We start from the raw sequence: 72,089 nt of genomic DNA, 5'->3' as shown, positions 1-72,089 counted from the left end.
GAGAGGGAGTATGAGAACGAATGGGAGCGAGAGAGTGATAAATGAAGATAATGAGAGAGTGAGAGAGGGAAACAATAAGATAATGAGTGGGAGAAAGTGTTATTGTGACAAGGAACAGAAGAGTGGGATAAGGAGAGTGAGAGGAAGAGAATGTGAGAATGACAGAGAGAAAGAGATATACAGTTAGAGAAGGAGAGAATGAGTAAGAGAGAGTGAGAGTGTGATGAGAGTGTGTGAGAGAGAGAATGAGAAAGTAAGAGAAAGAGTGAGAGACAGAGAGAATGAGTGAGGGAGAGAGGGTGAGAAATTATTTATGCAAGGACAATTAGAGGGTGAGAATAAATCAGAGAGCTTGAAACTGAGAAGGAAAGTGAGAAGAATGAGAGAGGAAGAAAGAGAGGACTGAGAGAACAAGAGAGGGAGAGAGTAATAAGGAAAGAGTGTGACACAGGGAGAGAGGAGGAAAGTGAGAGATCTGAGAGAGAGAAAGCAATAGACTGACAAGCAATGAAAGAGTTAACAAGCAAAAATGAATAACGGAGTGAGAGAGAAACAAAGAATAACAGAGTGAGAAAGAAAGAAAGAATAAAAGAGTGACACAGTAAGAATGAATGATATAATGAGATAGGGAGTCCAAAAAACAAAATGTGAAAGTGAGATGGTGGAGTGAAAAAATGAAGTTAGAGAGGGAGAGAGTGAAAGTACAAGAGAGTGAGAAAGAGAAGTTGAGAGAAGGAGCCTGTGAGAGAGCAAGAAAAATTGAGAGAGTGAACAAGTGAGAGAGAGAAATATTGAGAAATTTGCAATTAGAGAAGGAGAGACTGAGAGAGTGCGAATATGAGAAGGTATTGGGCGCTAACACTCGTGGAAGCGTACTTGGACGTGAAAAGATGCAGAAGACGGTGAGGATGAACACCAAGACGATGCAATGAGAAACACCGAAGCGTAGTCGTCAGCCTCGTCACATCCCCGCTTTGTGATCGTCAAGGAGCACCAACTCCAGGAGAGAAAGAGAGGGAGAGAGAAAACTTCTAGTTCATAAGAACTGTCAAGAAACTCAACTCCAAGGGGTCAAAGAGAATACAGCAAGGGAGGAAAAAACAAGAGGAATGGGGGCCTTTTATAGGCACAGCCCATGGCCTAACTGCCCCCCTAAAAACTAGCCAAGATCCTATTTTCAAGGATTTGCAACTGAATTGCACGTACCAAGTCAACCCCCACAATCAGGAAACATAGGGCTGGCGGTTTTGACATTCTTAACAGAAGGAATCAAAGAATGAGAGAGTGAGAATGAAAGAGATACAGTTGGAAAGGGAGAGTGAGAGAACGAGAAAACGAGAGATTGAGAGAGATCGAGAGTGAAAGGATTATAAAGTGAGTAAGTGAGGAATGAGAGATTGAGAGTGATAGAGGGTGACAAGGCAAGAAAAGATGAGGGTTGAGAGAGATACTGATTGAGAGAGAAATGTTGAGATATTACAAGAGTGAGAATCCAAGTACAAATGCGGGATTGAGAGAGTGTGTGCCTGTGAGAAAACAAAAGATTGAGAGTCTGACAGTAATAGAGAGTGACAGAACGTAAGAATCCAAGAATTAATGAGATATGGATAAAAAGTGTGTGTGAGAGAATAAGAGATTGAAAGATTGAGACATTGAGAAGTTGAGAGACTGAGAGATTGAAACAGATTAGAGAGTAAGAAAACAAAATAGTGAGAGAGATAGGGAGTGAGAGAATCATAATTGACAACAGATTGAGAGAGAATGGATGAGAGAGTGAACAACACAAGAATGAATGAGTGACTAAGAGATAAAGGGTGACAACACAAGAAAGGTTGAGGGATTATGAGAGACACAAAGTGAGAGAATCAGAATAGATGATAGATTGAGAGAGAAAGGATGAGATTGAGCATGCGAGAATCCAAGAACGAATCATTGAGAGAAAGAATGCATGTGTGATAACAAGAGATTAACCTATATAGAGAGTGAGAATTCTGAACCTTCTTATTCATTTTCTCCCCAAAAAAAAAATGAAATTGACTTTCTTTCACTTCTTATTTCATAATGTTCTGCAAGAACTTCATAACCTTTGGCGCTCGTTAAGACGCGCCTCATTTGAGTTTGGGTTTGGATGAATCTGTAAGGTAAAGGTCAAAATATGGAACCCTTTTCTCATTCTCACTCAGGTTATTCAATAAAACTCCAGTTCTTAACAGAACCTCAACCTGTTCCGTCATCAAATCTCCACCAACCTCCACTACACTGCACTCGAACAGTTGAGGAGGGATTCGAACCCCCCACCGTGGTTCATAGCCACATGCTATAATCTTCTGAGATACAAGCTCCACCTTGTCTCCACTGGATCTATTCCCAGGATTCCCCTTTTAGCTCGGCTTTCCTTAGGTTAAGAAGATGTGCAAATGCTTCTCATTGATTAGCTTCTTCATTTCTTCGTTACTCCTCATCAAAACATTGATTGTTTGTTGATTCCTCTTCTCCGCAGTACTTTTTCGGGCATAGCAACAATGAGACCACTAATCATACAAAAAGATATGCAGGGTCTTTCTCATTTGGGTGAAATAAAGAGAGATTGACGGAGATAGTGTGTGTGAAATAAAGAGATTGACAGAGATTGTGTGTGTGAAATAAAGAGAGATTGAGCAATTGATTAAATAAGAGAATGAGAGAGATATAAAATGAGAGAATGATAGATTAATAGATGGAGAGTTTCGCCTTAGAAACATATTGATGACTCAGTTTTATGGCTTTTTATCTAAGTTAGTAAACCAAAACTTAATAATTCAAGCTAATAAATTTAAAGAATTCAGATAGCCACAGGTGGGAGGTTATTCCACTAGATATGGTGAAAAGGAAATTATACCTACAAGCTAGTCATTATTGGGGAAGGAGAGATTCCATGTAGGGTATTATAAAGTGAGAGAAACTTTGGGTCAAGTGATCGTAGATCGATATAGTTTGGGAATTAGAAAGGAGAGAGAAGAATTTGAAGTTGTGGAGTGGATAATAATTCATTCAATCATATGAATGTGAGGTAAGGAATATCGATCTACTGAGTGCACTAATAAACAATAACAAAGTGTAATGGCAAAAAATGAACATTGGATACTTATACACTTCCAGGATCAAGTGATTTCCTCAATCAGAATGTCATTTTCACTAAGATCACAAGGAAAATTGATGGATCTGAAATTCACTTCTTTCACTTGGCCTATATATGTATGAGTGAATCACTATTTTTATACAAACTTCATTGCGTTTATTGTGGAAACCCAGCCATCAAGTTTGGATTTCCAAACAAGCACATCTGAGCATGAAAACTTTCACAATCATAAGCAGAATATTCCTCTCTATATTTGTGACTAACATTATGTATAAATAGACCCCTTTATCACTTAAGCCAAGTGTTTGCAAGAAAATAAAATACTTGAAATCATTAATCCAAAGAGGTCGGAGTATTTATAATTTAATTTGTGAATTGACATCGTGAAGTGTATTTTGGCTTGGCTAGATCTCTTAACTCAAAATTTTGTTTTTAAAAACCATATATTTTTCTTTCATGAGAACTAGTGCAGACATAGGGTGAGAAACCTCAATAAGAAGATCTTAAAAAAAAAAGACTAGTGTACAGCAGGCGACAAAGTCCATAACTTTGATTGGAAGAAAGTCAATCAGATGTACAGAAGTAAGAGCTTCTTCTCCCTACACGAATTTAGGCATGTGTTTTCAAAGTAATGATGTTAGATATCTTTCAAGGATATGACCAACTTTCATTTTGCATATTCTATTTTCCATTTTTTCTACACATGAAATATAATTAAGAATAAATTCTTGTTCAATGTAATAGGTTAATTATGAGTTAATCTAATCCCTTGAATTTTCATGTATTATACTTTAATAGATGTATTAAAATGTATCTTAATCATACATGATAGTTTCTATACTTTTTTAGTAGTTTGTATTTTTTATTATATAGAAGCACCCAGCTAATCATTGTGCAGTCATTTGCAATCATAGTAAATCATTGTGTCTTATTGTGATTATAGATTCCATACTTTGATGGAAATATATATGGTTGGCACACCAATCATTAATGCATTTCATATCTCGCTCCATGTTCATTAATGCAATGTACTCAATATAGTGCATGTGTGATGCTTAAAATGAAGTCCATGAATATATGATCGGAATATGTAGATCACTGGTCGTTAAGCATGTATTCTGAATATTCCTATACAAAGGATAGCCGAGAAGGACATCAAAGTATCTAGCCTCACTCATATGATGAGTATGGAGACACTAAGGATAGATGGTGGGTGCTCTTTAGTGTAAAGAGTTCACCGAATTGATCTGCATGAATCCCTTAATGTATTATACCACATTGTCAACCAGGCTGATTCACTTCACAGTTGTATAAGTGGTCCTTAGACTTGAGAAACCTAAGATGTCTTATGGACGGATGGTTGTAATTTCACGATGACTATGAGTTCCTAATCATGGAAGTCTAAATTATATTAGTTCAATATGATGATTGAGTGGTCAAGATGGGATCGTCTGCCCTCGGTATAAGAAATCCAGCTCAAGGAAGACAAATTGATGAAGTTCTTGGCCAAGGTAGTGAAATATCGTAGAAGAGTTTTGTGATGATTTACGAATACATCAATACTAACTCAGATGACAGACTAGGGTTTCACAGTGACCATACCTAAGTCATCCTAGGAGTGTCAAGTGGATGAGGAACTATACGTACATGATGATCAATGATGAACATTTTCCATGAGTGAGTCGATACACACTACTTTGTTTCTTCTAGAGCATGAATTGTAGCTTTGCAACCCACGTAATAGGTTTAATTGATCCAACATCAATTAATCTATATGATGATATAGATAATTACTTTTCAAGCCAATAAAGGTTATTGGAATTGTTAATTAGGATAACACATGGGCCTAGAGGGTCACACACAAATGGTATTTTGGAAGTCGAAAGATATATATATAATTTTTTTAATTTTGTACATTAGGTCATCTTTTCCCTTCTGACACAAATTTCAAAGTTTTAGACCTGCCTTTGAGAATATAACACAGCTATCATTTTTCGAACATTGAGGTACATAATAACATGCATCTTTTGCATTCATTTATATCATATTTCACCATGTATAATGCCTAATTCTAATGTTTATGATGTTTATTATCATTATTTTATGATACTTTCACCATTACCATTACATTCTACTAAGTCCTGATTTATACATTAATTTAAGGTTAATTATGAAATTTACTGATGTCTGACCTTCCTCAAGGTCAAAACATTTGAAATTAACCGCATGTATTGAGTTTAGATCTTTAGGACCTAATTGGATGAACAAGGATTCAAGAGAGGATGGGAAAGATAAGATGCATCAAAGTTGTGCTAGTTTGAGTTTTTAGGTTAACCAGTGATTCTTGTTAACCAATCATTTTTCTGCCTTATTATCATATTTTTGTCGTATTAAAGAAGATGCAAATTAGAAACCAGAGGAGAAATTTCATTACAAAATGCCTTAATAAAGAAGAAACAAATTTTCTAAGTAATATATTTCATACTAACAGTTTTTAAGGCCTAAATAGTAAAAAGAATTAAAAGCATGAAGCTCATCTATATGGGCTGAACAAAAGACGTACCTAGCACAATGTGGTTCATAACACCCCAAGAGAGTTTATTTCATACTAACATGAAAGAAATAGCCTTTTATACCTTCCTAGAATGTAAATTTTTCCATATGGTATTACTATTTTGATGTTCCACACAGGTACACTGAGAAGCATGTGATTCATAGGATGAACTCCATCCAGTCCATCTCAATCCAACAATCAAGACTTGGACCCCACTATGAACTCCATGACATGCATGACATGGCCTCTCCCCTGATGCTACGTGGCATCATCTCAGTCGTCAAAGTTTATTCATAGCAATGGACAAATGAGATCTCTCACGCTCATTAGTTTATCTAAGTGATAGAGGACCATCCAGTCTAGCGCATTCAGACTCGTCACCAGCCACGTCGCGGAGCCCAAGCCGATTTGAAGAACCCGCATTTCCACTACCAGGTTTGAGAAAGCCGCATTCATATCGTCCTGTTACGTGTCGTGTTCCTTTATGGTTCTATGATGGCCTATTCTTCGTGTATGGGCCGTCATCGCGTCGTTTTACTCTTTATTTTTGTCGTCCTTTGGTTGTAGGGAGGCCCCCTCCTGTGTGTGTATGGGCATCCCTCTTATGTGTTTGTTTATTTGATGTTCTGGTTTGCACCTTTAGGGGGGGAAGTTCATCTTCTTTTTTCCCCCTTTAAGGAACTTTTAAGGGGAAGCCCAATACGCTTCTCACTTAAAAGGGGCCCATTAGGGCATCCCACAACTGCCCCTCCATATACAATAAAAGAGAAGGGGGGGAGTGATCGTGGGACCAGTTATGCTTGTTGTTTGGAAAAGTTTGCAGTTGTTGTTTGAAGAAAAAAAAAAAGAGTTTATGTTCATTGTGCCCTAGTGTTCCCATTCTCCCATCCCTGAGAGTAGTTTGTGCATTATTGTGGTCATTGCTTGGATCTTCTCTGCCCTACAAAGATCCCAGGCACACTACCATCAACCTGGGCTCCGCCACTATCGTTGTTGAGCAGCCACCCTTCCCCTCAGTCGACAGTGATCGATCTGTTTTTGCTACAGTTCTACGACAACTTGAATCTTCTCAAGTGATATTGGATACTTCTATTGGTGCGAGGCAGTCTTTCTTAAACTATGTGGGTGAATTTTCACCCCAGCCTTAAAATCTTCAGCCCTCGACACACGCTGCATATACTCATCATCGATTGCGGCACCCTCACCCATGCAAGCCTTGAACCTTCTCGATATTGATAGTGACGTTTGACGGTTATCATTGGATCTATTCTTTCTCACTCTTAGTGAGATGCCATCAGTCGGCGTTTGGTTCGGCCATTGACGGTCATGATTGATCAGGAGCACACCAGAGCACTTCAAGTGGATTGGGTACCCGTCAGAAGGCCGCAAGACGTCACTACCCGTTTGCTTCACAGCTATGCAATGTTAATCATGCTGTCTCTGCAACGTCGCAGTAGAAATTCACCGTGCTTCGACGACAGTCTCATGGTACCTATTGCAATCCAGTCAGTCGCGCACCTTGAGATGGGGTTGCATGGATCTGCGCTTCATTATATGTCTGTGGAGGGGCCGATATCACCCTTACCGCATGTTGTTTCTTCTGGCCATGACCCTGTTGACCAAAATCGTGAACCAGACGCCATGACCGTAGCCCGTTTGCGACATGCTACCATCACTGCACTGACCACACTGATGAGTGATTGAAACTCTACCATCACTGCAACGATCACAACCCGCCTGGAGTATTCGGCCCCTCGAAACCACATGTCATTTTGTCCTCTGTCCATACCCCCTTATATTGCAGTTTAAATGCATCTTTAAATGCTGAATTTCTTCGACTGCTCCTCTGCCATGAAAGAGTTTAAAACGTGATTATAGGTTTAGCCACTGTATTCGAAATAGAGATTTTATTAACAGTGTCGGCTCTACTATATCACATTGATGGTGTGGACGCGCTTGGATGAGATTGTTTCCCCACTTGTCGGCCCTCAAGCTGATCATGCGGGTCATTGGGAGCAGTCTATGGCCCAACCCCATCGTGGTGGCTATCTGCCTTGATGTCTTGTGTCATTCGGTTTATTCTTTGTACTCCTCGTTGAATTTAAAGTACGCATAATTGTCCATGTTGCATCATGCATTCACATCATTCCCTGTGGTGTAACACGAGTCGCTCAATTCCAGCTTTCCTGTTACATCCCTAGGTTTTCTTCTCTCTTCACAAGAAAATTATTTCATGCAAGCTTGATCGATAAAGCATGTATGACGTAGTTTTCTTGTCACCGATAGAGTGGTTTGCATTGTTGACTGTTTATCACCCATCTTAATGCAAAAATCTCATCAATCCGTCAAAAGATGAGAAATAACCATCGCCAACACAGCAGAATACTCCAAATGAAAAAAAATGAAGTGATTAACAAGCTTTGAAATTGTTTAAAGGCGTAACTTTTGGGGTTTTTGGTTTAGCAACATCCACTATTTGTTGATTTTGATTTATACTGTCTTAAAACTTCAATTAGATTAGCAAAAATAGATATATTGATTGATCCATGCTTTTGAATAGAACTCCTTTCCTTGGCCAAAATATGAAGATTCAAGGTAAGAAGACTAGGGTTTGTCGTATTGTACTTGGATCAATACACCAGAAGAACTGAGACCATCGGTTTGCCATTTCCAGGTGGATTGTGATGGATATTATGTGGTCGTCAAGCCAAATTAACCCACCATGTTTTTATTTAAGTTCATTGAATAAAATATTATATTCATTATTATTCTAGTGTGATGTTTATATTGAAGTCCATGAATATGAGCAATATCAAAGAGAATTATGATCGCATCATAATACAAAGATCACTAGTCTTTCAACATGTATCCAAATATTCCTATTCGATAGATAGTCAAGATGGACATTGAATTATCCTAATATAATAGTGCTAACTGATCCTACTTGTACGATAGGTACAACTGATAATGTGGCTATTAGTGTGGTGACACTAAGGACAAATAGTGGGTGCTCTTTGGAGAAAGAGTTCACTGAATTGATTTGAAGAATCCCCGAATGGTATTATACCGAAATGTCATTTAGGTTTATTCATATCGTGGTTTTATAAGTGATTCATTGACCTAAGACACCAAGGACATCTTGTGGATGGACGACTACATTTCGACTAAAACTAATGAGTCTCTAACCACGGGATTTAAACAAGTCATATCTCGGATGTAGTAAGAAGCTCGTAGAGATGATTGAGTGGTCAAGATGAGATCATCCACCCTCGGTGTAAGAGGAGACTGACTCAATGAAGACGATGCAACAAATCCCTGGACAGGGTAGTGAGGATATTGGACAAGGCATTGTCCAATGATCCCCATTATGAGAGTCTCATGTAGATGAAAGGTTATACATGTACGGTAACCGATGGCAGTAAAGGCTCCATAAGAGATTTCAAACACTACTCAGTATCTTCTAGAGCACGAGGTGTAGCCTGACACCCCACAGGCTAGAAACTTAACCTATCGATTGTGTTAAATCGATCATTAGTTAATTAATATATGAGTTTATATAATTAATTAATAAGGTTGGACAATAATTTCTAACTATATCTATTATGAGATTGGATCACTAAAGTTATTAACTAGAATGTTACATAGGCCTAGAGGATCACAGGCATAAGATCATAGGGGCATTGGTGAATAAATTTTACTTTATAGAGTTTTTGAGAAAAAAACTTAAGTAAAATATAAATAGGGGAAGAAGCACCCATTTTAAGCACCTAGGCCAGCCAGAATTATGAGCGACCCCCCCCCTTTCTCCACTCTGATCTCTTCTCCACTCAACCAAGGAGAGTGTCTTCATGGTGAGAAGATCTTCAAGACTTTCAAGGAGAGTGTCTTCATGGTGAGAAGATATTCAAGATTTTTAAGGAGAGTGTCTTCATGGTGAGAACATCTTCAAGATTTTTAAGGAGAGTTGAAGAAGAACAAGTGGAAATCCAAAAGCAACATGATTCAAGATACTTCTAGAAGTTGGGCGCGTGAACGGCTTGAAAACAATCTCAAAGTGAGCAAGTCAAGGGTGAAACAAGTTCCCCATAAGCTACATGTGATGTATTGATTTAAAGAACAATTATAAATCAATTAATCACTTCCACACTCATGGATAAACTTGGTTTCCATGATTGAACCAAGGCACAGAACCCAACAGACTTGTAGGTTGATCTAGATCTGGTCTGATGGTCAAAGTGAATTGGGATGGAATATTCAATAATACATAATAAATTAATTATTTTCTCACTAACCACCACTCCCCATTCCTCTCGGTCTTTTTTGTCGCTCCCCACTACTCATGCTTGATATTCTCTTCCCTCCTAACCAAGTCATCATCCTCCTCGTTGGGCCAGTGCAATCCTATCCCCCTCCCGCGGTTGTAGTCACGATTGTGCCCACCTGCTTGTGGTCTCTCCAGATCACCATTCCTTCCCTCTCCCCACAGTCATGCCCCCTCCCTAGCCACAGACGCAGTCGCCATTGTATCCGCCTGCTCGCAGTCTCACTACACCATCACACCCCCCAATTGCTGCACTCTCCCTCCCTTGCTGGCGTAGTCGCAGTCCCACCCCACCCTCCCGCGGTCTCGCCACACCATTACCCTTCCTCCCCCTTCCACCCTTTATTATTCTCCTCTTCTTTGATTAATCTTTTCATATTCCTTTCTTATCCTCTTTTCTTTTCGTCCTCTTTTATTCTTATTTTCTCTTCTCTTCTTCCTCTTTAATTCTTTTTTTTCTTATTCACTTCTTCTTCTTTTATTAATATTTTCATCTTCCTGTCTCATTCTTCTATTTTTCTTTTCTTCTTCTTTTATATTAATATTTTTGTTTTCCTTTCTTATTATTCCCATATCCTTCTTGTTTTATTTTCTTCTTATTATATTCTTGTTTTTTATCTTCATGTTCTTTTCATCTTCCTTTCTTTGTCTGTAATACTGCTATTTCAAAAATTTTAATGTCTTTTCCAGTTGTGTGCTTTGATCGTGATGTATGTCTATGCTTCTTTTAGACTGTAGCAGAGAGACGCCGCCAAATCAATTCTTTGTTGGATGTGGTGCTCAAACTGAGATGAGCTAGGAACAAAAAAATAATTTCCAAGCTGGAATGGATAAATTACCTCGTCATGCATTATTCCTTTTACAAAAAGTTCATACTATTTTATCACTTGTGTTCTTTGACTTTAGTGTTGACAGGTTAACATGACTGGACCGGGACTTGACCAGGATCAGATAAGACTGGACCCAAACCAGAGAAACTTTACATAAGGTTTAGGTCCATGCTAAAAACCGGGACTAGGTCAGGATCATCAAATCCTAAAGAAGACAATGATGAGCTAATTAACCTTGAAGACCCACCATATTACACATGGCTAGAAGAAGAGGAAGAACAGATGGACTTAAAAGCTATGGAAGAAGCACCAGAATCTGAAGCTCCATAAGAAATGACAGAACTTTAGAATGAATAGGAGCTGATAGACCTCGACCCTAAAGAAAGAGCTAACAGAATTTAAGCTAAAAATAGAACAAAATCTAAAGGGCAGCCACAACAAAAATTCGATTGGGTTTCTCCTACCTATGTGAGCTAACTTGCTCATATCCTGGAACAATATGACCTTGGTTGACTATTTCTTTATTTCATCATTTTCCCTCTCTCTTTCATTTTCTCTCTTGTAATTATTGTTTACCGTCTGCCCCTTCTCTTGATTTTTTTCCTTTCCCTTTTTCCCTCTTTGCTCTATCTCTCTCTCCTTCCCATCCTTTCTCCCCCCACAGAAATTCATTTTGTCTTTCTTCTTATCTTGTGTCACAAGTAGGGTTCGACATTTTGGATGGGGAACTGGTCAGACCACACCAAATGGGACTATTGGGCTGTCGATGGGGCTGGATCCGGTCCGATAAGTCAAAATGGACTGGGACCAGATATTAACTAAGAAATATAATGTATTGTTTTGTTGGTCAACTCCCTATGCCCCCCGTCACATCCCCTCTTATTTTTTTCTTCATCTTCTCATCTTCCACTCCCCTGTTTGCACTCCCCCTCTTCTCGGTTCATTCCACCATCTTCTTTTCATATCCATTTTATTGTATATTCTTGTCTTATTCTTATTTTTATTTTCTTATTCTTTTCTTCTTTTTCATCTCCTTTAACTTTATTATTCTTTTCATCTTCTACTCTTTTCTTCTTATCTTTTTTTGTTCTTTTGTCTTTTATTTTTCTTCTTTTTACATTCTTCTCTTCCTCTTCTTTATCTCTTTTTTTTCTTTTTTTTCTTCCTCTCTTCATCTGACTTTATTTTTTCTATTACTATTGTATTTTTATTCTTCATCTCCTTGTTCTTCCTATTCTTTTCCTTCTTCCTCTTTCTTTTGGTTTTCTGTTTGGCTTTATTATTTCCTATTATGGTTATTTTTTTTCTTCTTCCTTTTCATATTCCGTTCGTTTTCTTCTTTATTACTTATTTCTTGTTTATTATTTTTTTCCTTATTTTTTCTTATTTTCTTCTTGTTCTAATCTTCCTTTGTTCTTCTTCTTCTCTTTTTGTTTCATTCTGATTTTCCTCTTTCAAAATAGACTTTATACATTTTCCCTTTTAAGATAAGTCCATGCCAACTCTGTATTTTGACTTTTCTTTTTTGACCTTTATTAGTCAACCAGACCAGGACCATAGAAGACCACACTAGAACTAGACCAAATTTAAGGTAAGGTTAAAAGGTCAGTGCTAAAACTCAGCCCAGACTGGAACCATCAAAGCCTAGTCACTTTTTTCCTCTCTCTTTCTCAGTTAATTCCTATTACCCACATCTTGTATTTTCCCCCTACTTATTCCCCAGAAATTCTACACATTCACTTATTCCCAAGAAATGATTTGGTAACTGTTTTTCGTCACCTCACAGGTGATGTGACAGGAGATGAAGACGTTACAGGAGACAAGCATGGGAGCTTGTCACATTAATGTAAGATGTTATCAATTGGATGTATGATGATGATGTGATGGATGACGAGTGTAAATGGGTGACATGATGGGACATAACATCCCAAAGACGGTGATGATGAGTTTAAGTAAATAAATTTAAAATCTCTTTCACAATCTATTACTCTTTCTTTCCTCCACGAACTTCCCTTCACCAGCGGGGAGAGAGAGAGAGAAAGACTGAGAGAGAGCACAAGACAATGAGAACTATAGACTTAGGGAGCATGAGAGTGAGAGAAAGGGTAAGAGAATGAGAGCAAGATATTCAAAGAGAGTATAAAAGTGAGAGAAAGGGTAAGAAAATGCTAGAGACTGATAGAGAGAGACTGAGAGAGAGAGAGATCAGGAGAGAGATCGACATACTGGGGTAGTAACCCACTAAGAGAGGGGGAGATAGGCTGAGAGAGAGATGGACTAAGAGAACAAGAAACTGAGAGAGAGAGAGAGAGAGAGAGAGAGAGAGAGAGAGAGAGAATAGCACTAGGATGGGTAGCTCCAGCAGCAATGACAAAGTGGGTACAAGACACAGAGAGACAAACTTTGGTCCCACCAAATTGTACAAACTTGGGTCTCAACAGACCTAGATTAAAGCTTAAAAACAGTTTTTAAATATGAAGTTATGCAATAGTAGGTGTTATGAGACGCGAGACATAAAAAACTACCCATCATACTCTGTCCCCCCATGTCGTCACATACATCCTGTCCATCCCATTTCCCATGTTCTCTCCACCATCCACATCCTTCTCTTCCACCCTTTTTCATACTCTCAATAACCCTTCTCCATTATCCCCCTAATTTGTTATCTCTAAATTCCATTTTCTTCCCATTCTAATGTCTTCTCTTTAACCCAATCCTAAATTTATCCATTCCACGATCACCTTTTCTAGAACCACTTCCTTTCCTTGCATTTCTCACTGGCTATGCAGATCAGTAACTCAGCAAGACTGGTTCCATTTTGCAAAGTCCTTAATAGTAATAAAATTGTCAGCTTGTGATGATAGTTTATTGCTCTTAAGCGACAAAGTGAATTCCTAGTTAATTATAATTATGAGTATATATTGGGCATATCATGCACATTCCTTATTCCATTCCTTGTGGATTGAATTCTTTCGAGGCACCCCCGAAACTTTTAATTTTGCTATTGATTTAACATTTTTTAGATAAACTGAAGCTTTCAGAAAATGTGTTCAGTTTGATTTCTTCTCTTTTGACAATATAAATTGTTGTACATGTTCTCTCAATGTAGGATATGACGCCAAACATGTTCATACTCTGTATTAAGTCCAATTAGAAATTAAAACATACAATCAACCAAGATATTTATTGTGCTCATTAAGTGTGGCTCAGTTTGCCGATAGTGGTTAATGTCTTACCAAAGACTAATAAGATGAATGACATACTTCATGACTGACTAATTTCTTTGAGTTCCACTCATGACTTCATGCACTAAGCAATATATCAGGGACAACCCATCTATCGTAGAATACTGTAAGTCAGTACATTTCGCTGAATCTTAATCCTCGAATTCTTTGAACCCATGTCACATACTCTCAAGTTGACATGCATGTATCATAAGTTCTTAATCTACCCATCAATGAATAGACATAAGTGATTAGAGAAGATAAATTTTCAAGCCTATACCATCACAGAATTATTTGAACTAGTTTAAATCATTGTAGCAGATTCCACCATTTAAATAACTCAAAAGGTATCATACTGTAAAACATGGAGGTCACATCTCCAAGGACCCTTCATTAAATACTCTTACAGAGAACCATATGCTCATAAAAGTTTTATCAAGTTCACAATACCTTGGTTTGTATCGCAAACTCTTACAAAAGACTGAAGATATCATCGAGAGCATCATCATCACCAATAAACTCAGCACCACAAAACAACAGTTGTTGTCTTCAGCCTCTTCCTTGCCCTTCAGTTGTTTGAAGCCATTGTAGGAGTTAGCTGCCAACACAACGGCACCGCATTGACAAGAAACAAGTGTGAAGTTAAGAATCTATAGAGCAACAAAACATTATTTCAAAATGTAGGGCCCACCATGATGATTCACTCATTAACACCATTGCCGTCCATCATGTCTATCCAAGAGAGATGATCAACAAAAAACCACTCAGAAGAATGATGACATCGACAAAACAAAATTATCCTCGAATAGATGTTGGAACGATGCCTAGCCCAGGCCCAGCGTCAATTTGTCAACCGATGGCAAACCTAAAAAGTATGTTGGATGATACATAAGAAAGAGAATACTTTCACAAACATATAAAAACAATAAGTGATTCCAAGCCACTAACATCGCTATTAGTGGAGCTATTGGCATTACACGTGGTGTAGGTAAAATCTAAGCCCATTGACATTTCTCATTGGTTGCACTCAACATTTTATAAAGAAATGTTATAAAGAAACCCATTTTATAAAGAAACTAGTAATTATATAAGCATGTAACTTAAAACCATCACATACTATGAGTTCTGACCTTGATGATTGCTTCATTACCGAGCGCTTTTGTACGCCATGTCCATTGGATTTCCCATAAAGTCACCATTCTAAACCTTTTCTTGGTTGATGAGACAACTAGGGATCCTTATGCCATCCAAGCTTGTATTGCTACAAAGACTGCTGGAACCCATGATAACTAGACTGAAATATACCTTATTCTAGAAAAACCAGAAAAAATAAATATATCAACTCGGCCGAAAAAAATGGGAAATGTTGATCAACTGTCTTATTGATATCAGTCATTCTCATACACTATTATATTTTACATATAATCTAATCATTTTTAACAAAATCAAATTTAAGGGGGCATATTAATTCACAGAAACATAACTCATGAAAAGACTCTTGAAACATTGTAACAGCATCTAAAAGATTTTTCAAACAAATAAGAAATCTTTAGATATAATCTAATATTGGTTTCTGCTCCAAGTCGAGGGATGATATCTATAGATTTCTCAAAATTTTCAACTTCATAAGTGATTCGTTGACCATTTTCCTTAGAACCTTTAATTTCATCTGAGATTGTCCACACTTTCTCAAAAACGAAGGAAATTACATGACTAACGTTGGAGAATGCTTAGAATCTCATTAAGAAATATATTAGACTATAAAATCTTGATTTTTTTTCTACAAGATGCTATGAGGAGCTGGTGATGTAGCCCAAAGCCCACTTCTTGAGTCCCATGGACATATGGTGGCCCAAGAAGGAGATCCTTCTAGAAGCCAATAATATAGACATAAAAATTCCTAGGGACCCACAAAATCCCCTAACAGATTTTTTCGAACAAAATCCTCTAACAAATTCTTCTTCTGCCAGAATCTGCTGAATATCTCTGATATAGCTTTTCAGAGTCGCAGATCTTCTGTTTTGATTTGTGAGGATCTTTTTCAGCCCCAAAATATCTTACAAAAGATTTTACAGGCCCCAGAATCTCCAGAATATCTCTTCTCAGGCCTCTCAGGCTCCTAATCTTTTTGTTTTATGTTGTTAGAGTTGTCTTTCCCAATGCTTAGAGTTGTCTTCTCACAGATAGTGTCATTATGGACGACCCTGCACATTTTGTAGCCTATATAAGGCCCTCCTGTACCACTGGAGGAGGATCATTGAGGTATATTGTTTTGTTGAAACTCATTTCTCCCCTCTGAGTATTCTCTTTGTTCCAGAGTGGTCTAGTACTTGTGGACCAAGGATAAACTCCTTGTAAACTCAATGATTGGAGAAGCCAATTCTGTGGACTCAGGACTTGGCTGCTTCAAGAAGAATAAGGCTTTTGGATTCAAGCCATGTTCTTATGCTTTTCGTGTACTAAGGCTGTGCTGGGTGGTTTCTGACATTTAAACATTCTTCGTGGGGACAGAAAGAGACAAAGGAGTATTGAAGCAAGAAATAAAACTAGCCAAATATATCTATTTTTCCTTAATGTTATAGGCTTGTTCTTTCTCCATCGTATTGGTAATGAAGGAAGTTTGCTTGTTTGACCTATGCTTCTGTGAATTGTTGATGTTTATTATGTGATAAACAACCGAACTGACTTACTTTACACATTGGATGAAAGGCATTGAATCTGGGATGTCTGAAAAACGTGGATACTGTGATGTTCTTTGATTTTAGCCATTAAAAACACAAGGGAAATGATTTTTTAGAAACCAAAGTGCTCATAATAATTATTTACCTTGACATTGCCACAGAAGGAGATGACGGGATTTGAAAAAATCTAGAAGCATCATCCTTCACCAGAAATTCATGCTTTGTTCCTAAAATTTTGACCAATTATAATCACTGAGAAGAGAAAAATTGCGTAATATGAAATCCTAAAACTATAAATTATCTACGGAAATAAGAAATGAAAATGGCTGCAACACTGGCCAGATTAAAAAAAGAAATCATTAGCATACCTTGAAGCAGCTTCGCCAGACCATGAAAAATGCAGGCCGAGACCAAAGTTGCGACCTAAAACATCCAAGCCGAAATAGTTGAAAGATGAAATATATCAACGCACATGCCAATATGATGGCCAAAAAAGAAAATAGAATTTTTAAATCAAATCATCTTGACTATAGAAGACTGAGATCCCTTTCTATGTCAGTGGTATTGTCATCATGTGTCTTTAGATGAATTTTTATTTAAATAGATGTAGCCCTCCCCTGACGAGGACAGACAATAAGTTGTGTCAGCTAGGAGATCCTCCAAGTGAAGGGCAGTCTCTACTTAAAGACCAATGACTAAAATACTCTTAAATGGGCAGACCAGAAGTTGATGTTTACATTGGCATGGAGATATGCACCGATCCTCGTCCTTCTTGAGATCAAACAATAGATCAGATGAGTAAATCACAAATTCCTAATCGAACAATGTTCCAAGATACAAAATCCAAATCCATTGATTCAAGACATAGGATCGAGGAAAGAACAAGGACACCAGAACGCTCTTTTCAAAGAGGTATCGGCAATGATCCAAGTATAGGAGCCGTTAGATCAGACCGCATGTAGGAACTCACATGTGGGACACTCTCTCCAACTACCCAATAAATAAGCGGGAAAGAGGAGAGGCGGGGATGAATATTGTTCTTTTAAAAATCCGTTACTGGGAGAGGCATGTGCGGCTGAAGACTGTGAGTGGGAGGCAAACTTTGGTATATGTTTTGGTTTTGTGCATTGTTGATTTCGAAGGCGTTCAGAGCACTGCAGATAATCCTCGAACAGATACTTGTTCGTATCAACTGGTTTTTTTTAAATAAATGTTGGTATCAACTGGTATTAGAGTCAGGTTGCATCCTTATAGACACACTTCTGAGAAGGTGACCTAAAAATTTATTTTCGTGCAATCGAGGAATTCCTTCGTATCGAGTAAAACTATCATCAGCTACACAACACTTTTGGGTGGACCAGCTTGACACAGCTGAAATTCTCTCCAATTTCTATAATAACTCCAAGCTATTAATCTCAAATTGGAAGACACTTATCCGACTTCTTCAAGATTTGTCAATGAATCAAACCAAATGAGTTACAACAGAAGGAAAGTCAGAATTCAGGAACGGGGCCAATGCTTAAAGTTGACTACACTATGTGCGGTGTTTTAAGGTGCACCAAATACCCGATTCTGAAAAACTCCACTTAGTTTCCTTACATATGAAAGGTCCTGATCAGGGTTGATTCATGTCTCTTCTAAATCTGTGTGACCAAATTGCGGGAGCAGGAGCTGGAGCAGTCCGAAGGCACATTCCCAACGGCCAGGACGGGAGATCCAGACCAGAACTCCATCGCTCTATATTTCTACCTGTGTCTTCTTTGCTCTACTTATATCAACTATTTTTCCATATGAATTGGTAACGATCTGCTGGATTTGCTGTTATAGTTGACGCTATAACAGAAATATTGTCTGATTTGTCAGAAGCACAAGGTGACAACCTAATCTCCTGAAAGGTTGTTCCAACCCTGACCAAATCAAGTGTGGGGAGAAATTACGATAAACTTCATTGGACTACTGATATCTGATGGGTTTGACACTATTATGGTAGAGGTTGATCAACTCAGTAAATACGCGCACTAAATGACATTCAAAAATCCTTTGTCCACAAAAACAGTTGCAGAGGTCTTCACAACGGAAATTGCATGGCTGCATGGGATACCAAACTCTATAGCATCTCATCGAGGTACTGTATTCATCTGTCATACCACCTAAAAATTGACGACCAGTCGGAAGTCATTAACAGAGGACTTGAGACTTATCTAAGATGTTTCACATCGGAGAATCCCAAAAAATGGTATCAACTGGTATTAGTGTGAGTCAAATAGACTCGTCTGCCAAAGCAAATCAGCAAATGTCCCTCCTCGTGTCCGGAACAGCAGCTCTCCTCCAAGAAAACTCGAATGGTCGATGCCTTCTGCTCTCATCATCTCCTTATTGATAACTCCCGCTCCCACCTTCACTTGTTTGAAATCACATGTACGCTGTCTGAGACAAGTGCAACTACCCCCTACTCTTCTTGCGAAATTGATAGGCCCTTGGATGGACCGTATCAAGATCCTCCGGAGTGTATTTGGGCGCTGATCTAAGCCTGTAACAAGTTTACATCTATCTTTCTCTCTCTCTATATATATATATCTCTCAATATCTCATATTCCAAGATCACCAGAGATGGAGACCTATCAAAGGTCTCTCTCTCAAAAGCCTTCTCTCTATGCAAGGGGAAAGAAGCCAACATTTAAGAGCTGCGAGGATAGGTTCATTCGATCAGCATGCCCAACAGCATAATAACATGATAAATATATTCCAAGTTAAAAAATCTTACCAATAGCATTATTTCTCGCTTGGCTACCTCCGAACATACTTCCTGAGGAGATGATACGCACAGATGATGTCTTTTCTTTCATTATTTTTTCCATCTCCTCTACCATAGCTTGCTTGTGTTTCAGGGCACAGTTATGCAGATCTTCATCTTCTGCAGCTCGCAACGTGAGTAGAGCAAAGTCTTGCGCCAGACTATTATAGCGAGTTGGAAGATCAGAAGGCTTAGGTTCTTCTATTGATGTGCCGGCATGGGAAACGATGGGAATGGTTCCACCTCCTCGTGTCCATCTCTTCAATACATATATCTCTGGAATGTATCTTAGATCATGAAGGATGCAGTTTGTGATATGCCCGCAGAGGATACCAACAAACTCAAATTTATGGCAGCTGCAAGTTAGTATCTCTTGAGTGAGGTTAACTGTGACGAGGTGCTCGTGATGCCTTGAATCTTCAACGGTTAAAATATAGATAGACCCATCAAAATGGCGATTTTTTATGAAGCATTCCAAGCTCAGGCTATACTCTGACATGAACATCTTGAACACAGCGGGCGTGTAAACACGTGCGGCATGCTGGAGGATAGCGATGGGCGGCGCATATGGTAAGCTTTGTATCATCTTTCTATGGGTTTCAAGCTCCAAATTACGTCTTAGTGTCAGTAATTTATCAAACTGGCCAAGAAAGCTAATGATATCATCCTTTTCCGAATTTAGAAATGTGTCCAGATCATTACTGAGAGAATCAAAGCGCCAGGTGTTGTTCATGTCTGCAGAAAATGTGGTCCTTGCATAGGCTGGGGCCCAGTTAACCCTTTCCTCAAACTTCTCCTGCAGCCAGGAGTTCTCAACCAAGTCATACTTTTGAAGCATTTCAGCCCAGTTTTTCAAAAACTCAGCCTCATTATCGCCATCAAAAATGCACTTTCCGATGTCATCGTCGAAATCTGCAAACCCACTTAAACCAGGGGAAATATGCTTCAAGGCAGCCTGATAGAGATGCCATGCAGAGAACCGATGGGAAGAACTCGGAAGATACGCCCCTGCAGCATCAACTGATTCTTCATCAAAATCAGTGAAAACAGTCTCCGGCATCTTTCCAAACATAGCATTAACAAATGTTTTGAACACCCACCGCAGAGAATCAGCCGTTTCATCACACATCAATGCCGCCCCAAAGAATGCCAACTGAACATGATGATTAACTCCAATAAAAAACGCCAGTGGCTGGCCATGGTGAGCAGAGACTGTCACTTTATCAAAGCATATGACATCCCCAAATCGAAGAAAGTCTGCTCTCATCTTCCCATCAGCCCAGAAAACATTAGAAATGAGGCCCTCATCATCAAGCTGGAAAGAGTAAAAAAAGCAAGGATCTTCCGCTTGTTTCCCCATAAAGTAATCAAGAAGAAGCCCAGCCTCGAATTTCTGCAGAGGATTCTCACATCTTGTTTTCAAGAAATTCTTGTAGTCAGTCTCAGCAGTTTGCAAGACCGCTTTTTTATCAATCTTGGACTCAGCAACCTTCTGCGGGATAATAAGATCATGATTATGTGTACTGAAAAGCTCAGAAATATGAAATTTGCCATCATTTCCAAGTTTGATCCTCATAAACGCCTTGCATCCGCATCGAGTTTCTCCACGGTGGTACTTGGCCGATGGGTCCACAGTTTTCTGCCTGTCAACACGAAATCCTTGTTTATTGCACAGAAATCTTCTGCTGATCGTTTCACCTGTGATTCGACTTCGAGTTCTTGTATCCCATCGAACGCAAAATCCGACTTTTCTGCCGTATTCGGTGTAGTAATCATACGCCACTTTCTCCGTTTCGAAGATCATCCCTACCTTGGGCTCAGGAATTTCGTCCCCCAAGTCGTGTTTGAGAGGCCCTTCGTCCAAAGATCCTGCGGCCGTTGCCAGTTCATCGCCGCAGCTTTCCTCGGCTGAGTCTAGATGGGTTTTTCCGATTGATCCGACGGGAGAACCGTCTTGTACTTCCTCATCACATTCCATTTATGTAGCCGAAACACCTAAATACAGTACGAAAAACATGTAGACAGCGGATCAAACCCTAGAATGAAAAATCGAAAGAAAAATTGATGCACACAGATTCAATCGAAGAATCGATCGAAAGAAAAAATGAAAAATCGATCGATCGAAGCAGGCATTACCAGATGCAAGAACGAACGCCAGGCAGAAGAAAGAGCAATTTTTTTTTTTGGAAAAGAGAAAATATATAGTTTTGTTCCCGAAGGGCGATGAACGCGAGATCAGGGAATTCAACAAATCTAGAAATCGAAGAGGATGAAGGACGATGACGGCGCTCTACAGCTCGATCTTCTATACTCGGTAGAGGATGACGGACTATGGATGACGGGAGACTGATCAGGATGAAGCACTAGGATGACGGATGACGCGTGACGGATTTGGATGAAGGATGACAGATGAATGATGATGGATGACAGATGAATGATGATGGATGATGGATGATGGATTTGGATGAAGGATGACAGATGAATGATGATGGATGATGGATGATGGATGATGGATGATGGATGATGGATTTGGATGAAGGATGACAGATGATGGATGATGGATGATGGATGATGGATGATGGATGATGGATGATGGATGACGCGTGACAGATTTGGATGAAGGATGACAGGATGATGGATGATGGATGATTGATGATTGATGAAGGATGATTGATGACAGATGACGGATGCCATAGAGACAATTGGCGGATGATAGATGACAGATGACGGATGCCATAGAGACAATTGGCGGATGATGGATGTTGAAATTCAGTATTTGAATAATGGATGTTGTGGCAGATGACGATTAAAGAATGAATAATGAGATGACAAGTGAGGGATGAACTGTTGATGAAGACAACAAATGATGGATAGTGGATGACGTAGGACGTAGCACAGGTGATGTACCACCTAGAACATAGGTGACTTTGGACATACGACAGATGATGTAGGACATACAACAAATTACATAGGAAGGATGAAAAATAACATGGGAGATATGACATATGAAGTATGAGATATGACGGATTACATATAATGTACGACAAATGACAGGATAGAATGGACTGAGTAGATACTGAGTCAGGCACTTTAAGAAGATGTGGACCTTGAATAAGTCAATGACAACCTAATGGGGCAGTATGGGAGGAGTGGAGCTTTCATGTTGTCTTTGGTTCTGAGGTCAAGACGGATAACTCATGATGGCAAGAAATAGGGAACAAGATGGACCGGATGGAACTAGGACCATCAGTCCACCAATTTAGGGATGGAGCTTCAGGTTGGGCCGGATCCGGTCCAATAGTCAAACCAAACAAGGACCGGATATTAAGTAATCAATAAAAATAATAATAATCTTGCTCAACCCTTCCCCTCTCCCCCCCTCATCCTCTCCTAGTTGCTCCTATCGGTCACACACACCTCGTCCCTTCCCCCCCAACCTTCTGCCCCCCTCCCCCTTCCGCATGGTCATGCACCGCCTCCCGACCTAACGTGCATCACCTCTCCCCTCTTCCCCCCTTTTTTTGCATGGTTGTCCTCTGCGTGATGGATATAAGTAGTCGTCAAGTCAATCACACCACCGTGTTTTTATCTAAGTTCATTGAACAAAATATTATGTTTATTATTATTATAGTGTGATGTTTATAATGAAGTCCATGAATATGAGCAATATCAAAGAGAATTATGATCGCATCATAATACAAAGATCGCTAGTCTTTGAACAAGTATTCTAAATATTCCTATTTGATAGATAGTCAAGATGGACATCGAGTCATCATGATTGAATTACACTAATTGATTCTACTAATACGATAGGTATAGCTGATAATGTGGCTATTATTGTGGTGACACTAACGACACATAGTGGGTGCTCTTTGCAGAAAGAGTTCAATGAATTAATCTGAAGAATTCCCGAATGGTATTATACCTAAATGTCATTTAGGTTGATTCATGTTGTGGTTTTATAAGTGATCCATTGACCTGAGACACCAAGGACATCTCATGGATGGACGAATACATTTTGACTACAACTAATGAGTCTCTAACAATGGGATTTAAGCAAGTCATATCTCGGATGTAGTAAGAAGCTCGCAGAGATGATTGAGTGATCAAGACGGGATCATCGTCCCTCGGTATAAGAGGAAATTGACTAAGGAAGACAATGCAGCAAATCCTTGGGCAGGGTAGTGAGGATATTGGAGAAGCCATTCTCCAATGATCACTATTACGCATTAGTACTACTCGAATGCCAAATTAGGATTTGACTGTCAACCGTACCCTAGGTATTTTTTATGACAATAAAGGTTCCATGAGAGAATTGGAACAGTACTCGATATCTTGTAGAGTACGAGTTATAGCTTGGCAACCCACGGGCTGGAAAGTTAACATATTAATTGGGCTGAATTGATCCTCATTTCATTAATCTATATGTTGATATAGTTAATTAATAAGGTTGGCCAATAATTTTTAACTAGAGTTATTATGAGATTGGGTCACTAAAGTTATTAACTAGAATGATACATGGGCTTAGAGGGTCACACGCATAAGACCATAGGGGCATTGGTGAATAAACGTTACTTCATGGGATTTTTGAGAAAACCTAAGTAAAATATAAATAGGGGAAGGGGCACCCATTTTGAGCACCCAGGCCAGCCAGAATTGGGAGCCCACCCCCATTACTCCACTCGGATCTCTTCTCACTTCATCCAAGGAGAGTGTCTTTATGGTGAGAATATCTTCAAGATTTTCTAGGAGAGTTCAAGAAGAACAGGTGGAGATCCAATTGCCAGTGATCATGTGGATACTTCTAGAGGCCAGACACGTGAACGGCTTCAGAACGATTTCAACGAGAGCAGGTCAAGGATGAACATGCTCCTAAAAGGTGCATTTGATGTATTGATTTAAAAGATTGATTATGAATCGATTTCATGCTTCCACGTCTTGGAAACCATGTTTTCCATGGTTGAACCAAGGCACAGAACCCAACACCGCCCCCCCATCGAAGGCGCTTTCCCTCTTCCCCTCTCCTCCCCCTTCTGCCTGGTCATGATCTCCCTCTCAATCTCTCTCAATCTCCCTCCCTATAGTTCTCTCACTTTCCCTCTTGCTTTCTCTATCGTTTTCTCTCTTTCCCTCTGGCTCGTTCTCTCATCCTCTCTCGTGCTCTCTTTCTCACTCTCTCTCCTTCTCTCTCATGCCCTCTCTCTCACTCGTTCTCTCTCTTCTGAGCGCTCTCTCCCTCTCCTATTCTCTCTCTCACTTTCTCTCTCTCTCTCTCTCTCTCTCTCTCTCTCTCTCTCTCTCTCTCTCTCTCTCTCTATCACCCACTCTCTCTCTCTCTCTCTCTTTCTCTCTCTATCACCCACTCTCAAAGTCCTTATTTCTTGCTCTCGATCTTGAGAATGTTTTATTAATCCTCGCTTTTCTCTCCTCCAACTCTATCATGTTTGATTAATTGTTTTTCAAGGTATGTTAGGTTTACCTGCTTCTTTCTCCATCTTTATCATTCTACACTCAACTCTGCCAAGTTTTCTTCATTTCTTATATTCTTCGTCTCCATCTATTTTCTTCTTTTCATCATTCTTTCTTCTTTTTATTTCCTTTTTTTCCTTTTTTTAATTCTTATTTTCTTTTAATTTTGTTCTTCTTTCTTTTTCTTTTAATCTTAGTTTCTTGTTTTTTATTATTCTTCTTCTCCTTTTCCATTCTCCTTTTACTTTTTCTTCTTTGTTTATCTTTTTCATCATCTTCTTCTTTATATTTTCTTTTGGCCTCTTTTTTATTCTTCTTTTCTTCTGATTTTTGTTCTTTGTTGTTCTTTTTTTATTTTTTTCTTCTGATTTTGTTCTTTGTTATTCTTTTTATCTTCTTTTCTTCTGATTTTGTTCTTTGTTGTTCATTTTATCTTCTTTTCTTCTTATTTTGTTATTCTTCTTCTCCTTTTCTTATTCATTACCTTTTTTCCTCCCACTCTTTTCCTTCTTCCTCTTTCTCCTGGTCTTCTTATTTCTCAGATTGTTTCTCTTCTTCCTCTTTAATTCTTATTTTATTGTTCTATTATTCTTCTCTCAATCTTATTTTCTCTCTCTTTTTATTTTATTCTTCTTTTCATTTTTTCAAGATTTGCTTTATAGGTGAATTTTCAATAAAATTTTCCTTTGACAAGAAGTGCTTTATACCAATTTTTTTATTTTGACTTTTGTTCTTTGATTTTGACTAATCAACATGATTGGACTGGGACCAGACCTGTACCTGCCCACGACTGGACAAGACTGGACAAGAACCGGACCGATCCTTTGGTAAGGTTTAGGTCCTTGCTAAGGGTACAGACCAGACGAGGACCGCCAAACCGTAGCAAGGGATTTAGAACAGATGTTTTCTCCATTAAAATATGATGAAAGAGAAATGCCCCAAATAGCTAGGCTGACAAGGTCCAACATATGAATTAAAAGATTCAACTCAAATCATTTAAACAGATAAATTACAACTATATTACCTCAATCCTTTTAAACAGATTAGTATCAATGAAATCAAGAGAATAATTATTTATTCATTATTTTCTTACTTTATTCATATTTTTCTTGAAATCATTAAACTCATAAATTAGAGTTCCAGATTTTTAGATGTATGAAGGAGAAAAAGGAGAGAGATACTGGTAATTTTTCTGAGAGAGGAGAGATAAAGACAAAGTTTTTTATTATTTTTTATTCCCCAGAGTAAATGATAAATCATGTTAGATTTTTCATTGATCATTCATGACCATCTCATAAAAAAATTCAACCAAGATTGTGCTCAGATTGTTGGGTTAATTCTATGAAAATACCGGTGACATAATGAGAGAGATAATTAAAATAATCAGGCCAGTCATATATCCATTTGGGGAAGTCAAATAATATTGGTATGATTCAGAGAAGATTTCCATGGGCCCTTCCCAATGATGACATGCACAAATTGAGAAATAGTCCAATCAGGTCTGTCAATGGGCTGTGCACAAATTGAGAAATAATGCACAAATTTGCACAATATATATGCCCACTGGATAGGATCTGATCAATGGTCTGACCACGATTGGACAGATTGGAAAGCTCAGATTACGAGCAGGGTCATATGACCAATAAAAATTTCCAAATGGATTCTGACCAGAGCAAATCCTATTGTCAAACCCTAGGCTCTGTCATATGCAATAAATAACTAATTACTATAAGATAATAGATTTTACTGCTTTGCATTTTATTAGTACCAAGAAGTCCTATTGATTGCTCAAATGACAATACTATTAGATAATGAATAATGTTTTCCATGAAAAACATAGAGTATGGTCGAGCTGTTGACTTTATACGTCAGAATGAGGGCTGCTATGATTTACTTTTCTCAACCATGCATCCAATAAAGAGATCCAGAAAGATATTTCACAGTTCAGCTATCAGAATAAAATAGCATTTTAGTGAGGGGTCAAAATTGGTTGTCTACTAATCATGGTCTATTATCAGACCACAAGAACCAGTGTATTGTAGTGTAAACTGGTGGTTCTGGCGAATTTCCATCCACCACACACTCATTGGCTGTTTGTGGGGTGGAAATCCAAATCACACACCCTCCCCCCTCCAAAACCTCAGAACTATGGTTGGGCACAGGTGCCCCTAATTGGAGCTTCTGCCAATTGCCACAAAATTCAGCCGAAAAAATGTTTCTAACCTGTGGCCCAGACCCGTACACGAAACCTCAAAACCAATCAACAACACGAGTAATTTAGTTATCTTAATATACATATTTTTGTATAAATATCTAACCAAATCACCCATTAGGCTCATGGCTGTTGAGTGGAGTGAATGCTCTGCACTCCATGCAAAAATATCCTATCTTTTCATCATATTTTTTCCACCAAATATTAAAAAATTCAACTCAAATCATTTAAACAGATAAATTACTACTATATTACCTCAATCCTTTTAAACAGATTAGTATCAATGAAATCAAGAGGACTAATTATTTATTTAATATTTTTTCTTACTTTCATCATTTTTTTTCCACCAAAAGATAGGAGCTAAATTAGCTCCTATCTGCCAATTGCCACAAAATTCAGCTGAAAAATATGTTTCTAACCTGTGGCCAAGACCCGCACACGAAACCTCAAAACCAATCAACTACACAAGTAATTTATTTATTTTAATTTACAAATTTTTGTATTAATATCCAATCAAATCACCCATCAGGCTCGTGGCTGTTGGGTGGACTACATCATTACCGCCTAATGGCTATGATCAAGCCATCCCCATCTGTTATCGGATAGAAACAAAATAACACTTTTTTATATCTCATATTTACAACAATGACCCTACCCTTTTTATAGGGTTTGGGAAGTCACAAAATTACAGGATAGTTCTAGAATTAGAACTTTCTAGATAATTAAAGCTAATGGGCATAATTCGTACAGGCCCACTATAGAATAATAAGCGAGAGAAATATAGGAGAGAGAGAAGAGAGAACTTCTTCGGCTGACACTATCTAAGGTGAGTTGACCCCGGAGTGAACCCGGTAAGAGGTGGTTCTTCCACAAGGTTTTATTTGTGTGCAGTAGCACCAACTAGGGATGTTCCACAATGTTGTCTCCGCTGACTCTGTTCTGACATTGATCCTCCATTGATAGATTTCAGATCTGGATGAAATCCTGGAGTAATGATACCTTACGGTATCAGTGAAGAATGGTAAAGGGACCAAGTTGATCAGCCATGTACTCACCATGTGCATATATACCATTGTACCTCGGTTGATCACCACTCCCCGGTGATCTTCCATTTTCTTTTTAAAAAGTTAAAAATAAAATTGTCCAAAGGATGAAAAATTCAACCCCCCTAGTCTGGGAACTCTAGTGGCTCTAATGGACTTTATAAAAAAAAAACTAAAAACTTAATCAAGCTTACCGGACTGACCAGATCCGGCAAACTGACCCATCAGATTAATACTAGAAGTGATGTACATCTATTGCTCAACATTGAGAATAATAAGAATGGATAATCGGCAAAAAGGGTTAACACAAGGCTCAAAAACAATGATTCAGCAAAAATTTCTGATGTCACCTATAGTCTGCACCGCTGGAGCCTTCTAGCCCCTTCTCTGCCTCGCTCTGATTCATTACTTGCTCGCATGACCTGTGTTACAATTGAAAGTAAAGCAAGGAAGAGTGGAAATAAGATAAGACTGACTGATGAATGGGTGGATGGACGGAATAATGAATTAATGGATTGATAGGTGGATGAAGAGATGCATCGGCGTATAGCCAAAAGCCCCAGATGGACAGATGGACTGATGAATGGATGGATGGATGATTAGAAAGTGACAGACAGAAGGATAGGCAGATGGATGAAAGGACTAACGGATGGACAAGTGCAACGACGATGGATGAAGAGACCGATGAATGTGGATGTAAAGATATGGATGGATGACTTTATAGATAGATGGAGAGGAGAGAGTGAGATGTCTTGATGGAAAGATAGATAGGCATGTAAATGGTAGATGGTTGGATGAAGGGACAGATGAAAGTGAATGGCCCAGGTATGGATGGATGAATAGATAGATGGATGGAGAGGAGAGAGATATAGATGGATGAATGTACCGATGGATCAACAGGTGAATATATGATGGGTGGATCAAGGGACAGCTGAATGTGGACGGACGGGCATGGCTGGGTCTATGGATAAATATACAGAGATTGAGAGAGGAGAGAGAGTATGGATAGACAGATGGATAGGCAGCTAGTAGAAAGGATTGATGGATGGACAGGTACATTGGTTGATCAAGGGACGGATGAATGTGAACTGACAGACATGGATGAATGAAGAGATAAATAGACGGAGTGAGGAGAGACAGATGGATGTATGAGTGGACAAATGGACAGGCAGATAGATGAATTGAAAAAGGTGCATGAATGATGGATAGATGAAGGGACAGATAAAAATGGATCAATAGATGGAAAGAGGAGAGAGAAAGATGAATGGATGGATAGATATATAGAGATAAGAGAGAGATGAGTGTATGGATAGATAGATAGATGGGGAGAGAAGAGAGATGGATTTCTGGATGGACGGACGGATGGATCGATAGATTCATGGTCCAGAAATGGGTGAAGGGACAGAAAATTGTGGATGGATAGATAAGGATGGGGGATCGATAGTAGATAGATCGAAAGAGAAAAGAGAGTGTGTTTGGTTTTACCGGTGTAAAGCCTCTATCTGGTTCCGAATGTCTGCAGACAAGAGAGCAGGGTCAACATTTTTAGGCAACAATTCCTGCAATTGGGTCTTCTCCCGCAACCACTGCTCTGCTCGATCGCACTCTTTCAGCACCTGGTATGCAATTGAAGCCCCCCACAAGGGTCAAAAATTGGCCATAAAAAGAGCACGAAGGAAATTATTAAATAGCTCGGAATCAGAGGGAATAACTTACCACGTCTTTGGAGGAGCTGGGAGAAGATTCAACCGCCATCCTGTAGTCAACGATACAATTAAGTAACTCTCTCACTTCCTGCGCTCTGGCTTCCTCTTCTCTGAGCCTTCTCTCGATAGGTTCTACAAGCTGAATGCAAAAACACATTTCGTGCACGTAAATATATGGATAGAAACAGTATTTTCTGTTTTCCAGTGTATGCAACTTCAGATTCATAGCAGAGAGAGAGAGAGAGAGAGATAATGGGTACCTAATCATCCATAAATATTATATTAATGCATGTAAGAAATAGTCCATAAAGAATGTATTTACGTCTACCTATCAACAGTGTGTCCAGATACATAACAACGAGATGGAGGTGGAAATGGAGATACCAATATAGAATAGCACTCGACTCTTCTCTGGACATCTTTTCAATAAGGTCCATGAGATGAAGTATACGTAGAAATCTAACCACAAAGAGATACAAATTGTATGCAGTAGCAGATATAAATACATATATAGATAGCAAATGAGAGAAAGAATGGCCCTGAACCTCCTGTCATTAGTACCATGAGCTGGATAAAGACATCAAGGCAAATGGTAGATCGTGAGAATCATAGAAATCAGAAGACCACCGAGCAAAAAAATTATTCTGATGGAGGTAGAGAAAGAGGAGAGCATAGAAAACACAGCACCTTTTTCAGATCCTCAATTTTATTGGCGTAGACTTCTTCAGATTCATTGTCCCCATCGTCATAAAGCCACTCCTCAGTCTGCAGGAGATTCCTAGAGATTTCTTCTCTCTCTGTGTCGCTGACAAAACTCCGGTACTCACCTAAAAGCTAACAAGGGTCCAAGGGGACACGCAAACCAAAAGACGATCTTATTCTGGAGCAACTTCTCTCTTTTTAAAGGAAGAGTCAAGAGCTCAAAGCACGTACCTTATTGCGTTTCTCGTAGACAAAGGCCTCTACAGCATTTTTATTTTCCTTGGTCCTCTCCACCATCTTATCATGATTTGTGAGGTGAAGTTCTTGGACTTGGGCTTCAGATAGCTCTGCCTTGGTCATGCCACCATACACAGTCTCTGAAACAGGAACTTCTACTCGTCTCGAAGGCCGGTGCTTCTTGCTTCCATCAACTCGCTGCATGTGGAAGTTATTGACCATGTAAACTAGCTCCCATTGAATAAAGATACAAGCCAACAAGGGTAATTACGAAACTTGACATGGAAGAAACAGGGTTTGGCCTGATGATTGTTTGGAAGGGACAAAAGTTGTTAGGCAGCAGGGATTGAGTGATCACTTTAATCTTTAGAGGAGAAATTTTATTAATTCTCTCATTACCTACCATATTTAAGGCAGCTAGAACATAATGAAAAGTTAGCCCTCCTAATATTTTATTTTGATACTGTCAGCAGGCGCTTTCCTCTTTCTTTTATATGTTTTTTGTTAGTAAACCCTGTATTATACTCTATTGCGTAAGTACCCTTACGAGTTCGGATCCACCATGTTGGGCCTGAATGGACCCAATAGATGTAATCCAGTATAAGAACTGGCTGACTTCTTTTCATTAAGATAAGTCATATTTTCGAATTCTCCTCTCTCTCTTGGCGGCTAGGTTTAGAACAGGTGAAGAAGACAACAAGGAGAAGATCCATTCTCCTCATTGATCAGCTGGGAAGCTGACACATACTTATCTTGACTACCAGCGTGGCAGAGCTTGTGTCCTCCTGACTGCATCTCATCTCCTCCACATTCCCGAAATACAACCTGGTATCAGAGCCGGCTCGAGAGAAAAATGATAAAAAAAGGAAAAAAGGAAGAAGATACTTGCACAGCTTCCAGTGGACTGCCTCTCACACACTAGGACAAGAGGGTGGGTGCACCGCCAGAGCAGACATACTGCAGCATGGATCATAGGCAAGCCAAGAGTAGGCAAATCAGTCGTGCCACAATACTGCCACAGGCATAAAATCACTCCCATACATGCGTCATGAAGAATTGTGAACTCAGTTTTACTTTCCACCTCCGAGTTTCCAAGTCAAAATGCAAACTGACGTTTCTCATGCTGGGGTAAACTAGAGAAGGAAAAGTCAAGCCATTTGATTTATTTTTGAGTCCTCCAAGGTAGAGACTGTCATCAGTTTTTCATGGCAATCTTTATCTTGTCCATCTTGAACGGCAATCACAGGCAAGTCAGGAGATTCTTCTGGTCATCCTCTTGGAACCCTAGCTGGCGGGTGAAGGCTCCTGATTTACCCAATTTGTATGCCAAGATCCTCTTAAGGAGTATTAGTTTATGTCCCTTTCTGATCCTTGTATCATGGATTAGATAAGGGTTCAGGATTGCTGTCAAATTTAGGCTCATCGGATGGAGAGAATGGAAATTAATATTTCCTGAAGCAATCTGCTCCCGCGTACCACTCCATATAGGGATACTAATATTTGTAAACACCTGCAGAAATCACAAAAAAGACACGAATATAAAATAGAAAGCCTCTGCAACTAATACCCCCCTTCAAGCTGCTTGGTAGATGCTTCGAAATCCCAGCTTGGCCATGTGCTGCAGAAAAGTGCTTCATGATAAGCCTCTCATGAGTAGATCCGCCATCTGATGAATGGTGGACACATATCGCAATAGAATAATCTTCTGCTCTACCTTTTCCAAACGAAATGTCTCTTGATCTCAATCTGCTTTGTTCGGTCATGTAGCGCTGGATTGTTCTCACAGTAAAACATAATCCGTCGATATCTATGATTTGGAGGTCATTTTAATTTGTGGCCATATATTTGGACTCTGAACTAAATAAAAACAGACTGTTTTTTACTCTTCCACAGAATCAAATTTCCCCCAAGAAGTGAACAATACCCTGTGGTTGGTCTACAATCAATTTGAGATCCTCCATTATCTAAATCTGAATAAATCTCCAAATTCAATTAGACATCTTTCTTGAATAGTAACCTGTGCCATGATTTAGGTATGACAATGCTCTGTGTGCTCCCTGCCAATGAAGTCCATCTGCATACACTGGCTCAGAAGTCCATCTGCAAATGCAATATCCAGTCTTGAATGATTCAAATAGATTAGTTTTCGAATTAACCACTGGTACCTCTCTCTATTCACAGGAGATGACTCCTCACTCAGTAATAGGTCCAAGTAGGCTTGTACCCATTCATCCTAGTTTCTTCCAGCAAATAAAGGATGTATCTGTGCTGAGAGATATAGACCCCATCTTGTTAGAATGAAACTTCATTATCTTAAAAATATTTCAACTGCCCCAAACACCTTACATCAAACACTTTGGATAGGCGGATACCCAACAACTCTTTTTCTTCCTCATCACCATTAATGATTATATCATTCATGTACACAAGGTCTGGAATGAGTCCAGCTGGGGACTGCTTAAAATGATCATCATTGTCATGCGTAGACCCCTTATTTGTTAGAAACCTGCTACCCGTAGAAGATTGGACAGATAGCGATCTCAAGAACAGAAAATCTCCAATTCTAACATTTCAACTCCGAGAGAACAAATGAGAGCAGAACAATGAAGGGGAGAAGAAGATGTGAAGAACGTAGATTCGGTAGCCTCGGACTATGACAATGAGAGCTCGGCCGGATCGGCAGGAGCCACGGAGAATCTCCCAGATCTCTATCAAGAATGTCGATGCCCCCTTTCCTTTCAGCAGTGCTTCTATTTATAGGTCACTCCCGCCAACTTGGTGTTTCTTGATTTCCCGCCAATTTATTCAAACATCTACACGTGCGAGTCAGTCCGCACGAGTGGTATCATCCGCTCTTCGTTTCTTTGAGTGGTAAGTCCGCAGAAGATGTTTATCATTGCTCCCCCTGCTGAAGACCAATTGGTCCCCAATTGGAAAACTAGGAAATTGGCGTTGCAAGGCGGTGACATCTTCCCATGTTGCTTCATAGTTTGGTAAGTTTTTCCACTTAACCAAGACTTGCATGCCGTCTTGATTGAACCTGTACGATAGGATGCAGTCGGGGAAGACCAGTGGTTGGTTTGGGCTGCATAACTCATGAATCCGTCGAAACTGCCTTTTACTCCTGAGTAACTCCTGTGGGTGCAGGTTGGTAGTGTCTCTGTAAGGCCTGAACTCCGGGTCTGACTGTAAGGTATCGACTCTGTCCTTCCACAAAAGCTTTAGAGTTAGAAGGCGATAGTTGGAATAGAACCAGTCTAAAGTCTTCAGCCATTGCACTCCCAAGATCACATCAAATCTGCCCAGGGCGAGGGGAAAGAAATCTTGGACAATGTCGATTCCTTGCAAATAAAGGCTTACATTCAGACATATTCCTTGAGACGACCTCAGATACCCGTCTCCCAGTAGGACGTCAAACCGAAGCCCAGCGAGGATAGGTATTTCCAAGACATTTAGAATAGCTGGGTTAATGAAGTTATGAGTGGCTCCTCCGTCTATCAACACTACTACGTTAGAGCCCTTGATAGATCCCCACATCTTGAGTGCTCCAGTGGCTGAATGTCTTTGGGCTTGCCTGAGATTTACCCTTGCTAGGGACAGTGCCCCTTCTATGATAGGTTCTTCATCAGTTTGCATGAGGTCTTCTTCTTCCATGAGATCTGTAGCTCTAGAATTTTCATCTCCTTCTCTCACCAAAATTAAATTCAGATTCTTTCTACACCTGTGGCCCGGTGTGAATTTATCATTGCAATAGTAACAAAGCCCCTTATCCTTCCTCTGCTGGAATTCAGAATCCGTGATCCTCAGATTCCTTCGACGAGCCGTTATGTCATGCTGAGATGTGCGTTGTGTTTGTGGTTGACTGCCTTGGATGAATTGTAAGGATAAGTGATTGGCCTTGGAGGTGGTATGGTATTAAGCCGCGGGGCTGCAGCTTCTTCCTGCTTGAGCTCGGCGTAATGTGGTACAGATTGCCATGCTCGATACAGGGTGCCCAGATCTGCTTCAGCTCTCAAGGAAAGATCCATAATCTCACGCAATCTGTAGGGACGGTAACGCAGCACCTCAGTTCGGATCTCCGGTAGCAACCCCCGGAGATAAGCACTCTCTTTAATCTCAGGGGCTAATAGTGGCAGTTGGATTATGATCTCTTCGAACTCAGTCCTATATGCACTGACCGAAGTTTTTTGTTGCACCTCAAATAATTGTCGATGCAATACATGCACAGCAAGGGCGTACCTTCCTTCGAAATGGTTCTTAAAATCAAGCCAAGTTGCCATGCCGAAGCTTTCCTCTGTGTGAATGAACCACGTTCGGGCCGCGTCGTCCATGTGTAGTGCCAATAAGTGTAACTTGTCGTGGTCTGCCATGGGGTGCAGACGGAAGAACCTCTCTACTGTTTTTAACCAAGCTTCTGGTTGATATCTGCTGAATACAGGCAGATCACCCCGTTTAAACCTGCAGTCAAACTCGATCCTCCTATCCGGTGGTTGATGAAGAATCTCTTTGCTAGAATTCTCGATAACCGGCGCCTTGTTTTTCAGCTGCGCACTCATAGAAGCCATGTCCTGCATAATGTGTTCCAACACGTTTGTTACGCGACTCTGATTTGCCTCAAATCTAGCGGTGAGAGCCTCCAGTTTCTCTTCCCAATCGGCCATGATACCTTGAAATCGCTTGGTCACATACCCCGTTGAATGTCGAGTTACAAGAACCACACCTGGAAGTTCAAGAAGAATCAGGTCGGTTGTAAAAATGCACTTCCGTAGCTCCCAGTAAATTCAGACGTATTAGTGGCGACGAATTTCCCAGGTCGCAAGCTCTGATACCAAAAATGTTAGAATCCTGCTATCCGTAGAAGATTGGACAGATAGCGATCTCAAGAACAGAAAATCTCCAATTCTAACATTTCAACTCCGAGAGAACAAATGAGAGTAGCGGAACAATGAAGGGGAGAAGAAGATGTGAAGAACATAGATTCGGTAGCCTTGGACTATGACGACGAGAGCTTGGCCGGATCGGCAGGAGCCACGGAGAATCTCCCAGATCTCTATCAAGAATGTCGATGCCCCCTTTCCTTTCAGCAGTGCTTCTATTTATAGGTCGCTCCCGCCAACTTGGTGTTTCTTGATTTCCCGCCAATTTATTCAAACCTCTACACGTGCGAGTCAGTACGCACGAGTGGTATCATCCGCTCTTCGTTTCTTTGAGTGGTAAGTCCGCAGAAGATGTTTATCATTATTCTTCATAAATAGAGATTGAGAGAACTTCCCAAACTATGCGCAGAATGACTACTTGAGTTCATATAAAGTCTTCTTCAATTTGCAAACGAGAACCCCACTTAAAAGAATAATTACCCGGAGGAAGCTGCATATTAATTTCTTCATCCAAATCGCCATGTAAAAAGACATTTTTAACAACATATTGACGCAATGTCCACCCAAAACATATTGATACACACGCGACATTTAGCTTTGCTACTGGGGCAAAAGTCTTATCATCAGTGTATAACTGATATGTTCTTTACAAGAACATATCACCAGCTTGTTAAAAAGAGGAAAGCCAACCAGAACACACGTGTGAGTCTTTGCACATGTGAACCAGTTTAAAAGGGAGAGTCAACCGGCATGGGGAAGGTATCAGGCTTTTTCTTGGAAGTTACTGGAATCAGAAAGAAGTGGCGGAGCACCGGAGGTCAGAGCAGCGGAGGGTCCACCCATGGCTGAAGGGGAACTTGTCCATCGAGGGCAGTCCATCCTCTATCATTTCTCTTCATCTCCTTACACTCTCAAGGCGGATTTCATCCAAGCATTCTTGGGCATTTGAGGTCGATTTGGAGTTTGAGTTCAATCGTGAGTATTTGGTTAATTCCCTTGTCCAAGGCTTGGTGAATCAATAACCTTGCACTGTATAACCTTTAGCTACCAGCCAGGCCTTATATCACTCTATAGATCCATCAGCTCTATATTTAACAGTTCATAGCCATCGACATCCAACCGGGTGTTTTTCCTTAGGAAGGTCAATGATCTCCCAAGTTCCACTTTTAATAAGTCTCTCCATCTCAACATCCATAGCTTCTCTACACTTGTCATCTGCCAATGTGTCATTCACTGTTTCAGGAATAATAATAGACTTAATTGCCTTTAAAAATGATTGAAATTTAGAGAACAGACAATCATAAGCCAAAAAGTGGGAGAGAGGACATTTTTTGCCCTGTGTACATGCTCCTTTACCCTCCCTTAGCGCAATAGGCTGACCTGAATCATCAGCCTCATCCAGTCTTATAAAGTCCACCCCAGTCGTTCAAAAAACGACCGTAAGCTCATCAAGTTGTTCAAGAAAGACGGTTTCAGACAGAAACTCGTTTTAAACATGGAGATCTCCCTATATTTGGACCAGAATCACAGCTCAAGAGCATGGTTCTTCCGTGTTCATTCACTCTCAGATAAAGACAACATGAATCTTGTAGCACTCAGTTTCCATGAACCAGCATTAACCTAGTTTCTATATCCAAAAGTGGAGTTTGGCATGACTACCTGGTCGGATTTCAAAACTCAATCTATTGAAAGATATTGTATGTCCATTCAGTCACTACACCAGAGTTTATTTGAGATCAAACAACTTGCGACTGTTAGTGAGTATCATACAGATTTTGAAACCATTGACTCACAGCTACTTTAGCTGCACCAGAGATAAAAGAAAGTGCATACCTCAGAGGCTAGGCATGAAGTTTTAAAAAGAAGACCATATAATCTCAAGGAGATGATGGACTAATCGATTAGAGCGGAAGCAGACTTGGGGGTACTGTATTGAGTCTGGAAGACTCTTCCTCCATGTGCTGAATTGCCGATGCAATATTCTTACATACATAAATGATTTATGGCAAGTGGCCAACCCACATGAAGACTGACGCAGATTGCATGACTAATGCCATTTACAACATTGATGGTTGAAGACAAAAAATTCTGTAAATTGTAATTGGAATCCCCATAATTTAAGTAAAAGAAATCCTCACTTAATATTTGAATTGGGTTTTTACATCATCCACTCACCAACTCCCAGGGTTCTCTCTCCACTCTCTTCTCTCAATTCCATATCCTACAAAGACCTCCCATTGAAGAACACCAGTCTTTAGTTTTCCACAGGGACAAAACAGGAATCAGAAGGGTTGATTAATGATGAAAAGACCTACACAAAAACAAAATTTGCCAAAAATGTAATAAAAAAGAGGATAGTGATGTCAAAAGAGGAAAGGAATCAGTGCTAAGAGGAATTATTAATGGTGAAGGTCCACCAACAAATCAGACTGCACATGCTAATGGGTCTCTGGTGAACCTATTCATACAGAACAGGTTTGTCGAATTAAATTAAAATTTTCTGGTAAATATCACCCAAAGTAATATTTATCACTTTTTTGAGCGAAAGAGAACAGCACTGGACGCAACTTACGGGAGCATGTAATCCAGACTCATGCAATGAAGAGTCGCCATCTTCAACAATACCCGATTTTGAATCAGGCTGTTCAGGGACAAACTCAATTGCAATATCTTTTATCAGCTGGGTCAAAAAAACAAATGCTAATCAGTCTCAATTAAAAACAACCTAAGATAATAATTACACAGAAGAATATACTCACAGATGCTGATTCAACAGTAACGAATCCATGAAGATTTAAGCGGATCCTGACTTTAACTCTTTGTTTTTCAAGATCAGAACCATGGAAAGGTCCAATCTGCAGGAACAAGGAATGCACGTTTGAAGGCCCACCATCAAAGGCAAAGAAGATCAGCGCATGTTGAATTTCGGGGAAGAGTGGAAAGTTTGAAAACAGAGAGATGACAAAAATATACACAAAAAATGTCAGTCATAATTCTTTTGTAAGATTATCCGGGTATAGCAGAAATTTATGAGGATTATCACGAGTTGTGTATGAAAGGGTTGCTCTGACAGATGTATCAGCAGCAGAGAGGACTTGAGTGCAGGCCTAATGAGAATGTGACGGACACTTAAGTCTGCGGACTTACAGTATGGAGCCCAAAGAAGATAGCCTCTACTAAGTTGGACAGAAGAAGAGGATAATTTTGGAGACAGATATCTGATAGGGACCTTCGTATAGGTCTCTACTGGGAGGAATATTGAAAGCAATAAAGGAAAGACAACAGAGAGAAAGATAAAAAGTGACCATGGCACCAGATCCGGATAGGCACCTGTGCCCCTTCTGGAGAATCTCCTCCCCAGTTTCACCAACTGATTTCACGACTACCCCCAATGAGGGGACTGCATGGGTTGCATGTATGTATAGAGGTCTGCTTAGGAGGAAAGACAGAAATACCCCTGTCGGTGTTTAGGATTATATTAATATACCCTTGGCCTTCAGTTCTATCATGTTTGAGTCTCCACTCGTCTTTTTCTACCAAAAGCAAAGAGACTTAAGCTATGCGTGAAATCGGCATCAAACTAAGTCAATATACAACATTTCTTCAGTAGAGAGAAATCTAAGTCACATTGTAACATGTCTTAAGCTATGTCTGCATTTCTTAAGTGGACAGAAAACTCCATACCTTAAAATTGCTTATCCTTTCTGAGACACCAGGCGGCAGCTCACTTGGGTCACCATAAAACGCTTCTAGGTGAAATGTATTGTTTCGTTGAAAAGTAAGCAGCTTCACACTTGGAATCGGTTGGCCTCTTGGAAATATGACATGACGTGATGAAGTGTACACAGGGCCTTCATCAGACATCAAACCAATGGAGAAAGGAAATGAATCTTGTACCTGCAACAATAACAAGCTAGTGAATCAGAAAATTGCGAGTGTGCAAACTTCCACCTCCCGTCATACATAATTAAAAAAAAAATGGATATTCCCGTCCCTTGCGTTTAACCCCATTTTTAACCTTTTAAAGGGCATCAAAGATGAAGACAACTTCAAATACACCTCAAATCGTTTACCTAATTCAAAAATCCAACTCAAGTATCAATGTCGCTTCTTATTGGCCAATGACAGTGCATCATGGCAATCTATCTAGAACCAAGGAAATGAAGAGGAGTACATGAAAAGAAGCAAGAATAGCGTGAGCCTCAAGAACTTCCTGTAAAAAAAAAATTTTGAAAAATTTTAAGGTAGTCACCCAACAAAGCAGTAACCACCGACAGTATTACGACGGTCAAATGTGACGGAAGATGACGAAAGGAAAAACATAACGGGATGGACAATTCTTCTTGACTCTTAACACTTCCAAAACCTAAGTACTTGCCCTTTCGATGGCCAAATACAGCTTAATTGTGCCAAAGGATCATTAAATGATTATTTCATGAATGCTCAGTTTGAATACAGATGGATTACTTATACTATCAGGATTACAGAGAAGAGGATAATGCTTCCCGCCCATTTCAAGATTGTCTAAATGGGGGCCTCTCAAAGGGACTCCTTTGATGAGTCCTGAGCAGGGCTCTATCAGCCAAAAGGGCTTCACAAGCCAAGTGAATGAGACCTATTTCACAAACTACAAGTAATAACAAAAAAAATCGAATAAACTAATGATCCATGATAATCAAATGATGCAGTCTGTGCTCAAGATACTTAATTCTAGGATTCGTAGACATCAACTACTGCAAGCATACATTTTCCGGATAATTTTGTGAAAACGAACCGAAAGAAAGCTAATCTGATCGAGATCCGGATCGAAATACTGCTTTGTCTACATTTTTTTTTTGAAAGAACTGTTTTGTCTCCACTTGTGCTACTTCCCTGAAAGATAAAAAGGGTTCTACAACTTACCTCATAATCTTTCACTCTGAAAGTCGAACTCAACATGGCACACTGAAGCGCACACCCCCGAGCCACACATTCACTAGCATTCAGCGTCCTGCTCGGCTCTCTCTGAAACAGATCCGACAGCCTCCTCTTAACAGCAGGAATCCTCGACCCTGACCCAACAAGCTCCACAGAGAATACCTTTCCAATACTTAGCCCAGAATTCTCCATAGCCCTCTGACAAGGAACAGCAATCCTCTCCACCAATTCACTGGACAGCCTCTCAAATTCCTCCCTTTTGATGAAACCCTTCACATCCTTCTCCTCCATCAAGCATTCAATACTCAGAGGCGCCTCTGCATTTGCACTAAGAACCTTCTTCACCTTCTCGCAAGCAGCCCTTAATCTAATTCCAGCTCTAAGATTAGAATTCACATCAATCTTATACTCTTCCTTGAACTTCTCTGAGAAGTATCTAAAGAGCACTTCATCAAAGTCCCTTCCACCCAAGCAAGAATCCGAGGCATGCGAGAGAATCCGCATTTGCCCTCTCTGGAACTCGGCCACTGCCACCTGCGTATCGCAGTGCCCAATATCAACGAACACAACGTACACAGCTTCCCCTTTAAACTGTGATTCAACTCTGTAGAAACCGTACCCGAGTGCAGTAGCAGCCACGTCGTGCATTAATCTAAGCGGCCTCAGTCCAGCAATCTGGGCAGCATCAAGGTACAATCTTCTCTGAAGATCAGTGGCATAACAAGGGATCCCGATTACGCAATCACACACCGTTGATTCCAAGTTTTTCTCCGCGATCTGCTTCAGATGGGACATCAGCATAGCGAGAATCTGCACCGGAGTAAAACCCATGTCTTGGTCGAGATACCTAACCCTAATTAGAATTCCGCCGTCGGGGGATTCAGAGGCGAGGAATGGGAGGCTGCGGAGGTCGTTTTGCACTGTAGGATCGTTGAATTCGCGGCCGAGGAGGCGTTTGATCTGAGAAATGGTTGATTTAGGGTTCGTGGCAACGGCGGTGCCGCCGATTGATCGTTGATTGTCTCCGAATGAAACCGTGGCGGGTGTTTCTCGGCTGGATTCGCCATTGAGCAGCACGTCGATTCCTCGCAGCCCCGCGGCGGCGATTACGAGATTCTCGTTGCCGAGATCGAGCCCTACGACGCTCATCTTGGAAGCTTGGTCGCCGGCTACGAACTGCAAGAACTTGAACAAGAAGAAAAAGAAGTTTTGAATTTGGAGGCCAGATCTTTAAATAGAGAAATTCATGTTTTGTTTTTAGTTGAGCAAAATATGCCATTTTATAATTGATAGATTAAGTACATAAAAACAAAATTTCAGTCGATTTATTTATTTATTTTGTCAACTGATCTTTTTTCTTCTTGGCTTTGACGAAAAAAATACTTGGGTAGGGATCGGCATGCATCATCCATCACGTCACTTTTCACGGTGAGGGATAACGTGACGGTGACGGTTTTAGGGATCCCCGACGGTGACTGTGACGGATGACGAAGTGGTCGTGACGAGGACGTGACGATGAGGGGGTGCACACGACGCGTGACGTGACACACGCTGAGACGGAATTTTTGAAAAGTTAAAACTGACAGAAAATACATATAAAAATCATTATTTTTAATCCTTTCCACGGCCTAGATTTCGCGAGGGGACCTAGATTTCCAGCATTTTGCACATAAGTCGCTGTTTTTTTTGCGCGTGCAAACCGACGCCATCTATAAATAATGGGAGATATACCCCTCCGTTCAAGTAGGGTTTTATTCACGCCACCGGTGACAATGACGTCGTCACGGTGACGGGGACGTGACGGGACGCCCTACGGAGGGACGGTGATGGAAACCCGTTGGTTTTCTTTTGCATATGCTGGGACGCGTGACGGGGATGGTGACGTGACAAAAGTTTCATCACATCACCGTCTGTCACGTTCTGTCCTCCGTTCCGTCATGTCCGGGTCGTCACGTCCCGAACGCGGCGTTCTCTAGCGGAGGGGTGGAGTTTTTAAAGGAGGGTGTCCTATAGGGTTTGACGGTCCCTGTTCGATTTGGATTTTTAGCAAATACCTAAACCTTACCTAAAATTCGGTCTGATCTTGTTTGGTCCCGGTCTGGTCTGGTTGACTGGTCAATGTCAAAGTCAAAGTAGGAAACTTATGTTCATAGTAATGTTAAAAAATCCGATACATCAAGTGTGTGCCCACAGATGGTCAAATATATGGCGTCTACGTTGAGCTCAATTGAAACCTCCCCTTCAAGTTGGATTTGATATTTTGAGAATTGTATAAAAATTATTAAATAAATATCAAATAATATACTTCCGGTTCCAGCCCGGTTTGACCCTTGGACCTAAAACTGTTTGACAAACCGGTCCACCCGGTTCGGTCCCGTCAAACCGATCCTCGCTCCTAAATGTCCTGCCGTACTCTCTTTCTTTTCATCCTCTCTAGGGAAAGTGAGACTGGTAGAAGGATGACAAACAAATTATACTAGATTTAATTAATTCTACTAGATTTATAAGAATACATTATAATAGATAATTTCTAAAAGATTTATTCAAAATTTTAGAATAAATTACACTTTTTTTAATAAATTAGTAAATATATTTTAATAAATTAATATATTATTTTAATAAATTCTATATATTTATAAGCATTTGCAGAATTTCAGGACAGGAAATAAATAATATACCTTCACTCATGTTTTGTGGGGGAGTCATGGGAGCCAGCGCACAGTACGCAGCGAGGGACAAAATATGGCATGGGTTGTACAAAAGGGGATAAAATTATGATAGATAGGGAGAAGAAGGAATTATATTTTGGGATATAGATAAGTAAAGGAGAGAAATATATATACATCGATATGATTAGAATTTAAGAATAAGAGAGATTGGTAGGAGAATAGGGATTATCTAATTTATAAGAGAAGATAAGTTGTTACATGGAGAGGATATTTAAAATAGTTTAGTTAACTAAAGAGAGAAAGAGAGAGAGATTAAGAGGAGATAGAAGAATTAAGAGGATTATTAATCAAATTGAAGAATAGGCGGTGGGAACACTGTTCACCGCCCACTAGCTTCGGTTTGCGATTTCACCCTCTCTTCTCCCCCGTGTTGGTGCAGCATCTTCTCTTCCTGGCCCTTCTCTGATGCCTTCCCGAGTCGGTTGCTCCATGACGAAGCTGTCACAACTTTGCAACATCCGCTCTAGGCCCTGAAAGAGTCTCTGTTGTTGTTCTTTCTTCTTGCAACGAGAGATGGGGCATGAAGCATAAAAAATGAGTTAATAATGTTTAGAGAGAAGCTCTTTCGACCTTTTATTCTCTGGCTCCTAATCTAATGTCTCCTCTGAGCCATTGGATCTACATGTGGCCCCCCTTTTGGCCAGCCTCCGCCGACTAGCTGACAGGGATGACAGTCAGGGGTGATGAAGGACATGTTTACCCCCCCACCATTTGATCCCCAGGCAAATGGACAACATCTACAACGAAATCACAGCCATAGACCCGTTTACTATGGTGTGCGATGTTCTTGCCCCATCCTCGGTCACCCCCTTGTCCTTGTCAGTGCCTCTGATTCACTGTTCATGTGGTCCTGCCATGTGCATCAGGGACCTTAGCTAATCAGAAATTTAAGAGAAAAAGGAAAGATGATTTGATAGAATGAAAATGATCGTGTCATCCAATTTCCCTTAAGCAGATTGGACGGCCGAGATTATGTCCGCCCACTTAAAACTGCCCGGTATGACTTACGTTTCGGGCCGGGTTGACTCAAAGCCCAGTCGTATTTTACTTCTAATTCCTTAAGGTCGCAGCCCAATGGGCCACAATCCATTTCATTGTTTGTCAGTCCCGCCCTATGCAAAGTTAAAAACAATGTTTTAGACATTATCACAAATCAATAATCTTAAAAAGTGAAGCACATATATAAATTTCGACTAAGGATACCGCTTGAATAAATGACACACTTCCCCTCTCGCGTGCATCTGATACCATATGTGGACAGACTAAGGCACTGGAGACGATACCATATGTAGGCTATGTGAGCCTATGCGGGCTCCTTTTGGGCTCTATTGTCAAGTACCTAGGCGGTGTTGCTTCTCGACTGCGGGTGGGCTTGAGCACTCCTGCACTAGCCCACTTGCGTTTGGCTTGAGTGCTGCTGCCTCTGGTGATTGGCTTCTCTAAACAACCTGTTTTTTTACCTTTCTCTTCACCTTCATACCTGCAGTAAAATTTACACGAATGAGAGTACTTGAATCCATATTATAATGTTGAAACAAGATTTGAATATAAATAATTAAGCATGTAATATGCGTAATTAAAATAAGTTATTTTATCATGATAACTTTTTAAGTCCATAATGGTAAATTTGAATTAAAATGAAACTAATATCATTCAAATGATGAGAAATAAGATTTTATGATGATACACTTCAATGCATTATTTTGGATTTATCAACCTCGTATTCTAATCTATGACTTATCGATGGAGTGCGCCAGCCCATCCCGTCGAAGGCATCTTTGGCACCACCATCATCGTCATCAATGACTCGCTGGTTCACACTCCGTCCGACTGGCACGCCAAGGCGATGATGAAGACACCCCGGTTTAACAACTCAGGTGAAAGCACGAGCGCGCCATCGACTGTTTTAAACTTTTCATCTTCTTGTGCTCATTTTATTTGTCATTTTACCATGTTTGTGTTTTTGCTTTCGCCGCATCAGTATCCATTGTGCCGTGTTCGTGTTAGTGTCATCACATGTTGTGTCAAGTCGTGTCATCAAACACGCGTCAAATGTGTTGTATTTTGTGTTAAAGTGGGGGAGGTCCTATGTATAAGACCCGCCCGTAGTAAGGGCACCCTTGCCATTTGTAAGGGCCATCATGTCCCTATAAAAGGGGGCACGATGGTGCCCTAGATTTTCAGACCAGAAAATCAAGTTGAATTGTTTTTTTTCAGGTCTGCTCTCACCAAGAAGGATAAGAGAAGAAGGAAGAAGGAGATGAGGGAGAGGGAAAGGGAAGAACAGAAGAAAGAAGGGAGATAGAGAGGAGGCTCACCATCCTTTTCTCCTCCCCCCCCTTTCGATCCCGTTTGCGACAGCCAAAGCCGCTTCCTTGTTGCCTTCCGGCCTGACGCTCCAACGTATGCGGCAGAATATTCATGGACCCACACGCTTCGCAAACCTTCAGTCGGCCTAGCTTTGACCTGTTGTGGAGTCTGCAAGCTTGCGTGATCCTCCATCTGCTCAACATGCGGTCTGCCAAGGAGTACGACGGGTTGCCTACGTTCAAGTGCGACCCTCCACCGTGCAAAATCGACCAGCGCAGTGTGATCCCCGAAAGACCGTCGCTGCTAAGAGTTAAGTCATAGTGTAATCTCTCACGATCGAGACCACAGACTACAACCTTCTGTTGCGAGGCCATTCGTTGTCTCCAGTAGGGTCAACGTGCGCACGTGACCCCCTTGTGCAATGCCGTGTACGGTTGTCCGCACGCATCTTGTGCCGCCGAGCGATCCTCTCGCGACCTTGCCGCGCTCAGGACTTCCTCTTGAGAACATGATGCCCGCCACATGTTCGACGTCACAGAACGGTGGGGTTGCACCGCTCGCAATCATGTAGACCCTCCCAGTCTTGCCGGACTCTGTCGAACACTGCTGGACATCGCGATTGCAATACCCCAGCCACTCGCCCCGACTAGTCCATGCTCACATCCTTGGACCCTCTAGCGCAAATCTCGAACATTGTCTGTTGCCAGCTTAATTGTTTTGAAGTCGTTGTCGCATATACAACCCGAGCACTTTGCCGCCACCAAGCACGCCACTACCACCGTGCCCCGTGTTGCGATCCTACCTGACCCAGTACGGCTTGCACCGTGTCTCGCCACCCGAGCTACCTGTGTTGCTTGCAAGACCTCTCTTCCTCGTCCTTGCCTATCTTCAGCAACACCGCTCCAGTGATGCCTCCCGCCGCCTCTTGAGCAACGCCGTGATTGCCGCCAACATGCCTCCATTGCCCCTGCCTGTACCAGTTTGTGCCGACAACGAGTGACACCACCGATGAGGTACGTCATTCCTTTTGCTCGTTAGTCACATTACGTCTTTCATTATATTTTTGGCTGCACTCTACTATGTTCGGGTTAGAAATAGGTGAGAGATTACAGAGAAAACTATGAGTCGAATGTCTTCGTAGGTACGGGTTGAGTCCGTCCGTTACGTGCGAGCGCCAACGGGAATCTTCTCTTCAGCGTCGTAGTCACCGTTGTCACTCTGATGAGGGTCATAAGGTCACTGTCACCGTCACCGGTTGCCCACCTCAGAATTCAGAGCTCGGTGAATCCCCACGAGTCGGGGCCTGCATGTACTCCCACCCAGGACATCGCATTCACGTAGTTACATCCATGTTAGGGAATTAGCCATCGGATGACGTCTCTAACAACGTCCAACCGCATCTAGGTAACCGAGCGTCGCCTGTACACCAATCGAACGACGTGAGTGACGACATCAGGCATCACTTATGCTTATCCTAATTTCCCACTTTCGTCTAGAATTCAATAGTTTATTTACTAAAATCCTACATTAAAAAAACCATGAAAATTGTAAGAAAAATCAAGAGTCAATATGTAGTCTTTTATTTCATTTTTAGTCATAAATAATGTATAATGCATATGTGGAATTAAATTTTCCTCATTTATTTTATGCTATCAATGCCTTACGAGTGGCTTTTGGATCTATTACTTGTGGTTCACATATGACTCATATGTGGCGCACATATAATGTTTCGCCAGCACACGATGTGACCAGCATGCTTATTGTACTCAATTAATGAGTGGGTAGGACGGTCTAGCGGGGTGTAACTACAATGCTAAGAGAGGCAATAGGTGAGGATCATAAGGCAATGGCGAAGGGAGATACAAGCTAGGTGTCAACTATAACTCGACGACATCATGGAGAGACACATGATTCATTACACGAGGCAACAAGTAGTGGTGGCTATATGATAGATGTTATGCAGAAATCAAGCCAATAATGCAGCCATTTTTTATTTAAGTTCATTCAATGTAATATTTCCTCATTACTGGCATGTAATGTTTATAATGAAGTCCATTGATATGTACAATGACCTAATGAATTATGATGAGATCTTAATACATTTATAGCTATTATTTAAACATGTGTTATGAATATTTTTATTCAATAGTTGAGATGAAGATTAAATTATCTTTATAGAATACCAGTATCTGATCCTACTATGATAAGTATGGTTCATCATGAACCGTGATTCTTGAGACAATAAAGACAAAGGGTGGGTGCTCTTCGGAGAAAGTGTTTATTGAATTGATCCATATGAATCCCTGAATGGTATTATACATAAATATCAACAAAGTTGATTCATGTCACAATTGTATAAGTGGCCTGTTGACTTGAGACATCAAGTCCATCTCTCCAATGGATTGCTATGCTTTGATTATGGTTTATGAGCCACTAATCTGGGATTCAAATAAGTCTTAGCTATGATATAGTGAGAAGCATTTGAAGGTGATAAAGTGGTCAAGGCAAGATCATCCGTCCTCAATATAAGAAATTGGCTCAAGGAAGATGATGCATCTAGATCCTAAGCCAAGATAGTGAGTATGCTGGAGAAGTAGTTATCCAATGATCCCTGTTACACATTACTACTAATCAAATGATGGATTAGGGTTTGATGATTAACTGTACCCTAAGTCATTTGGGAGCCTTTCGTAGATGAAGGATCATACATTTAAGATAACTGATGATGGTAAAGGTTACATGAGAGAGTTCATTTAATAATATTTATATTCTAAAGCTCGAGGTGTAGTTTGGCACCCATGTGTTGGAAACTTAACCTATCCATTGGGTTAAATTTATCCTTAGTTAATTAATCTATATGTTGATATAGTTAATTAATAAGATACGCTAATATTTTTTATTGGACCATTAAAGTTATTAACTAGAATGATACATGCTCCTAGAGGGTCATACACATAAGATCATAGGGGCATTGGTGGTTTACATTTAGTTAATGGATTTTTATGTAAAATCTTAAGTAAACTATAAATACAAGAGAGGTACCCATTTAAGGCACCTAGACCAGACAGAGCTGGTTTGGTGTCCCCCCCTGTCCTTTGCTCTCAATTTCTCCAGTCATCCAAGAAGAGAGTCTTCATGGTGAGAAGATGTACAAGAGATTCAAGAAAGAGTTTGAAAAGAAGAAAAGGAGATTCAAGAGCACCTTGATCACGTAGATACTTTTAGAGGTTAGATATGTGAACAGCTTCAAAAAAATATCCGAGGGAGCAATTCAAGGACGGAAAAAGTTCTCCACAAAGTACACATGATGTGTAATATTTTAAAGATTGATTTGGAATCGATCATTGTTTCTTTAGCATAGAAAATAATTGTTACCCTTCAAACTAAGTACCACAAACACAACATTACAGTATATTCATTATGATGTACTTGTTCTAAAGCTCTTGAATACATGCCATGACAAAGTAAATGATAATGATATCATAATACATCAGTTTTAGTCTTTAAGTATCTCTTATAAATTTTCCTATTTGAAGGATTTACAATAACAAATGAAAATGTCGCCCCAAGATTTCGCGTGAGTTAATATACTGGTTTGTATCTTCTAGGGTACAAGGCATAGCTTGCCACCCCCACATGCTTGCAACTTAACTAACCAATTGAGTGAAATCAATCATTGATTAAAAAATCGATTGGAAGATATAGCTAACTAATTACTGATAACACCCTAAATTCAGTCTTTATTTCATGCTATTAACATAATTTTATGCATTTAAAGAGCTTAAAATAGGGTTGTTATCATATATTTACATAAATTTAATGTTTTCAAGTGATTCCTGATTTTCTCCTAAATCTCTGTTAATTTTTTTGAATTTTAAGGGATTTATTTGAGCTTGAAATAATTATTTAGGATGTTATTGGATTTTTCTGAGATTTATTTGAGGAAGAAATGTATTTTTAGTAAGAAAAAAGGATATATTTATAAGGAAAAAATGAGTATTAAGATTATTTTAAAACTTTGAAGGGATTTTTGTAAATTTTAGTTGCAATGATGCCCTAAAAAACAGCTCTCGGTCGTGGTTGCAAGCGTAAAGATATCATTTAAACTGTTCTAGGGTTTTATTGCAATTATTTAATATTTGTTTTAATGTTTTTAGGAGAAACCAGAGGAGAGAGAGTGCGCAAGGGGCATATACACAATTACCTGTGGGCGGCGTCAGGTGGCAATTCCAGGTTTTAAGAAGGACTTTATTACAAAAGCGCTAGGGAGGTCTTCCACTGATCGACATGGCCTCATCATGGTCATCGGATGAGAATCCGACGGCGGTTGATGAGGATCAGCGCCGGGAGGTAAGTTCACTGCCCGCACGGTGCGTACAACGCGCACGCACGGGCGGTGACGTGGCTTTTGCTGATTCGACACCTTTTTAGGAATGCATTACTAAATGCGTCTCTATTTGTACAACCTCTATTTATCTTAATAGTTTTTTTTATTTCATTTTCGACAGGGGGGTACGTGGCTGTCGCACAATCAAGCCTCCATTTGAAACTCAAACGTCGTCAGCCAATAACAAAGCGACACATCATTGCATGTTATAAGATAAAATAATTAAATAAATGAATTTAAATCCAATGGTTAACATTGGTTTAATAACTTTTGATCCCGAAGTCCGATTAAGATGATTTTTTTATGGATTTTCTCATCTTGATCCCCTCTAGATCATGCCTACATTTGATGGATAAAAATTAATTACTAATTAGAGGTAAAATGGTAATTTTTACCATTTAACCTAAGTATAAAAGCCAAATTTCGAGAGGAGGGAGTCATTCTTGATGGTACTCTATCACAACTGCAAGACAGAGAGGAGCTCCAGATTGGATCAACCTATTTGGTACTTTTTCCTTCTTTTTATTTGAATTTTTGGTGTATTTTGGATGATGTTAGTTTAATTTCTTGATTATTCTTCTTGATTCTGGCCTGAACTTCTAAATCGCTTGGCTTGAGCGGCATGTACAAGCCCTTACTAGGATTGAGAGGAGAAATTCAAAGATTGACCTAGCTATTCCAATTGCACATTAAAAAAACTATTAAAAACTTCAATTTCTAGGAGATTAAACTTCCCATTTTATTGTCCAATAGAGTAGTAATTTTTAGAATTATCAAGCCTACAAAAACAACCAAAAAAAATTTTCTCCCTTCAACCTCTCTAATTGACCCCCTTTGTCCCTTCTCTTTGGATCAAAGAAGCCAATCTAGAGCCCCTTATTTCTTCTATTCCTCTCAACTCTTCTACCCTCCTTTCTAACTTTCTCATTTAATTAGGGTGATTTGATCTTCATTGAATATCAAATTAACTTTAATTAGTGTCAAATTACTCAATTATATCATCAATTGAATTTAGTTACTAGGTTCCCTTGGACGATACCCTTTGTTTATCACTACACATCTTAAGTAGGGTTTTTATAAATTTTATTGTATAAGCTAAAATTGACAACGATAAGGGTTTAAAATTGTACAAAATTCACCCCTATTTTTTGCTTATCAATTACAAAGGCCAATAAAAGGTGATCAAGTCACTAAAATTATTAACTAGACTAATAAATGGGCCACAAAGTTATTGAGCCACTAAATGCACAATATATTGGATGTTAGTGGATATAATTTAAGTTCAACAAATTTTATTAATTTTTCCAAGAGATAAGGACTTTGAAAAGTTTCCTAGGGTTTTTTATAAATGTTTATTGATCCGAAGCAACAATAAAGAAATAAAAAGAGACAAAGGCAAAACTGTATGTGTGCATCTTTTTACATACTTAAATTCAAAATACATAAGTACACAAAAATGGTAACACTTAATATGTATATGTGTGATACTTGATGGACATATATTTGGTGTCCATAAATACACATATACACATACACATATTTATGTACCTAAAATGTAGGTACATAAATATGCAAATCTATGACTATGTAAATGATGGACATATATTTGGTGGCTAAGCCAATCACACATTCCATGTCTCATTCCATGTTTATTAATAGAACATATTCACTATACTGTATGTGTGATACTGATAATGAAGTCCATGAATACATAATCAGACTTAGTGAATTATGATGAGATTGTAATATGGAGATCACAGGTCTTTAAGCATGTGATCTAATTACTCATATTGTAAGGATACTCAATAAGGACATCAAAGTAATGAAATAGAATAGCACTATCTAGCCTCACTCATATGATGAGTATGGTCGCTCCCGTAGCCATTAGTATAGAGACATTAAGGATAAATATTGGATGCTCTTCAACTGAAATATTTCACTGAATGGACTCCATGTATTCATGGACTTCATTATAATTATCACACGTGCACTATAATGAATATGTTGTATTTGCAAAATGTGTGATTGGCTTGCTACCCACATATATTTCCATCAATCTCCCATTTGGACAAAAGCCAATCACGTGTGTGAACAGCCCCTTTGTATACGAGTGATACTCAAAATACATTGAGCCAATGGCTTCGTCTATGGATCTACTATAATGTCGTTCAATGGAACACTCCCATTATGTAATCTCCTACTAAAGTTAATCTTCCTAATCAAGTGAAGTGTCTTAAGAAGTTCTAGACTATTTCACTTGTGCATAGCACCATTGGTGTCAAATAACCATTGATTAGGGTTTATGATCAAATATAAATCCAAGGTTAGTGATGAACATTTCAATCACTCTTTCTTCTTCTGAAACATCAACTTAGTGACATACTTCTTTCTCGTCGCCAAATTTCAAGTTGACCTATTTGGAAACTTTCCAATAGGACATACTTCCATATTGTATAAGAAAACTTCAAATGTAGAATTTCTACCATTTGAGCACTATTAAAAACTCAATTTTATGTAGCCCTTTAGTTTCAACCCATTGGTGTCAAATAACCATTGATTAGGGCTTAATAATTTTATGAAGTGTCTTAAGAAGTTCTAGACTATTTCACTTGTGCATAGCACCATTGGTGTCAAATAACCATTGATTAGGGTTTATGATCAAATATAAACCCAAGGTTAGTGATGAACATTTCAATTTTATGATCAATTTTATGAAGTATTTCATATTCCATTTTCTCCATGAACTCAAATACAGATCCTTTTTGTCTTCTCAAGACATCCAGAACACATATCATATTATTTAGTGTTCATAACTATTAGAACTTAGGCCACATCAGGCCTTGCACATAGAATGATGTGCATGATTAATATTATTATCATGGCACAGTGAACATCTCTCTGAGTTTCCCTTCCCAAAACTCCTTTGGTGATAATATGTTTGTTTATAGATTCGGAGAGTAGTAAAACCCTTATTGACCTATCTCTATAGATCGGTACTCTCAATACGTAGGTTACTTCGCCAAAATCCCTTCATGGAGAAGATATTTTACAATGATTCTTTTATCGAGTATAACATTCCTACATCATTCTCAATGATTAGAATGTAATCTATATAAGGAATATGATAATTATGATCATATTTGTGCTCCCACTAGTAGTCATGTATACTCGCATGGCTCGCTTTTCATTCTCAATGAAGACATGAGATTTGATCACTCAATCAACACTCATATTCTAACTTCAGAATGCCTGCTTAAATCCATAATTGGATTCTGGCAGTTTGCACATTTGGATGTATAAATTTAGGTTGTATCAAGTACACCTTCCGCCATTTCTTCATTCCATAATGATAGTGTGCTTCTTGGTGAGAACGATCCTGGTGGACTGTATCATGGCAGCTAGTGCGAACCCTTACTCCATAAACTTTTCCTTTGAACAATTTCAATTTGCCCATCAGCACCTAATCCTTATCAAAAGATTAGTTACTCATAATGGGTATCATACCCTTTAGAGTTTCGACCAAGTTCAAAACTTGGTTGATATGTGTGGACCAAATTCCAGAATCCATATGTTCTCGCTCACTCCATAAGTTAGAATAGCATCTTCACATGTTAGAGATCACCATCTCCTAGCTAGAGTGTTTTGTCATTAACTCAAAATCACGATGTCCAACATGATGATCGAGTTATCTAGTCTCTTCTACCAAACATATGAACCTCTTTTGGAAAAAGTCTAGGACTAATTCCTCATCCAATGAGGTTATGATATTTATGGTTCTGGAATTCCTTCTGACACTACTTTTGCTCCCACTATCTTCTCATAGAAGGTATGTGTCATCCAACAAGACAATCCTTAACCAAAAAAATACTTTTGTTCCTTAGGATTGTAAAAGTACTATCCAAAATTTCCAATTTGGATATCCATAAAATCCATATCTCATAGTCCTCAACTCCATCTTATCTGAGTTACGCCTCATCTTCTGGGCTAGACTTCCCAATTTTTAAACTTGGGCTTCATTCTCTTTCCACAACTCTTATGAAATAGAATTCACAGATGAAATGGGTAACAAGTTCAACATTCATGCAATTGTAATGAGGGCATCTATACATGGGTTCACTAGGAGTCTTAAGTTACTCGTCATGGATTTCACCATGTCCAACAAAGTGTCAATCCACCTCTTTGATGAAAATTTTATCTCATTAGTGAGTGGATGACTAAGTTATGATAGGTAATATTTTCATGCATGAACTATATGAACTCCATACTCAAGTATTATTCTCTTTGATCGCGCATCGAAAAATTTTCATACTCTTTCAGGTATGTAGAAACATACATCCCCATGTATCAACTATAACAAATCATTGATACGTTCTCCACTTCATAAGTTTGGAGGGATGGGTATTTACCCAACAGGTACGATTAGCATCTAGCATATGATTCAAAATCAAATGCGCTAACTATGCATCCCATGCATCTTGAGTTCTCTACTGTTTGACAATATTGTGTATGCTCATAAAGATGAGCTTTCTTCACATAGTTCTTGCTCTTGTTATGAGCAATATCACTTTGAGATAATGGTAAGAATCATCCACTAGAATTATTCCCTTTCTATCGATGCCAAAGTAATCAAATTATTTCTCAAATAAATGGAACACTATTGTTCTCAATAATTAGGGAATATCCAAATCTGTTCATAACAGATCGGATGATCTTTTTCATGCTAGAAAAATGATTTTCTTCTAAAGACCATATCTCCCAAGTGAAATTTGAGGTTCACTATCCATATGGTGATCATCATAACCTTTACGATACTTCCTAGCCTCAACTTCATGTTTCCTTTTCCGCAACTTTCTTCCACATATTAAGAAATCAAGACATCCATATTTTTCAACTTTCTCTGAGCAATCTTAACGAGTTACTATGCATAGTTCCTCTTCTAGTGACCTTTTAGATCGGAGTGTAAATATTTGTTGCTGATTATATCCTTCTAGGGACACCTTAACATACTTTGTTCCTTTTTCCCTCTCAAGGACATGGTACACCTTCCCATTGTTCATACCAAATAAGGTGTCTTAGGATGTTACCTTCTAAAGGTTCACCTTTGACATTCTTAAGCAAGTTAAGTTCGAGTCATGATGGAATTGAACGACGACATCAACAATAAATTGAACCGGAGAACCATTCTCCTGGTAGATATCACTCTCCCGTCATTTCAACCATCTCAACCATCTCCATCATATCCTCATATGCAGATAATCGCTCGACCATGTGAGCTTTGAATAGACTCTTGGGATTGCACATCCATAAGTCCTATTCTACTGTTCAAACAACCATCAAATAGTGTTACACGGTATTAGGTTCTACGTCTTCATGCTACCTCAATAGCTAAAAACTCATTGATGGTGAGTTAACATTGAACCTTGTCATAGAGAACTTTTCACTTCAAGTTTTTACACGTATCCCATCACCGACATCGGCATCATTTGTAAGGATATAAACTATTCTAGCCCGATACTTCGATGTCCTTCTCGCGTATCCTTTGAATAGGAATGTTTAAAACACATGCTTAAAGACTAATGATCTCCATATTACAATCTCATCATAATTCACTAAGTCCGATCATGTATTCATGGACTTCATTATAAGCATCAGACATGCACTATAATGAATATGTTATATTTGTGAGTATGGAACGAGATGTGGAATCTCTGATTCCCTTGCTGGCCACATATATTTCCATCAGACAGAAATTTATACTTTGACTATGACCAATGAGTCTCTAATCATAGTATTCTAAATAGTGTTAGTTCGAGTGCATCAAGAAGTTCATGAAGATGATTGAGTGGGTAAGATGGGATCATCGACCCTCACTATAAGAGGGACACCTCAAGGAAGATGAGACAATGAAGTTCATGGCCAAGGTAGTGAAATTTCAGAGAAGAGTTCTCTGATGAGTTGTGAATGGATCAATACCAACTTAGATGACCGATTAGGTTTGATAGTTGACCATCTGTCCTCCTAGGAGCATCAAGTGGATGAGGAACTATACATACACAGTAATCCATAGCGAGCATGTTCCATGAGTGAGTGGATACTCACTTCTTTGTATCTTCTAAAGCACGAGGTGTAGCTGGAACCCTACGTGTTGGAGCCTCAACCTATCAACTAGGTTAAATTGATCCAACATTAATTAATCTATGTGATGATATTTTTATTTAGAAAGCTAATAAATATTATTGGGCCATTGGAGTCATTAACTAAACTAATATAATCCCTTAGAGCGTCACACACAAATGGTCTTTTGGACATCATAAGATATACTTAAGTTTGGGGTTTTATGAAAAATACTTGCTAAGTATAAATAGGGGAAGGCTCATAACGAAATTCATCCAGGACAGAATTGTTTTGGGACCTTCCCCTTCTTCTACCTTCTCCCCACACCTCCCCACTCCCTATACGATCAGGAAAACAAAGGGTGAACGGAGTTTGCTAGGGGAAAGGAGGAGATTCGATGTGCCGAGGATCACGTGGTTACGTCTAGAGGCTGCAAACTTGAGTAGCTCGACTCATCTCGCTCCAAGACCCAAGAAATCAGGGATGTGATATGCGCACATGTACTTACTTTAAACGTTTTGTTGATGGCGTTATGATTTCGTGAAAGTCATTCGTTGTGTCTCATTAATTCCCTATAATCTCTATGTAGTAATTAATCACCACCTTCTTGTCCCATCATTATCATTTTTCTCCATATTTTACTTTACACCTTATTTTGTTACATCTCATACCCTAATCACTAGTTAAGAAGCATACAAATAATAATATTTTTTACATGTGACCCTTGTTCGTCTAGGTTTATGTCACATAGTCAAGTTCATTGTCAATATTTCATGAACACAATTCTGAAAACAATTAAAATACCCTAAAAATTGAGATTATCAAACATCTAGTGAAATTTCTACCAGTGTGTGCTGAATGACATCAAAACAGAACAATATGAACGAAGCAGTCTAGTATTGTGCATTAAGTTAGCGGCCATGTCCATACTGATGAAGTGACACATAACTGTGATGTATCATCCCAGCTTTTAAATGTTACTTCCCAATCTTTATGTCTTCTCTATTCTCTTCTTACCTCTTCTCACCTCAATCATATTCTGACCCCTTTTGGCCAAACTGAGTTTGGTTTAATTCATTTTAATGTTAAATAAAAGGGTTGCGAACAAGTGCACATAACTAAATTACAGATTACATTAGTGACCCACATGTTGATTATCGTCACACCAGAACCCCCCGTGAGATCAATATTGATCTCGTAGATAGTGTCTCTTAGAAATGTTTTAAATTCATAAGGAGATAAAAGTGATCCTGAATATGAAGACAACACTAAAGACCTGAATGATATCAAAGGCAGCACAATATGGTGTCACCATCCATCACATCGAAATCTCGTGGGAGATACCACCACTCAACTCAAATACCTAGTTAGGGTAATCACGACACCAACAAAGAAACTCTAATAATAAACGAATCTTCTAAGAGAACTCAACCATATAAACCATACCCAAATTGGTTAGACTAACCCATTTGGTGCAAAAAAAACTTCAGATATGATAGATGAAGCATATGCAAAGCAAATAAGTCATCAATCTTACTATATCAATACATCAGAGGAAGACCAAAAAAGGACATGTGAGCCTCTACTGACAAGTGGGGCACGCTAAAGGAATTTTTTGAGATCGTAAAGCTATTTTTTGGATTTATCTGCCATGCAAGCTAAATTATGAACACCATAAAAAATTTCACAAACACTTATTTACAACTGAAGCAAATTTTGACATGTATCACAATAAGGCATCTATATGTCCCACCATAAGCAAGAAGCAATGTCCTTTCTATGATGCCTAGTAGGGCTATAAAAGACATTCCTATGGAAGATTTTGAGGATGGAGTCCTATCTCAACATTAAGTTTAAGAAAGATAAAATTTTGTCACTCTTTTGGTGGAGTGATGTTGGTGCATAGGATTATTTACATCTATTGGCTCTTGCATGAGATTTCATATAGTCATGTGCCACAAGTGGTCAATTTGAGTGCTTATTCTCTGTTAAGCTAATAATAGTCATTCCTAAAAGGCCCAGCTTAATGTACAAACCATGGAGCTTCTGGTGACGTTGATGCTGAGATTGGTGACGTTGAGATGAGGACAATCATGAAACAAGGAGTAGCCAGACGATCATTACCAGTTCAAGCTCCAATCCTCATCCACATAAAGCATAATATTTCATATCAACATATCTTCTGGGCATTAGGGACAAGTAATATCCTGTAAGCCACTTTTCTTTTGATAGGGAATGAGGGATAGTAGAAACCTACCCAATATAGACAATGGATGTTTGGAAAAAAAATTAAATTATTTTGATTGAATTAAATTAAATTAGTTTCATTACTCGTCCAAGGTCTGATCCTCATCCACAAAGTGTAATATTTCATATCAACATATCTTATTGGCATTAGGGACAAGAAATATACTGCAAGCCATTTTTTTTAATTGGAATGAGAGAGAGTAGAAACCTACGCATTATAGACAACGGATGTTTGGAAAAAATTAAATTAATGAGGGAGAGTAGAAACCTACTCTTTTTATGACTGGCAGGACTAGATGTTCACTATATGATTATTTTGATAGCTGTATTTAGAACCAGAAGTTATAGATGTTTGTATGACAGTACTACATTAAATTGATATTGTATTTGAATGACGAAAACTAAATTATATTGATAAACTTTCCATTGTCAACTACATCAATCAGTTTAGATGCCCAACAAATGATTCTGAAAATCAAATTTATCTTGATTATAATGATGTTATTATTGAAGTATATATATTAAATTGTATTAAATCTAGATATATATATGTGAAATTAAATACTAGTTCTGATATGAAATGTGCCGATATAATTATATCATTCACATCTGCTGAAGTGGTTCTTTTACATGACGTCAGAGAATCTTAGATCCAAAAATTAAACTGAACAAAATGTTTATACTGTTAGTTAAGAAAAAAAGTGTACCGATAGAATAATTTATGATGAATAGATATTCATGAGCCATGTCATATTAGATACTTTTATTATGTTGAATCCAAAATTATCTATATTTCTGAGATTTGCTCTGGAGAATCACATTAGGCTTACACTTAATATGAAAAAGTGGAAGACACTAGAAAATTCAACTAATTTTTTAACTAATACATGTAAAAGATCTATGTATTGAAATTTTCATTAACACCATTTGCTGGCCTAATATTTTTTAAGTATTATGCAAAAACGATGGATACATATAAAATAAAAAAACTAGTAAGGAATCCTATGATGTATACCAAGATAAAGAAAATTTTAAATCCTAGAACATGCTCCTTTTTTAGTAATAAAAAAATTCCCTCAAATCAGTCATAGAGCTCATCATAGACTGCCAACATCATACAATAAGTGAACCGTGATCACCGTTGACAATCGACGTCGCCGTCTTCATTAAGGAGGCTCGATGACTTTGACAGTTGCCAGTAGCTAAGGTAGAGAGAGAGATAAAGACTGCTCCAGATGTTTGGTGAGAGAGAACTGCAGAAACAAACGGATAGAGGAAACAACCAGATGGGTAGAGAGATAGATAAAGAACCTGGTGGATAGATGCAAAACCATATGAATTGAGCGAGATGTACAACAAAATGGGTAGAGAGAGAGATAGATTACTAGGTTGGTAGACAGAGATGCAGAAGATGGTCTGTTAGAGAATGATACGGAACAAGATAAGTAGAGAAAAAGAGTGGAATTAAGCGGGCAGAGAGAAAGGAGACTCAGAATCATATGATAGAGGGTGGAAGAGATGCAGAACCGGATGCTAAAGAGAAAAGAAATAAAATCTAAGCGGGTAGTGAGATAGATAACCAGGTGTGTAGAGAGATGCAGAACCGGATAAGAGAGAAAAGATATAAAAACTAAGTGGATTGTGAGATTGATAACCAGGCGTGTAGAGAGATGCAGAACAGGATGCTAGAGAGAAAATATATAAAAACTAAGTGGATAGTGAGATAGACAACAAGGTGTATAGAGAAAGATGCAGAAGACGGCCTGATAGAGAAAGTGATACGGAACAAGAGAGAGGAATCAAAAGGGCAGAAAGATAAATGTGGCTCAGAATCATATGGTTGGGGGAGGAAAAGATACGAAAACTAAGTGGGTAATGAGATATAGAGAGACAACAAGGTGGCCCCGTGGCCGAGGTTGGTTTTAGGATGGCTCCTTTCACTGCAGTCAGAAAGGAAGGATAGTTTAATTCCATGTCCTAATGGATCAGTACAAAAGATTGTGGTAAATAAGAATGATTTCGGCATTCTATATACTTTCACCATTATTCCAAGTAATTTGACAGCCATATATAGCGGTAAATAATCCGAGAAAACAGAATTAATTGCGACAATGAAATCACTCTACTCGTCAGAACAGAGACAAGATGAAAGAAACAATGAAATCAAAAGGAAGATAAATAATTAGGCAGTCGAAACTATTCGTGAAAATTTCTGTAAAAAAAGAATGACAAATAAATCGCATGAAAAGGTAGAATATGGGTATACACTTTGATTTCTTTAAATCACATGAATGATATGCATTTTCACACTGCATTTTTAAATCAATAACTCATCAGCGCAGGCCGTAAAATCAAATGAAAAAATTAGATTATGGGCAGCGAAGAATTCTATGATAATATTGATTAAAAACATGCAGATATTCCAGCATATGATTTCGCGAAAAGTGAAATGTAGAATTAATATAATTAACAGAAGATAAGTCAACTACACAAGGAATTTCAATCACCGATAAGATCGTCAGTGAAGGCCACAAAAATCAAATTGGATCATAGATTCTGGGGGTACGGTTTTATAAAACTGTCTAAATTTGACAGCGTCAAATACATTTCGTCAAATAATAACTATGAATAAGATATTAATAGCAAAAACTAAATCCACAAGATTAAGAATTAAGAGAAACCATAGACTATCAGCGAAGGCGGCAAGACAATGTGAAAACTGGAGAAAGGGAAACGGACCTGCTGCGATGGTTGCATTTGCGGTGCGTAGCCAGGGTAAGAAGGATAGGCCTGATAAGCACCATACGCAGCAGCAGCAGCAGTAGGGGCATTAGGGTCTGGTGGAGCCGCATATCCATACGTTCCTGCCGCTTCGTACCCTTGCCCGTATCCATAATACTGCCCACCCCATTGACTTGCCTCTTGTTGACCCTGAGAAAACAATAGAGTAAACAGAGTTAGTTGGAGATTGAGAGAGGAAAAAACACATAAAGAGGAAGGTGAGATTGTTAGAGAGAAAAAGAGAGGGAAGGAGGAAAGGTGGGAGGGAGAAAGAGAAAAAGAGGAGGGAGGTTATGTGGGAGAGAGAAAGAAAGAGAAAGAAATGATGAGAGGAAAGGGGGAGATAGATAGAGAGAGAAAATAAGAAGAGATAGAGTGATGAGAAAGAGGAGAGCAAGGTACTCTACATAAACAGAAGAAAATATAACGAACAAATAGAGAACAAAATAAACAGAAACTGGTAAAGGACGCAGTTAAATAGGTAGAGAAATATACATATGAAAAAAGGGACAGAGAGAAAGTAGAGAAAGACAATAGAAAGCCCTTTGAAACATCGAGTAAGGAGAAACTGAATAAGTAATAGAGAAGAAGAGATAGGAAAGGGTTAAGAGCTCCATTCCGTCCCATTAACATTCACCCATTCCATTCTATCCGTTGTAATATCTTATTGGGTCTAACAGACCCAATAAATCAAGTTAAATATAGATGTAATGCCCTTAAAGGGTCGACGAGATTTTTCCCTTGAGAAAACAAGAACGTAGTCTCTTCTTCTCTTCTCTTCTCTCTTATCTTCTTGTCATCTCTCTTGACTTGCTTACATCTGATCGTCTGCTGCCTAAGGAGAGCGTCTACTGCATCTCTATTGTTGGCTCTTTGTATTGCCTGAGTGCAGGACGTCTGCAGCACTTCTACCTACATTCTATACATAGGAGTGGAGGGGAGAAAGAGAGACGGAGAGAAAGATGATAAAATCCCCTGCGGAAGGGATGAAAGAAACTGAGAGTAAGGGAAGCAATTATAAGGACCATTTTTTAGAGAGAAAGAGAAAAAAAGGAAAAAGAAAGGAAGAACAGAGGAGAGAGAGAGATCAGAGAACATCCAACCGGTTTGCGGCCCCACGAGAGACGCACGCTTTGCCCTCCCAACTGCGCCCCATTGAGCATGAGCATTGCTTCCTCAGCACAGGCCCTAAAAACGGTACCATCAAAAATGATAATGATCAAGTATAAATCACCATTTATAACCTTTAATCCGGGGACTTGAGGAAAAGAGATCAACCTGCTGGCGAATTGGACAAACCCACAGCGCTTTCCAACAGGAATCTTCACGCTGATCAATTCACCATATTGCCCGAAGACTTGTCTCAGAAGCTCGTCATTCACGCTAGGATCCAAAGCGCCCACAAAAATCTACAAGCATCATAAATTAATTTGGCGAGAGTAAAAAAAGAAATAATTATAAGAAAATGAATAAACAGATGAAAAATTGAAAAACTACTCACAGTGGTGTTGCTTGGATCCCCATCGGTTTGTGTCGTTTGGGTGGCTGGGTAAGAAGCTGCATATATGGCGAGGAGAATAAGATGATTACATATTCTGGAGTTCTAGACGCACAAAACACGAACATGGTTATACAAACAAGAATCCAAGCAAAGGAGACCGATTAAATAAATCTTTTTTGGCTCACAATCTACAATGGGTCATAGGTAAGGGTGGTCGTAAGGCTCATGGACAAATGACAAAGAGAACGGGACAGACTCCCATCCATCACCAGTCATCCATTCTGACATTCAGAACGGAAATTGAACTAAACCCCTTCTCTGACTCCATTCTTTTCCTTCATCAAACACAGCTATTTAATCGGTCCATTCTTCTCTGACTCCATACTTTGGCATGTTGCCCTCCCGGAAGATGATGGTGATGTATGCCAATCCCAGTCCATTGTCAGGTTTCCAGGAACCATCGGTTAATGACAAGTGGTGTTCATATACTTCCCGGAGGTCGATCTATCTTGAAAGAACCAACTACCAATACATCTATCATTTTATGCACCAACTGAAGCCAGAATCCCAAAGTAGCCAAATAAATTATAGAAATATTTGAATTTTAGCTTATTGAGGTAGCAGTCTCAAGATCTCCTCAACTTTATGGGCAACCAGCAGAGAGCCAAGTCCTGGGAAAACCCGCGTGAGCTCCGCCCTCAAGAACACGATTCTACTCCAGAAGACAGGTAACTACGAAGAAGAGAGAATAAAGCTTGGGACCAAAATCCAACAATTCCAACAGAGAAGGTCCCCCTTCATGGGCCGACAAATGAACAGAATGAACAAAACATATCGTTTCCCAAAAAAGCAATTATAATCAAAGTGTCATGCAGGGCATAAACATCTGAATGATGTTTGAAAAGGATAATCAGAGCAAAACCGCCAGAAACAGGTATATTTCTGGCAGTTAAAAAGCCATGAAGCTAAAGGATAGAACAACTTCATCGTATATCATTTCAAACATTATATTAGGCAACCCTCACAATAAATAACTGATAAATTCGTTAAATTAGTCAACCCTCACATATCCTGCATACAAGATAAATGACGATGTTACAACATCTACGGCCGGGTTTGAGCTCCCATGAATACATGTGTAATACCGAAAGGCAAAACATCAGACTGGTTTCCATATTACTTGAACACATGAAACATAAGACAACAAAAAATCTCTCGAGAACCAATTTTCCTTCCTCGCGCTGTAAGACTGAGAAAAGGCATGCATTCGAGTTTCCAAGAAACTCATCCCACAACGACAATTGAAAGGTTGGTGATATGAAACTGAAGTCAGGTCATTTGACTCATAGAGAAGACAAAGAAACCGAGGAAAAGAAAGAGTTTATAGAGGAAGTATCTAAAAATAACTTAACATGAAGAAGATAATAAATCCTAAGAAAGATAAGCCCTAAGGAAGATAATAAATCAAAGTCATGTCACTTGACCGAGTCAGAGGGCAAAGTCACCGGGAAAAGTGAAACTTTTAAGGAGAATAAGTATTTAAAAGTAATTTAACATCAAGAAAATGACAAATCCTAAGAAATAAACCCTAAGAACACCACCCTCACTCAATAAGATCAATAAAGAAAGGTAGAAAAGATCCCCCATCGTCCATTGACGTCCATGAAAGTCTCAAAGCATCACTAACTTAACAAACTTCATATAAGAATGCTCAAAAGGATCCACAAATCTACAAGGGAGATGATCCTCAAAGCTCGAATCCTTCCAATAAAATAAAATTGAAATTCTTTCTTAAATGTAATGAGAAAGAATGTAACGGATTAATGTAGCATAAAGGTTGTTGCGGGTACGTTAAATTAAGGTAGAACCCTTATGTAAATAAGGAAAACTGACCTAAAGGATATCAGCATCACAGCTGAAGTCATTTCCAGGCCCCTATAAGAAGTGAGCCACTTGTTATCCTGCTTCGAGACAAGGAGTTTCTATAAGTTTTTGTAACCCGGATATTAAATACTCCCAATTCGACAAAGGAAAGTACTGGGAAGGAAATGGCTGGAACAATAGCCGAAGCAAATAGTGACGCATAACTTGTACATCTGGAACAAAATCTGTGAAATCATTTGATTCACACACTACAGCTCTGGAAAGGTCTCATCAACTATTATGAGGATTAGTTCAAAATCTTAGAAATGATCAATAAGCCATCAAAAGACTCCAATAATGCCACAAAAGATGAGAGAGAGGTGGACTGGGACCCCAGACAGCACTAAAGAATCATCAAATAAGAAAACACCTTTTGATTGGATCGGCATGAAAAAAGAAATTATCAGGAATACTGGTTTTTCCGAGACTTTGGCCTGCCCAATGATATGAAACCCTAGACTGATCCATAGGCGGGGATAAATTGTACATAATAAAGAGAAGTCCTCTACTGGGGAAGGAACTTAAACTCTAAAACAAGAATCCACCGTATCCTAAGACGCAACACGAAAAAAGAGAAGAGAGAGAGGGATATAAACCCTCAATAATCCATTTAAACTATCACAAAAGTAAAATAATCCAATGACAGAAATATTATTAAACTGGATGGGAATGGATAGAGATTGGTTATGTCGTTCGATATGAAACCTGGAATCTAGGTTCTTCCCAAAATATGGACAACTCATAAGAGAAACGGACTACTCTCCATAAAATAATTGATGAGAAGCAAAATCTCCTCCCTGGTAGAGGCCTTTAAAAACAGTAACCGCAAGTTAAACCAAAAAAAGAAAGTACCAGTTGAGGGCTTCTTGGTGGCAGCAGGGCCGATTCTCATTGGTCGCGTGGAGCAGAAAACACCATTCATTTCCGTCATTGCGCGAGTCTGCTCATTCACATCACCAAACCTCACAAATCCATAGCCCTTGGATCTTCCTGTTACCCTGTCCATAACAACTTTAGCGCCTTTAACAGACGTGTAGTGACTCCTAAATGTCTCTTGGAGCATGTAATCAGTGACATCAGCGGCCAAATCGCCAACAAAAATGGTGAAATCACTGGTTTCTTCAGATTTCCGCTCGCCTGCACCGTAACTTGCCCAGTTGAGCCTGAAAACCTGTTCGGCGTTTGGCATTGGTTGCCCATTGAATGTCTGCAGAGCCCTTTCCGCAGCAGCACGATTAATAAACTCAATAAAACCGTAGCCTTCAGATATTCCAGTCTGCCTATTGCGAATAATCTTTGTCGAAACAACCTGAAACAATTTTTGAAATAAGGAGATGACAATTTTAATCTTAGCCGACAATGCAAGTCGGTTGACTGTTCAAGACACCAAACACCAAATGATTAAGGATATAATGCACTAACCACTAAGATAATGAAAGATGGAGCATGCTTCCAAATTAGGACTGTGGTTTTGCACAAAATCATTCATTAAAATCGATACTTTGACTGTCTAAAGATTCAGATACAAGCTGACTCTTCAATAATGGATATGACTGTCTAAAGTGAAACATCGTAAGTCTATATTCCAACTCCATCGACTGTTTAAGACATTAAACTCCTAAAGAAATAGAAGATAAGAAATTAAATCTAAATGTCAGCTCTATGTAGACACGGCGCCACTACACTGGGATGATGGCTCCCGATGAAATCATTCACTAAAACAAAACTTGAAAATTTCAGATAAAAGCTGATCCCTAAAAAAGGCGATGAATGTTTGAAGCTTAACGGCTTTAGTCTACGGTGCATTACAGAGGAATGTTTAAAAGACCAAACGCCTAAAGATTTGGAAGATTATTAGATAATTACAGAGCTTCCATGTGATGGCTTCCCGCAAAATCATTCATCAAAATGAAAAACCCAGATAAAAGACGCCTTCCCCATTTCTCCCAAAGACAAAACCCATCCAAAATCACAGCAATCATAACAACAAGTACCTCCCCGGTGCCAGCAAAACAACTATGAAGATACGTTTCCTCCATCCAGTACTGCAAATCTCCAATCCAGAGAGTTCTGATCTCGTCTGCGGAACCCGGCTGAGGAGATGCAGCGGGCACAGCAGCAGGCCCCTGGTATTGAACTTGCGGGGGTTGCCCTTGAAAACCCATCTGCTGCGGCGGAGGTATTTGAGAGGGCTGCTGAGTCCACATCGGTGGAGGCATCGGCGGCTGGTGGTACTGCGGTGGCTGTGGGCCGACCATGGCCCAGGGCTGAAGCGGCTGCATCGGCGGCGGCTGTTGAGGCTGCATTTGCTGGTCGATTTGCGGAGGAGGAACCATGCCTTGGTTCGGGTGCATCATCTTCGGAATTGAACCAGATCGCTACGATCAAGAACAGATTAACCAGATCGGAGATGATCGTGAAACGGTACGATCAAGAACAGATTGAACCAGATCGGAGATGATCGTGGAACGGTACGATCAAGAACAGATTGAACCAGATCGGAGGTAATCGGGGAACGCTACGATCAAGAAGAGACCGAACCAGACGGGAGATTATCGAGGATGGCTCGGATCGAAGAACCGATTCGAGCGCAGGATAAGGAATTTGTGGGTTCGGAGTAAACCCTAATACGAGAAGAAAGAAAAAGGGGGGAGGGCCGTACTGGATATTGAATAAATGATTATTATTTATTATTATTACACCAGTCGTATAAAGATGACGGACGGGACGAACAAATGGTTCCGTCCGTCATCTCTATTTTAATTGCTATCTCCATCTCTATTCCTCTTTCTTTCTTTATATCTATCTCTATCTGTATCGTTATTTCTATCTCTATCTCTATCTTAACTACTATCTCTATCTCCATCTCTATCTCTCCTTTCTTTATCTCTATCTCTATTTGTATCATTATTCCTATCTCTATCTCTATCTCTATCTTAATTAATATCTCTATCTCCATCTCTATCTTAATTATTATCTGTCTCCATCTCTGTCCCTCTTTCTTTCTTTGTCCATATTTCTATTTCTATATCTATCTTAATTACCATATCTATCTCCATCTCTATCTTAATTACTATCTCTGTCTCCACATATATCCCTCTTTCTTCTTTATCGCTATCTCTATCTGTATCGCTATTTCTATTTCTATATCTATCTTAATTAATATATCTATCTCCATCTCTATCCCTCTTTCTTTCTTTATCTCTACCTCTATCTCAATCTCTACATCTCCGTCTATCTCTATCTCTATTTTAATTACTATCTCTATCTCCATCTCTATCCCTCTTTCTTTCTTTATCTATATCTCTCTCTGTCTCTATCTCTATCTATTTCTATCTCTATCTCTTTATATCTCTATCTCTATCTCTATCTCTATCTCTCTCTATATATATCGGAGGAGGATGATTATTATTATTAGGATTTGTAAACCGATGACGGTTTTAGGTTGAACGGTCCGTACGGTGGGGGATGGGGTTTGTAAACGGATGAAGGTTTTTGGGTGGGCAGTATAGATGGATCGTAGTGTTCACCTGATATCCAATACCAGACAACCAATATCCGATATCCAGATCAAAATTCAAATGATTTCCGACACCCAATATGGAATATCCACCAGTACTGGCTATTGAGAAGGTCCATCGTAGATCTAATAATATCAGATCAGATCCAATAATATTGGAAGCAGATATCCAGGAATTGGATGTCAAAATATGTGCTGAAAATGGGTATCCAGGTATCAATATCTGATATATAGAAGTCGAATTAAGAAATCAGAGTATTAAGTAATAGATAAATATTGTATTAGTGCATCTAGTTAGTTTGGTCAGAAACATTTATTTCAAATTCAACCATTCAACTTAGTTGAATATTAATAAAAACTGTTAGCAACTATTCATACTACTCGCAAAGAGAATAATAATAAACCTATCCCTTCATTGTAAACGTATGTGCTTCCTAGTTAAACGACATGTTACTGAATTAATATTTATATGTATACATAGGATATCGAAAAAACTGATATCTGATATCACCATACAACCCCTGAGACAAAGACGGATGCCCATATCAGAACAGAGAATTGTATCAGGTATTAGTACTTTAGCAACCACTATCTGATATTGCCATCTGATACCCAGATGTTGGCAAAGACCATCTAGTATCCCATCCCGATATCATCATCTGATATCAGGCTTGGGACGAGCAAACACTTATGGATGGATGATGGGGTTCATTAAACGATGACAGATCCCGGTTTTGAGATGGAGGGAATGGATGGATGACCAGTTCATGAACGTACAATGCATGTTGGTTTTTGGACATACAGGATGGATGGATGCATAGATGGTTGGTTTGTAAATGGACTGCGGATGACAGTTTTAGGACAGACGGGACAAATGGATGGGTGACTAGTTCTTGAACAGATGACAGTTTTGGGAGGGACAGGAAGGGATTAAATGAGTCTTGTGTTCAGTCATCCATTGCATGTATTGCCTTTTATCCCCTTCCTAACCAAGCTGTTAAATGGAATGGATAACGGAACGGGATCAGCAAAGAGTTAATAGCCTAGGATTTCAGAGATGGAGAAAACGGTGACGGGTGATGGTTTGGGACGGCCCAGACAGGATTAAACGTACTATCCATTCAGTCAACTGCTGCATGGCTTGTCATCTAACGGAGTTCAGGACAGATGACTGATCAAGCCTTTTATTTCTCATTCGGATGAAGAAATGTTGAATTTATTTTTGAAGAAGTAAGAAATTTTTAGTGATGTTGTCAGTTGTGATAATTTTCAGGGATAAAGGAATTAAACTGTCAATAATTTGGGAAATTTCCACGCTTAGATCACAAGGATATTGTAAAATATTTGTTATCTGATATAATCACATTGGGGTTTTTGTCATGGAACTAAACCTTTTCTAAAGTTCAATCTGGTTTCGGCTAGGTCTTGTTCGTTCCTGGTCCAGTCATGTTGATTAGTCAAAGTCAAAGATGAAAAATTGGAAAGAACTTTTCCTAAGAGAATATGGCATTAAAAACAAATTTACAATATCCATCTTGGAAAGTGAAAAACACAACTTAGATGTTGCTTCCTAGCTCTCTTCAGTTCAATCATGCCACGACATCCAATATAACATTTCTATGGCGCCACTTTGCTGCTACAATTTAAAAGAAGGATAGACATACACCACAATTAAATAATACACAATTGGAAAAGACATTCTAAATTTTGAATAATAGCATAACTATATAATGATCACAAAACTTTTAGCCTTCATCATCATCCTCTGAAATTTCCTCCACTTCACCATCTTCCTCTTTGTTCTCCTCATCGGCTTTATAAGCCCAACATTTTAAAGTGACAATTCCTCTTCCTGTTGAAAAGAGACACTCTGATGGTGCACTCGAAGCACAAATAGAGATGAACTCATTTTCGACAACTACAAGTAGTGGATATTTTGCAAAAACAACTTCAGACCACCATTTGAGTAGGTCATCACAAGGACCAATGCAATTCTCTCTTTTTTTAATCATCTAATTAATCTCTAGTGGATCTTTGACTTGGACTTATGATTGTTTTTCCAGGCTCTATCAATGCAACCATTAATTTTGAGCGCTTTGCAATTATAGATGGATGTTCTACAATAATTTTTTGGTTGGTTGAAGTTAAAGAGGTGGAAACTTTATTTAGCAATTGTCTAGTAGTGTGGATGATGAAAAATATTTCATAATCGAAAATAAACTCAAGCTTCTTTAGTGGGCCTAATATTGTCGCAACGGGGAACATAGGCTTCAACTTTGAGTGATCTAGATAATCCATCAACTTCTCCTTCATCACACCATATGCAATTTTAAGCGACCTTGTTTATTCCTTGCTTGATGACCTTGAGAGATCAGGATGCATATCATCCAACTCATAAATAACGTAGTGCAACTGATCTAATAGAAGTTGATGCTCCCTCAAAACATTAGATGATGTAATGGTTTGTGACTGTGAAATGATGTTAGTATCATCACAAAAGCCTTCTAGTTCATCAGAAAACCTTTGCAAGAGATCCCACTCTTCATCCGTGATTGAATAACTAGCTTTGTTTGTATTTTGATAATCACTTGCCATCTTATCTAACACAATTCTCTTCTCGTAAGCTACTTCAATAATTTCATATGTAGAGTTCCGCCTGGTGGGCACATCTTCAATGAGCAAGTTCTGATTTTCCATGCCCAAATCATGGCATAAATTACGATAGTGGTGAACTCTCTGTGGTGACGCTCTAGCTGCAATGACAAGTCTTCGAAGTCTATGTAGAATTTCTTTAAATGAAAGCTGAGTATTTATGAGGAAGATATTTTGGTTGTTAATGTCTTCAAAAAGTGAACTTGTCGCCCCTGTATTTTAGTCAAGTTACGTGCTAATTTTTTTCAAAGAACGATTCAAATTATAAAAAGTTAAGAACCTTAAATACCTAGCTCCTTCAGACCTCGTTGCACCGCCAAATTTAGAACATGTGTCATGCATGGTGTGTGATATTTGCATGTGAAGTCTGAGCCAGAACCCTTGATGAACCTTTCTAAATTTTCAACCATGGCTTTATTAAACTAGAATTGTCAGTTGTGATAGAAAGCTCCATGGAAACAAAGGAAAAACATTTCAAATCATTCATTACTACATAATAAGTATTAGTGATGACTTACCTTGTTTATGAGATTGTAATCCTTTGAAACATTGTGCCTGCCTCTGCCAAGTAAGCACCTTGACGAGAACCAATTAATTGGCAAACATTGATAATTTGTTCACAAAGTATCTTTATTGTATCAATCTAATTTACAGTGATCCCAAGTATAGCTAAATGTTTTGAGGTTTTTCAAGTGTCCATTGTGAGTGACACTTTTTTTGATTGGCCTGAGTACCTCTTTCAGCTTCAACTTTTCCTGCGTAAAATTTCAGCTGTTGTGCGTCGTACAGTCTTGGAACTTGGAATATATGCATCATCACTTCATGCATAGAAGGTTGAAACATTCTTAAATTTTGGTTGGTCAATAAGTCAGAATGGTAGATCCACACTCACAATAAGATCCAACAAAAGTGTTTTTGCTTCCTCCTGAGATCTCCTTGAAAACTTTGCAGTCTCTGTAAAATAACCTGAGATAGGTTTCATAGTAATCAAAGGGTTTAAGTCATTGTATTCCTTGATATGACGTGCATGCTTTTAGGTGCTTCAATAACTTTGATGTGCTCCCCGTTGTATCCCCAATCACTGCTTTATTTATTCTTTTACAAATTTTGCATTTGTAGTTACTGTCTCTATTTTTAATATTATTGCAAGACTAGTGATGAATTTTGACGATGGGAAGCCGGAGAGTCATCCATTATCTCTAAATCAGTACATGGTCTTCAACCAAATCCTTGAATCCAA

The 72,089-nt window shown here is 39.1% G+C and overlaps 3 protein-coding genes and 1 non-coding gene across 7 annotated transcripts; 1 reads left to right on the top strand and 3 right to left on the bottom strand.

Moving 5' to 3' along the window:
* Positions 1-14,397: 14,397 nt before the first annotated feature.
* On the bottom strand, positions 14,398-21,793 carry LOC144707539 (protein FAR1-RELATED SEQUENCE 5-like). 4 transcript variants are annotated; one of them, XM_078580706.1, is made up of 7 exons: positions 21,659-21,793; positions 19,493-21,517; positions 17,097-17,151; positions 16,874-16,955; positions 15,165-15,358; positions 14,739-14,912; positions 14,398-14,645 (listed from the first exon to the last, which is right to left on the bottom strand). In XM_078580706.1, exons 2-4 carry the CDS (start codon positions 21,498-21,500, stop codon positions 16,943-16,945), a joined length of 2,076 nt encoding a protein of 691 aa, XP_078436832.1. In that variant the 5' UTR covers positions 21,501-21,517; positions 21,659-21,793; the 3' UTR covers positions 14,398-14,645; positions 14,739-14,912; positions 15,165-15,358; positions 16,874-16,942. The 4 variants fall into 4 exon arrangements, with proteins under 4 accessions (XP_078436832.1, XP_078436830.1, XP_078436833.1 ...); XM_078580704.1 differs by having other exon boundaries at positions 15,178-15,358; XM_078580707.1 differs by having other exon boundaries at positions 14,398-14,613; positions 15,178-15,358.
* A 4,595-nt stretch (positions 21,794-26,388) lies between these two features.
* LOC144708183 (U6 spliceosomal RNA) lies at positions 26,389-26,492 on the top strand. Its single transcript, XR_013582717.1, has one exon. It is a non-coding gene; the product is annotated as a U6 spliceosomal RNA (small nuclear RNA).
* Positions 26,493-28,511: 2,019 nt separating this feature from the next.
* On the bottom strand, positions 28,512-41,897 carry LOC144707670 (heat shock protein 70 (Hsp 70) family protein). The gene is made up of 9 exons (XM_078580893.1): positions 40,671-41,897; positions 39,453-39,665; positions 38,528-38,623; positions 38,341-38,448; positions 30,886-31,089; positions 30,640-30,786; positions 29,963-30,091; positions 29,732-29,862; positions 28,512-28,668 (listed from the first exon to the last, which is right to left on the bottom strand). Exons 1-9 carry the CDS (start codon positions 41,832-41,834, stop codon positions 28,593-28,595), a joined length of 2,268 nt encoding a protein of 755 aa, XP_078437019.1. The 5' UTR covers positions 41,835-41,897; the 3' UTR covers positions 28,512-28,592.
* Positions 41,898-59,501: 17,604 nt separating this feature from the next.
* Positions 59,502-67,330, bottom strand: LOC144707451 (polyadenylate-binding protein RBP45-like). The gene is made up of 7 exons (XM_078580562.1): positions 66,672-67,330; positions 65,530-65,986; positions 62,755-62,810; positions 62,532-62,662; positions 62,357-62,441; positions 61,212-61,403; positions 59,502-60,412 (listed from the first exon to the last, which is right to left on the bottom strand). The coding sequence occupies exons 1-7, from the start codon at positions 67,032-67,034 to the stop codon at positions 60,410-60,412; spliced, it is 1,287 nt and encodes a 428-aa protein (XP_078436688.1). The 5' UTR covers positions 67,035-67,330; the 3' UTR covers positions 59,502-60,409.
* Between the last annotated feature and the right edge of the window lie 4,759 nt (positions 67,331-72,089).

Source organism: Wolffia australiana, chromosome 9, assembly GCF_029677425.1.
Source record: "Wolffia australiana isolate 7733 chromosome 9, ASM2967742v1".
Taxonomy (NCBI): domain Eukaryota; kingdom Viridiplantae; phylum Streptophyta; class Magnoliopsida; order Alismatales; family Araceae; genus Wolffia; species Wolffia australiana.
This window is presented reverse-complemented; position numbering and strand designations above follow the sequence as displayed.

Bases quoted from the DNA above. Each gene is read 5' to 3' on its own strand.
- LOC144707539 (XM_078580706.1), bottom strand. From the start codon at position 21,500: ATGGAATGTGATGAGGAAGTACAAGACGGTTCTCCCGTCGGATCAATC. The intron at 17,152-19,492 runs GTAAGATTTTTT...TGGATGTTTTAG, and splicing joins AGCGAGAAATAATGCTATTG to GTCGCAACTTTGGTCTCGGC.
- LOC144707670 (XM_078580893.1), bottom strand. From the start codon at position 41,834: ATGAGCGTCGTAGGGCTCGATCTCGGCAACGAGAATCTCGTAATCGCC. The intron at 30,092-30,639 runs GTGCTGTGTTTT...TTTTGCATTCAG, and splicing joins AAATTGAGGATCTGAAAAAG to CTTGTAGAACCTATCGAGAG. The intron at 28,669-29,731 runs GTAAAACCAAAC...ATTGTAACACAG, and splicing joins CAGATAGAGGCTTTACACCG to GTCATGCGAGCAAGTAATGA.
- LOC144707451 (XM_078580562.1), bottom strand. From the start codon at position 67,034: ATGATGCACCCGAACCAAGGCATGGTTCCTCCTCCGCAAATCGACCAG. The intron at 62,442-62,531 runs GTTGATCTCTTT...TACCGTTTTTAG, and splicing joins TTTGTCCAATTCGCCAGCAG to GGCCTGTGCTGAGGAAGCAA. The intron at 61,404-62,356 runs GTTGGATGTTCT...TTGTTTTCTCAG, and splicing joins TCTCGTGGGGCCGCAAACCG to GGTCAACAAGAGGCAAGTCA.